Source organism: Haemorhous mexicanus, chromosome 7, assembly GCF_027477595.1.
Source record: "Haemorhous mexicanus isolate bHaeMex1 chromosome 7, bHaeMex1.pri, whole genome shotgun sequence".
NCBI classification, from domain to species: Eukaryota; Metazoa; Chordata; class Aves; order Passeriformes; family Fringillidae; genus Haemorhous; species Haemorhous mexicanus.
The window spans coordinates 38,609,404-38,668,907 of NC_082347.1; the positions used below are offsets into that span (position 1 = coordinate 38,609,404).

Below are 59,504 nucleotides of genomic sequence, written 5' to 3' on the forward strand. Positions count from 1 at the left end.
TTCTGCTTCCACCAGTGCTCAGTGCAGGAATGTTTAGGCTGTTCTCAGTCTGTGACTCTCTGGAAATGGACCTGAATGGGCTTTGACAAACTAATACTGCAAATACAGCCAGCTTTCTGCTTTTTGTCACTTAATCATTGTTTTCTAGCATTACCAGCAATGGAAAACTGAATTTTCTCTGCTTTAATCAAAGAATTAATTAAAATTAATTAATGTAAATGCTTGACTGTGTTGTCTCAGCCTCATTTTTCTGTTTCTAAATGCATGTGATACTTCTGAAATGCATTGCAAACTCAACCAGTTTTAGAAGCGTTTATTTTCTGCTTTTGGTGACAATGTGGTTACATAGAAGATGACTCTGATCCTGGAAGAGCAATGATCGGCACAAAATTATGGACTTCTGGTGAGGAGAATTGTGTGTGACATAGAAGGGACTGGGTAGAACCTCTGCTTTGGGGATTTTCATGTGTTCCTATGAATTATATTTTAAAGAAAAGATGAGAAAAATGGAAGACAAGAAGCTGAAAATTTCAAAGAGTAAATTGATTCACACTAGTTTTTTATTGAGCTGGCAGTAGCCAGGATAAATATCCTAAACACTGCATTTGTCAGTAGCAATATTTTACGTTTCTAATCTCACATGATCTCACCGTGGGATTAAAGTCTTTTAGAATAAACCAGTTTGATCCTGACACGGGACTCACCAATCAGGATTTAAGAATGTGCTGCTTTTTATTTGCATTAGGCTGTCTGACCAGTTTTCTCACAAGCCTAGTGGATTAAATTTTACTTCCCATTTGCTCAGCAGAGATGCAGTATCAGAGAGCTTTTTCTATTGTTTACCTTTGGAGCAGACGGTTCTCGGTCTTCTGGTTCCCTGCAGAGCAGCCAGAGCCAGCTCAGATGCTGGAGTAGTTTCTCTGGGAAGTCATGTTAATGCACAGCTTCTTCTTGTTCACTTTTGGACTAATTTTTACTGGAAACCCCTTTTGGATAAAAGGTAAGCTTTCTTTTTTCACGTATTCAGAAACTTTCTCCAAGTCTGCTTGGACACTGATTGTAATGATGCACACCTTTGACACTGAGCCACAGCTCTCTCTGTGCAGCCTTGCTCATTGAGAGAATCTTGGAAAAGATTACAGCTTGAAACTTTTTATAGTTGAGCTCTTTGTGGGGTTTTTTCCTCCTGGATATCGTAGGTATGTAAATCCATCATTTCCTGGTGGTGACAACTGCGGTTGCTGTCACTCTCACCAGTAGTAGAGACTGTAGAAAAATATTTCTTTGCTGATGTAAGGGAAATTCCTACAATTTCATTGGAATTTTTCATTAACTCATCTCCATTTATTATTTGGCTTCACATTTTAGATTTAAATGTAACACCTGAAATGTTTCTTAGAAACTGGTATTTTTATGATGTGCATCAAAGACAGTTTCCTCCTTTCAGGTGTCAAAATTTGAATTGTTAAAAGAGCATCTCCATGGTTAGTTCAACATACACTTGACTCATGAAACAGAAAGGATTTTGTGATTTAGATAATAAAATTATTGAGGATTAAGAACAAAATCACATCAAGTGCTGATATTCTTTGCAGACCAGTTTGGTAATATCAGCTTCCACATTTGGATTGCAATTGCAGCCTGTACTATTAAATGTATGCTACCTGCACCTAGCTTTTAAAAATCCTGATGCTATCTAGCAGGTAGAGATCATTATTACACTGGAGAACTCTCCTCACTTTGAATGGCTGGTTGTGTAACTTTTTTGCAATTATGAATTCCTTTCACAGGAATGGGGAAGCTGGGGGTGACTTTGTACTACTACAAATGCGAAGAAATCTCTTTGTTTCCTTGTAAAGGAACAATTTAATAAGGAAGAAACCACTTCCTTTGTTAAAACTCATATTATTGTTGATTCTGTTTAAAAGCAATGGTTGTGTCTCTGTTGACCAAACCAGTTGAGGAGCAGACAAGAAAAAGGAAGATTAATTCAACACACAATTTTTTAAAGTCACTGGAGATTGTTTTTGTCTTTATAAAACCACTTACCTGAAACCAGATCCTGGGCAGCCTCCTTATCTTTAGCTTCCTGCATTAGCCATTGGTTGTTCTGGAGATAATTCTGATATCATGTAAAAGGCTACAAACCTTTTGCAAAGATCTGACTGTTGCTAGAACAAACAAAATGCAAGATTAAGCAATGGCAGGAGGCAGCGTGGTGAGCCACGTTTTCTAAGGAAGGGTAGGGAAGGGAGGGGGACAAATTGTATCCAGAGGACAACTAAAAGTATTCCTTATTGAGGACAATGGAGAAAGGAGAAGGCCAGCTGCACCAATTTCCTGTGGTACATCAGGTTAAAAGTGTCAGTCATGGAAGAAAAAAGGATAAAGTCACGAAGTTAATAATCGAGAATATGAGAGAATTAGGATTTTGTTTAAATGCTTTGATAGTTTTTCTTTGTGTCCTCCAGAAAATCCCAGCTTTAATCTGAAGTAACTTTTTTTAAAGTCATTCCTGAACTGTTTCACTCTTTCTCCATTTGTGGCTGAATCAGAGTAAGCTTTTGGCTATCACCACTGTGCAGGGGCCAACATAATGCCTTATCCTTTCTGATTCTTTACCAATTTCAAACCTTATTTTCAGGTGTATCCTCTGAACACACATCCAGACTTTCTACATTAGAAATAATCATTCCTCGAAGTCTGAGAGGCAGAGAGAAACATCCCCCATTTTCTCATGAGGTTTGTTAATCTGATATTTTCTTTTTTTTCTGATTGTTGCTGTTTTTCAAAACATTGTCCTTCATTACACACACACTCACAATGGATGGTATAGAGATTTTTGTAATGAAATGTGCCCCACACTCTCTCTTCTGATTCTTAGTGTGTTCAACTAGTTTTAAGTAAATTTGTTCCCACAAAGGCCTGTGATAGTACTCTTGAGTGTCTCCCAAACTTCTAATCCTGTTAATGACCCTGTAGAACAGAAGTGAGAAAGGACATGAAGCATGTTTTCATTTCTTCTGAGTCAGATTAGATGTTGAACTGGAGCTAACATCCATGCTGTCCGTGTTCTGCTTTTTGGATAAGAACAAGAGGATTTCAGCCATGTAGCACCCAAAGGACAAAAATGGTCCCACAGGGTGGCACAGGTTAAGAGATGAGTTAAAAGAGAAATCTGAGCCTTAATTCTTCAGTTCTGAGGTAGCTTACCTTTGTGCCAGATACCGAGTTCATTCACTGAAGTAACTGTTAATGAAACAACATTAGTCATCTTTGTGCAAACCAATTAGGGGGTAAAAGACTGGGACTCGTTTATCTGATTTACAGAAGGAGTGTCACAAAGCACCATGTGGTACTGAGCAAAGAGTGCATTCATGGACTGTGCCCTCCTGTCTAAATGAAAATAGAGATTCATAGAATTTACACTTTACAGAGGAGAGAATGTTCACTTTGCGGCTGAGAGTTTGAAATATGGAAGCCTGAGAGTTAGGAATCTTGTGGTTTTTTTACTTAAAACATACACAGGAGTTGGGCCTCTCTTGTCAAGCAAAACATGGAATAAACACAACCAAATAGAAAAATTACCCAATTAAGTGATATATTTCTTTTGTTTTCAGGAGCATTCAGATGACAGTCTTTCTTACTCAGTTAAAACCAGAAATGGAACATACCTCCTAAAGCTGAAGAAAAATAAGTATGTGATAGAGTGTTCTAAGGAATTGCCTTGTTTTGGGGTTAGTTGCATACAGAGAAGAATTTTTTATTCTGAAAAAATTCAGAAGAAACCATTTAAATGTCAGATTGTAGCAACTACAGAACAGCTCTGTTAAATACTGTTAAATATAGTGTCTCTGTTATGGTAATATCTTGTAAATAGAAGGGAATAATAGTTTTTCTAGCTTCGAAGAAATTTATTTTGATTATTTTTTTATTAGCAGTGCAAGACAGAACATTTCAGAAAATCCTTAGGAAGAATTAGAATTCAGTTCAATATTAGTTTTTTATTAGCAGGTCAGAGGGGCTTTACCTCTGTTGTATTTTAAGAAATGTTTCTGTTTCTCGTATTCCTCATTCCTGAGCCTGTCATAAGCCAGGTCCTTATGCAACTGAGTCTGCTTAGAATCCTCTCTGTGGATCTTATTACAATAAATAAGTTTCAAAATAACTTATTTTCCAAAAATTCCAGCTTGTTTTAACTATTTTGTTTCATGTGCTTGGATTTTAATAATAATTTAGCATTGAGTGTGCTGCTAACAGAATGTAGAACTCACCAAGACTCTTGACTTGTTTCTTGTTTCTAGACCATTAAAAGAGCAGTAGTTTATTTTTGTTTCCAGAAAACTTCTCAGTGACAACTTTAAGCTGTACACATATGGGGGCAATGGGAAACTGCAGGCAACACCATCCAAAAATGAGGTATTGTACACAATAAAACTTCCTCTTTGTGTCAGAATTTTCTCTGAAAAACCAGGGAAGCCAAGAAAAAAAATATATTTGCTGGGAATGAGATTTTTGTGAGTTTTCACAGTGGAGCATTTCTGTTTAACAGTTACCAGTGATTTGAAGATGAGGTCCATGAGGGACTGGGCTGTTTGTGGGTGCAGCACCCCTGTTCCCCAAGGTGTGAAAGGATTTGCCAGGAGATTATGCCAGGCCTGAATTTGAGCCACCTTTGCACAATATGCAATTTAAAGTACAATGGCAGCATCAAAGCTCTATAGTTTTTAAATTCTGAATCAAACAAGCCTTATAAATACTTCTAAATTTAATTTCATCTTAAAACTGCACATGAGCTCAGTGAGACTTAATTGGGTGGGTTATGCATGCAAGATCTTCTCAGAGCAGTTCTTAAGCAGCATGAGAAATGTAGATTAAAAATAGAAAAATATTTTATAAAAATACTATAAAAATTTATAAAAATATAAAAGATGGGGGTTAAACTAAAAAGCTGGCTGTGTTCTAGAACCACAGGACTTTAGGTACTCATGTCAAGGGATATTCTCCTCCAAAAAAGTCAGGATTACTATCCAAGTAGGGAGCTCTGCTGTAAATTTCTAACAGCCAGCCCTGATGTTATGCAAATAATATGGTTAGTTAGAAAATAAGTTTGCAGTTGAAGGCAGCCACCTTGTTGTGTCACTAATTATGTGGGTTTGTTGCATTTCAGACACACTGTTATTATCATGGCACTGTTGAAGGAATTGCTGACTCCACACTTGCCCTTAGCACATGTGATGGCCTTAGGTATTTCCTCCTCCTATTTTTTTTTTTTTAGTATTTCATTTTGATGAAGCTGGAATTCATTAAAGGTTTTATAGTGTCTCTCATCTCCCACTTTTTTCCTCTTTTCCAAAATTCTTTCACAAAAAAAAAGATAATATGAGAGAAATTGTAATAAATTTAGGGAGAAACTGGGCATGACCTGAGGCTTCCAGTACTTGTTGTGACCAGAGATACCTTTGTAGAAAAAAAAATCTTCCCTTGATGAAGCTTTTGTTGAACTTAAAACACTCTTGCAAACAACTTTGTCTTACGAGTGGGCACATTTCAAAAGACAAACCATTTCCATGAAAAAAAATTTTTCCCAATTTGAACCATTTTTTTGTGTTGCAAATACAGTAAAATCACAATTGAGATAAAATTCACCTATTTATCTTTCAGGTGAAGCTTCACAGAGAGATGTCACTCACAATAAATCAGGACATATCCTGGCAGTCCTTTAAATGAATAGAGATAAGGGCTGAAAGGGACCCTTTGCATCAGCTCTGTACCCACAATCCAGACTCATGTACTAACAATTTGGCTTCATTCTCTTTTATATCCTTCCTTTTCTAACTGATTCAAGAAGCCCACACTTGTTGAGTATTTTAAATAAGTTCTGTTTTGTCTTTTATTGGGCATTTGAACTTACCCCATATAATTTCAAATAACAATTTATTTCAACATAGTGTCTAAGTATCCAGCTGTTATTTATTCATCTAGTCATAACCATGAGGGGAAAATGATGAAATAATGTTTCATTCTATTATGATTGTTAGGGGAATTCTCTACATTGGAGGCAAATGGTATGGAATGGAGCCCCTCAACACATCCAGCACATTTGAACATGTTCTTTATGAGTTGGAAGATGAGCAGGGTATCCCCTTCCACTGTGGGGTGCTGAATGGCAGCCTGGAGCATCAGATGTTTGTGAAGCAGTCTGTGAAATACACATTTTCATCAAACAGTACCTCCAGCAGGGACAGGCTCCTCAGGGTAAATATATTTCTGTTTCTCCCTTGAGCTGCAATCCAAGGCATCTCCAGGGCACTTGCTCTGGCACAGCATCACTGCAGGTGGGATTGGCCTGGCAGGACATTTCCTTGTGGCCTTCATTTCCATGGACACCAAGCTGGTGGGAGCCCTGCTGAGGAAATCCTGGAGCAGAAGATCAGCACAATGGGGATCTCACCCAGCTCACAGAGTCTGGCCAGGACAGCTGTGGGTAGGACATGAAATGCACAAGCTGCCATTCAGCTCATGCATCCCAGTGTCTGACCTGCTGTGAATTACTGACACAGATGTTTGTGGGGTAATCTAACACAAATTGAGGCCACGTTACAAAACACAGCATTGCAAATTCATTGTGTTAATTTACTGTGCTTTCTCATTTGCAGGAGAAGAGAGCTGTCCTGCCCCAGAAAAGCTATGTAGAGTTATTTGTGGTTGTGGATCACAACAGGGTAACTATATCATCCAACACTAAATACATTTTATTGTTTTGCTAATTCTTCTCCTCTGACATTGCTGTGGTATTTTACAGTTCTTGCTGAAGAATTCTGATCCTGCTGCAGTGCAAAAGGAAACAGTGGAGCTGATTAATTATGTTGATGGGGTAGGTCAGATAAGTTGCCTGATAAGATATGTTTAGGTACTTTCATAAAATTTTCAGTTATACTTCATTTTATATTCTAAATATTTTTATTTAGTTTAGAATGTATAAATATTTTATACTTCACTTACAATTACAAGTATCATATATTGATAATATATAAAAATATATTTCAAAGAAACTGAAGTTATCTCCTGGTCACTATGTTCAGCTTATTGTTTACTCAGTAGTAATGAAGTCATCTTTCAGAATTCCATTAGAATATCTGAGGGACATTAATTATAATTTTTTTTTCAGATGTATAGTGCATTAAACATCCAGATTGTTTTGGTTGGATTAGAGGTTTGGACAGATGCCAACCACATATCTGTGATGGATGGTTCAGCTGGAGATGTGCTGAGCAGATTTGTTTCTTGGAGACAGAAAGATCTCCTGAAGCGCTCAAGAAATGACGTTGGTCACCTCATAATGTAAGTTTGCATTCAGTGGGAAAACCAGCCATGCTGCCAGTGTTAATGTATGTGACTTAGGGCTTGAATATTCATTAAAATATTCCTGGAGTAAAATTCTCTGCACTTCCAAAATGGTTTAACCTGGAAAAATGACAAGAAAGTATAATGGATTCTTAAGAGTGACAGGGTGACCTCCAGAGGTCCCTTCCCACCTTAGCCATTCTGTAATTGAGTGCACTGACACAGCAGAATTAGGTGATTGATCATTATTTTCAAGCTCTTATTCAGATATTCATTATTAATTAGAATAAAAGCCTGCTGTGGTGATAAATTCCTTCTTGACTTCAGGAAGACCAATTTTTGCCTTGCCATATTTCCAACTCATCAGTGTCTTTTAGTAGAAATGATGAACTTTGAACCCATCACTAACACCACCTCCAAACTGCTCTTGTTGCAGAGGGAGAAGCTCTTTCAGTGGATCCATTGGAATGGCTTTTGTGGGTACTGTGTGCTCACATGTCCAGGGAGGGTCAATCAGCACTGTGAGTACATCATCATTTGGGTATGGAACAAACTGGTCCTTGACCTACTTGGTCAAATCACCCTGGTCATGGAGTTGGCTGATTTCTTTCATGGGGTTTCTGAAGTAAAGACTTGTGCATATTTTACACCTTTTTTTTTTTTTTTAAGTATTTCCCAATTTCTTTGTTAAATTCCAGCCTATTGGGCTCATTTAATCTTCATTTAATCCTTTTGGTCATCTTTTGTGCTTCATCAAACTCAATATTGCATAATCTCATCCTTATACCATTGAAGTTTATAACCACAGAGCTTGGGATGGGAATGCAGCTACAAAATAATACTCTTTTACTCTTTAAAGAAGTAGAAAGTGAATATAATGCACTGTAGTCTCAAGTGTTTGGAATTCTCACAATAGGACTGTAAAGAGGCAAAAAAAAAAATTAAAAATTAGTACAAACCTATTTTTTCTCCATCCTTGGGGCAGAACCAGTAACTCCAGAGGTTCCTGTCCTTAAAATATGGATGCCACAACATTGTGGACAATCTCAGAAGCAGATCCTGTTCTTGCCCAGTACATTTCTTGTTGAAGACTCCTTTGAAATCTAACAGTGTTAAGCAGTGTCTAACAGTGTTAGAATAGAATAGAATCACAGAATAAAACCTGCAATGGTAATCCAGACCAGCTGCCAACTTATTATCCAGAATATGATCCTCAGGGAAGGGGTGGCAGATTCTGGCCCTGCCTGAAAATAAAGTGACAAATTTTCAGTCCTTGCTGCTTTCACCTTGCAATACAATTTGTTATTCTGCCTTCACCATCCCTGAGAGCTTCGTGGTGGGAGTAAATCACTGGGTACAAACATTGTTTTCCATCATTTCACTGTTTTAAACTTGATTCTCTTTATTAGCTGAATCATGACAGAATGTTACAGCATGCCACAGTAGTGGCACATGAGCTGGGGCACAATCTGGGAATGAAACATGATGACAAGAGGTGTCCTGCATCCTATATCATGCACAGCACAGATAAGTGAGATTTCCAGTTATTTTATTTTAATGATTTATTTTGTTTGCAGTGACAATGCCTTACAAGCTGTGAAACTCCTATGAATCTGGAAGAGCTTTAGTGGATGGGGAGTTGTTTGAAAAATTTGATCACAGAGGTGGAGTCACTGACTTAGTATTTGATATCATATTAATTTTTATGAAATTGCATCTGTTTTCTGACCTCTTCATTCTTTATTTGTAACATTCTATTTGTAACATTCCTAAAAACATATTTGGACTTAATTTTTTTTTTTTTAATAATGGTGTGTTGCTGGGGTTTTTTCACCCTGTTGAGAATGCTTTATATGTACTCACTGGGTCTGTGCAAATATGCAACATATTATTTAAAAGTTATTTTTAAAAAAAGCAACTTCTTGGCTTATGTTTCCTTCATTTCATTTATTCTTTGGCTTCCCCTTAAGAGAAAAAGATCATAATATTTTATTTATCCCCAGTTGTATTAATAATCAGGATAAACACTGGAAAAAATTACTCTAGGAAGGGGCATTCCTTAGTTCTTAGGGACTCCAAGTTAAGATTAATGTTTTCTTGAGAATATTTTTTAATCAAACACCTTTAGACTCAGTATAGAATTTTTAAGGCCTGTTTCATACAAGACACCAGAATAGACAATGTGATGATCTCTGGCCTCTAAAAGCATTCATATTATAATAGTATTTTAAACTTCTGGTACTGCACTTTAATGCAAAGTAAAATAAAAATTAACTGTTTCATGATCTTCTAGCATTATGAAATGCAATATTTATCATGGAACAACAATATTTTAAGACCTTGAGTTGCAAGTTCTCCTGTAAGCAAAATATTTATAATAATACAATATTATCCTTTCCAGTGGATCCAGGAATTTCAGCACCTGTAGCGCTGATGATTTTGAGGCTTTTATTCTAAGTGGAGGAGGAAACTGCCTTAGAAATCCTCCCAAAACAAGTAATGTGTACAAAGAACCTGTCTGTGGTAATAATGTGGTTGATAAAAATGAAGAATGTGACTGTGGCAAACCACAGGTAATGCATCAAATTGAGCTGGACACTTGTTGTATTTATATATTATATTAATTCTATTCTATTCTATTCTATTCTATTCTATTCTATTCTATTCTATTCTATTCTATTCTATTCTATTCTGTTCTATTCTATTCTATTCTATTCTATTCTTCTATATATTACTGGCCTAATTGCATTATTATCTGAAGAGTTTTTCTTGTAATTTTGCGTTTTCTCCAAGCAGTATCAAAATAAATGTTAGTAAAAGTTTAAAATCATGCTTTGATTTTGATGTGGACTCAGTTAAGGGCTCTTGGACTCCACAGAACATTGAGGCACTGCTGAGAAAGAAGTGAAATTCAGAGCAGAGTGTATGGGAGCACCACTGGGGTTTTCTGCTGGTTTTAGCATCATGGATATTTCTGTTCCATGACAGAGACTGTTTATCTATAGAACATGTGCAAGTTTGTCAACTGCAACCCTTCAACTTTGCCTACACGAAATGACTTTTAAGAGTCACATTTGCATTCTCAAAATGTCCTTCCAAGAATGGGAGGTATTGGCTCATTCTTCAGAAGGTAAAAGTGTCTCAAATAAGGCATGAATAAACCAAAAGGCTGCCAGCAAGCCCTGGTTCCATTGGCATCCCTGTGCCACAACCCATCAAAGCAGGTGTTTTTCTGCTGACTTGTACAAATAAAGCACAGCAGCAGTGTCTGCTGGTTCTTTTTACAGCAGGAGAATGTGAGAATCTGACACAGTTATTTAAAGTTTGGCTTGTCCTTCCACATGGAGTGGTGAGTGCTTTCCTGGCTGTATAAATCAAACACTATTCCCTTTCAATGTTCTCAGGAGTGCTCCAACCCCTGCTGTGATGCTGCCACCTGCAAACTCACACCTGGCTCACAATGTGCTCAAGGACTGTGCTGCAAAAACTGCAAGGTGGGCAATGCTTTATTAAACTAAATTGTTACTATTCACTGAGATTTTTTTAATGTTTGAAAAGAGCTATCCTAGTCCTCTTGACATATTTTCAAGTGACATTCACCAGTAAGAGAGTATGTAAGAAGAGAATTTGTCTTATAAACGATCCCAGTTGTCTTTGTTTCACTCTAGAACTTCCTCTGTTGCAATACTGAAAGTGTTCTCCCTCTCTGGTCCTAGTTTAAAGTGGCAGGAGCAGAGTGCAGAGCAAAACAAGATGCCTGTGATCTCCCTGAGTACTGCAATGGAAGCACTGCCTACTGCCCAGATGATGTTTACATCATGAATGGTCACCCATGCAGCAACAGCAAGGCTTATTGCTACTATGGAGTGTGCCAGAGCTTTGATTCACAGTGTGAATCTATCTATGGCAAGGGTATGATTGGCATTTAATGTAAACCCATTTGTAGGCTCCTGATACACATTTCCAATTTTTCTTTCTGGTATTTTTCAGACACTTTACTGAGATTGACTATGTTTTTTTTTTTTGTACAGGGGCACGAAAAGCACCTGATATATGCTTTGAAAAAGCAAATATTAAAGGAGATAGGTTTGGAAACTGTGGGATAAAAGGTGGAGTGTACAAGAAATGCCCTGTCCAGTAAGTCACAACCAAATAAAAGCTAACCCTAAAATCTTCAATGTAAAAAAATATATTTGTTACAAAGCCTTAAAGTGAGAGATGTAAAAGAATATTTTTTAAAATACAAGCTAAAAAGCTGGAATGGATTACAGTGATCCTGATTTTTATCTGTTCACCTTGTCTCAGAGTATCCTTTATTCCAAACAGGCACAGTCTGTGTGGGAAGCTGCAGTGCACCTCTGTCAGTCTCCAGAACCTCCCAGCCTGGAGCGTTGTCAATAACGCATCCGGGGTTTTGTGCTGGTCCTCTGACTTTGACCTAGGATCAGACATCCCTGATCCTGCCCAAGTTCATGATGGCACAGCCTGTGGAGAGAACAAGGTAAGAGGAACCATGGCAGCCTGACAGAATATATTCCAGGTGGAAGGTTCTGAACTTCCAAAAACACTCCCTGGCTCTCTTGTTCATATGCCATAGCACAATAAAAATCTTTTGGGATTAATACATGCAAACAATTAATTAGCTGTTCAAAAACTGGGGTGCTACATAATCAGTCATTCAAATTACTCCATCAAAATGCATCCACAGAGTTAAGCAAACCTGAGACAAATAAAGTTATAAAATTTGGAAATACTGAATGTTGTATCAGTCCTTCTTCTTAACATGTAAGTGAAAGCTGCAGACTTGTAAACATACACAATTATATAGTATATTTATAAAAGGATGGGATTTTTTTAAGTTTTGTGTTTGAAAGACACTAATTACTTGTTGCAGGCTTGTTTAGGTTTTGAATGTCTTGATGCAAGATATCTGGGCTACAGCTGTGATGTAAAGCAGAAGTGTAATAATAATGGGGTGAGTAGAGCATGGTGCTTTGTGTCCTGTTCCTAGACTGTGCAAATTCCCTGCATTTAAACAATAACCAAGCAGGGGGCTTTGCTTTTTCCTCATTTGTATTAAAAGTTAAATCCACTTATTTTACCTGTATTCGTGTTGCCAGAACACTGCAAACCCCTTAGCACTAACATTGAGAGGCATTTTGTCTCAATTTCCCAAGGGATTTTTTTTAATATTACTGAGTTGGTGAATTGCAAAAGGAAAATATTCCTTTGAGGATGTTAGTCTGGTAATTCCTGATTTATACATGTCTCTGTGAAAAATCAAAATGGAGTCCAAAGGTTGTAAAACTAAGAAGGTTTCTGGACTGTGATTCATTGCAGGCAAATTACACAAATGTTAACTTAGAGAGAATTACCACGGGGTATCAGAATCCCTCAGTGGTTTGGGGTGTTATGGAGGGGCAGAGCTTATTCCCAGTTAATGTTTCATGTATTTCCATGCAATACTATGCAGCATTTCTTGTTTCCACCTGCAATTCCATGCATGGAACTCCAAATCCATACCAAAGGTTTGAGTGGCCACTCTCAGGGAGGTGTTGTTGGACTAATCCCTGTGTTTGGGCTGAGGGGTGTGACAGCTCGGGGGACTGTCCCTGCCTGACTCACAGTCCCTCTTGTTTGGGCTGTAGGTGTGTAACAACAACGGGAACTGCCACTGCAATCCGGGGTGGGCCCCTCCCTTCTGTAACCAGTCTGGCTACGGTGGCAGTGTTGACAGTGGTCCAGCTCACACAGGTAGGACACTGAAACTGGCCCCTCATCCTGCCCCAGGGTTGAGAAAATAATCGACTAATAACATAAAAAATAATCTACTAATAGCATACTAAGGTTGTTTTTTTTTTTTTTTCTATTGCATGAGACCCAAATTGTGGACTGGCTTGAAGAACAAACATTATTATTTGATAATGAAGTAGCTTTTGTTGGCCTTTACACATCTCTTTGTCTAAAAGCAAAGTTCATAATCCAGGGTTTTCTGAGGAAAATCTGTGTTCCTTTCTGCAGAACTTTATTAGATTTTACTAAATTTGTACTTTGGGAAAGGGAAAAAATGTTTGTATTTATTAAAAGTTTAGGAAGGCAAAGCAAAGATGCAGAGCAGTTGTGGTAAGCAAATACAAAACCAATTTGTCTGCTTCAAAATTATTGAAAACATTTTATGGAAAAGGAAAAACATTGCATATACATAGGGTGGGTAAGGCAGAAAGAACTTGTAATGCCACAAGGCCAAATCCTGATTGCAGCATGTTATAAATTTCAGTGAAGTTGTTAATTCTATTCTTCAACAATTTGAAGATTGTACTTTTTAAAACAAAAAGAAAGCTTTAATAGCTTTTAAATGCTGTTAAATTCCATGATTTCAATTCTTTTTTCCTAGATACATCACTTCGGGATGGGCTGCTGATTTTCTTCCTCCTGGTGCTGCCTGTAGCCATCCTCACTGCAGTAGCAGTATTTAAACGTGATGCAATAAGGAGAAAACTTTGCAGGAAAAGCAGAGGACAGCACAGGTATTTCCCTTCTTACAGGTGCTATTCCAACATGAGAGTGTGCCCCAGGTCAGTGCAGCAAGGCTTTATCTACAGAAAATATTCCACACCTCCTGAAGGACAAGCCTGCCCTGCTGACAGCAGCAGTGGGGAGTTCAACAGCCCATCCCCTGCTCCTTGGAAGTGCAATCCAGACACTCCACTTGTCTGTTCTCAAGCATTTTTTCCCAAATCCTTTGCACTTTCCTAATTTTTGTTGATAATTGAATTGTGTGGATGCAGGGGCAGAGCATATTGAAATTGCCTGTCAAGTCCAGAACAGGATGGACTCAAAGCAGAATCCAGATGCCTGAGCTGTAGCTGTGTCCTTGGAAAATGCTGCATCCCTGAAGGATTCCTGATGATGTGGTTTCTGTTTCAGGGATAGCAATGGGCAGGAACCAAAGCAAAGCAACAGAGCAAGTCATGAAACAAGAAATAATCAGGTAAAATAGATGGAGACTTGGATTATTTCATGTTGGGTAATTCAGACTGCACAGTACCTTTTCTCCAACACAGTTAATCATGACTTGATTTTCTGACACATTGAAACCATCTCTGTTATTTCTTAGGCCAAACACTGGAGATGCTGCTTAGCCAGGCTGTGGCCTCTGATAAAACTGAATAAAAATTATCAAAACAAAATGTTGCAAGAGAATATGAAGAAAGCCCCAGCAAATGAGAGCCAGCTCTAAAATGACATTAGCTTAATACTGAAGAATTACCTACACTTTATGTTTTCTGCTAACCTGATTTTCTGCAATGTTTTTTCCAGCCTGCTGCATCAAACCACAATATTTTTACCATATTGCATTTTCCTGGTACAAGGTTTGTAGTGTTTAAAACCTCCTTCACTTCATCTTCCCTGTTTATGTTTCTGTAAGTGAAGTTATTGATGTCCTGTGTCCTGCTTAGGGGGATTTTTCATGTAGCATCATGAAATAGATTAAAGATTAGATTAGATTTAATTAATAGATAAATTAAATTTAGATTAATTAATAGATTAATAGATTTTTCATGCAGCATCAATCATTGATTAAAAGCTTGAAGGAAAAATGTTGGCATAAATACAGGTAAATGCTGCAAGGGAGAGGAAGGGGCAGAGAGAATTAGGTGGAAAAGCTAGAAACTGTTTAAAAATGGTAAAGAACCAGTTTGGAAATGTCAGCTGTCTCAAGTCATGAAATACTAAACCCAATGTGTTTTCCACACTTCAGGCAGCCAGTCCAAACCCAGCTTCCTGCAGCTTCCTCAGGACTTCAGCGACCCCCAGTCCCACCTAGACCAGTTGTCTGAGATGTTTCTTGGGAACCCTCAACCAATTCTGACACAAACTGGCCTGAAAAACAAATTAAGGGATTTCAATGCTCCAGTGCTCTCCTTGTGCAGCCAAAATGCCTTTGGAAAGCAGGTCCCTCCTGGGAGGCCTGGGTGCCCAGGGGCACTGAGCACAGATTGGTGACACCCCAGAGTTTTGCTCCTTGCTGCTGGCTGTGTTTGTGCCTCCTCTACCTCAGTTTTACAATTCAGACCCTGGAGTTCAACATGCACAGGAGTGAACCTGGGAGAGTGTCAGAGAACAGGACTCTTCCACGCTGCTGCCTCCCTCTCAGGCCACAGAGAAGTGAATTCTGCTGTTCACAGACATCATTCAAAGATGGGAGATCTGCACTTTACCTCCTGGGCTCTCCTCTCCTCAGGACACTGCCAGGAATTCCAAGGGCTCCCAGAGCCAGGTTTGGGGACAGTCCCTGTGCCCTGCTCTGACACCTGTGTCTTGGTTTGGAAAGACAGGTCTCTGCTAAAGAAGGCAGGAGCTTCCCCTGAAATGGAAAATGTAAACCCCCTCCCTCTGAATTGCTATAAATTTTAAATTAAGGGGCTCTCAGACAAAAATATGAGAGCAGGAATAACAGTTCTTTACTAGGGAAGAAAATAAAAAGATAAAATAAACAATGCACTAAACTAAAACAACACTGACAGAGTCAGAACAAAACCTGACACCCTGTGGGTCAGGGTGTTGGTGGCAGTCCAGTTGGAATTGTGGCTGCAGCCCTCCTGGATTGCCATCAGCCCAGAGCCCACATCTCACACCTCACCAGCCAGGTCAGCTTCCATTTCAGGTAATTTATAAAAGTATCCTCACTTGGGGACATCAGAAACTCTGTAGGTCATGTCCTGGGTCTGAAAGGACCCATCCATCTCTGTTACAGAAAATGTGGGATATTGGGAGATATTGGGAATACCTCTCCAGCTCCACAGTGGTTCAGGGATTACTGGGTGTGGCAGTTTGGCATTTTTCCTTGAAACTGATTCCACCACAAAAGCAACAGATTAACTTTTGTCATTCTAAACGGCACAGTTAGAAACCAGCACTGATTTCAAAGAGGGTGTATGGAGTGACATAGATTTCCAAATAGGCTCCATCAAATGTCTCTGTAGGAGATGGATGCAGGAAATCCAGGGAAAGTCTCCACCAGCTGCAGTGCAGAGAGCACCTCGCTGCCAAGAGCAGAGCTGTGGGTGTGCACCCACCTGTCCTCGGGGACTGCAGCACACCCTGGCTGTGCTCATGCAAATTCCAGAGTGCAAACTGGGAAAATGAGTGAATAAATTACAGGATTGCCTCACTGAGAGAATATTTCCAACCCCTCAGATGGCCACATCACTGAAGAGCTGGAAAAAAGAACCCAAAAGGGATTGCTGGCAAAAAGTCTGTGTCTTCCAAAGTGGCCTCTTCCTTAACCCTTTAGAATCTCAAACTATTATTAAATATTCCTGTCATTTAGACCTCAACTATAATATGACACTGATTTTATTTATTACATTACAATTTAAAATAAATCCTCAGGGGCAGCACACGTGGTTGTATCTTTGTTTTGTGATCACCACAAAAGGGGCAAGGGGGGATGGCTCAGCCTTTAATGCTCCGAGGGGGGCCAAAGAAAATTCTCCTGCTTATTGTGGTACCAGAACCGGGTAAAAAATGGATAAAACCAGAAATTAGTAAAAAATGGGCAAAACCAGAACCGGGTAAAAAATGGGTAAAACCAGAAATTAGTAAAAAATGGGCAAAACCAGAACCGGGTAAAAAATGGGCAAAACCAGAAATGGGTAAGAGATGGGTAAAACCAGATCCGGGTAAATAATGGGTAAAAGCAGAAATGGGTAAGAGATGGGTAGAAACAGAAATGAGTAAAAAAATGGGTAAAAGCAGAACCGGGTAAAAAATGGGTAAAACCACAAAAGGGTTAAAACCAGAACCGGGTTAAGCCAGAACCACAAAAGGGTAAAAAGTGGGTAAAAGCAGAACCGGGTCAAACCAGAGCGGGGTTCAAGGGGCCGTTCGTGGCTCTGTCGTTCGCACCGAACCCGCCAGGGGCCGCCTCAAAGCGCATGCGCACAGCGCCGGCGGAAGCGGCGGAACCGGCAGCGCTGGCGGCGGCGGAGCAGCAGCAGCAGCACCGGAGGAGCGGCGGCAGCGCCCGGGTGGGGCTGTGCCTGCTGTGCGGGCTGCCCGCGGCCGGCAAGTCCACCCTGGGCCGCGCCCTGAGCCGCCGGCTGCCGCAGCGGCCGGGCTGGGCCTGCGCGCTGCTCGCCTACGACGAGCTCATCCCGCCCGAGGCCTTCCGCACCAGCCCGTCCCCATTGGTCAGTGCGGCTGCGCTCATTGGCCGGGGCGGGCGCGCCGGTGTTACGTCATCGCGTGCGACCGCGGTTGCCAGGCAACGAGACGCGGCCGGGCCAGGGCCGGGTCCCCTCGTGTCGGGCCCGGAGCCGGGAGCGCTCAGCGGCGGCGATGCGGGCCGTGATCTCTCGCCTTTCTCTCTCCACAGCTGCCCGGCTGGAAGCAGAGCCGCCGCGAGCTGCTGCAGTGCCTGGAGGGGCTCCTGCGGGCGCTGCTCACCGGGGCGCCGCTGCCCGGCGCCGCGCAGCCGGGCTGGCCGCGCTTCCTGGGCTGCTGCCGCCGGGAGGGGCTGCTGCCCGCCGCCCTCGGGGACGCCGGAGCCGCCTCCCGGCCGCTCGTCCTCCTGCTGGATGACAACTTCTATTACCAGAGTATGCGCTACGAGGTGTACCAGCTGGCCCGCAAATGTAATTATTCCCTGATCTTCCGCATGAGGATGTTTGTAGGAAATTCGGCGCGCTCCTTCTTTCAAGTGCTCTCCCGGAGCGTGGGTTATTCTGATTGCTGGGTGCCTGTTATAGAGTAGCAATCAATGTAACTTTGTTACTGCCTTATTATAAATTGGTAGATCGTGTAAAGCCCTTCCTAGAGCAGCCTTAAAGCACCTTCCAGTACATAAGGAGGCTCCAAGAATGCTGGAGAGGGACTTTGGACAAGGGCATGGAATGACAGGGCAGGGGAAATGGCTTCCCAGTGACAGAGGGCAGAAATAAATGGGATTTGGGGAAGGAATTCTTCCCTGGGAGGGTGGGCAGGCCCTGGCACAGGGTGCCCAGAGCAGCTGTGGCTGCCCCTGGATCCCTGGCAGTGCCCAAGGCCAGGCTGGATGGGGCTGGGAGCACCCTGGGACAGTGGAAGGTGTCTCTGCCCATGGCAGGGATGGAATGAGGTGACTTTACCATTCCATTTTTCTGTGTTTTGATCTCAGACATTTCCTGTGCAGCCTTGAGGTAGAATTCTGTTCCCTGTCCAGATTTGTGTTCATGTCAGGCTCAGAAGCAGAGCAGAAGCTCCTCATTCATGTAGAGCCTTTCTCCTACATGCTGCTCTCAGAAATTGTTACTTGAACTGTTTAAAGATAAAATTGTCTGGTTCTGTTCTTTTTAGATTCCTTGGGCTTCTGCCAGTTATTTTTAGAGTGTCCGGTGGAATGCTGCCTGCAGAGGAACGGCCTCAGAAGTGATCCTGTGCCTGAGCACACCATACAATTAATGGCAAGGAAAATAGAAATGCCAGATCCCAGGAAAAACACCTGGGAGCAGCACAGCCTCATTCTGAGCAGTTCTGATGGCATCTCAGAGGATGAGTATGTCACTGATTGATCCCAGAGTTTTCCCTAAGTGCTTTTTTCAGTGGTAGAAGCTTTTTATTGTATCTACACAATGTGTAAAAAGTATTTAAAAAGTATTTCCGGGGTGATTTTTGGCAGTTACACAGAATCCAGGTGTGGTGGGAGTTCACAGCACCATCCTCTGCAGTGTTAACCTCAAAACTCACAGCATTCCTGCCCTCTCACTGAAACTCTGTGCAAGTTGTCTGAAATGCTAAGGCTGGAAATAATTTGAGTTGTAATTGGTTTTCATTTCAGAGTATTTCACTGATTGCCATAAAAATTTACCTGAAATCATGCTTTTCATTTTTTTTTCCTGTGGCATCTTTAGAAAAGAAGTGTATCTGTGTGATTGCCATGGTTTACTCTGTTTGTTTTCTTAGTGAGCAGATCATGAACTTGCTGGCCACTGCTTTGGAAAATCCAGAGATGCCAAATGAGGAGGACACAGAGCAGAAGGTAGCACTGCTGGGCTTGAGGACACAGCTTTGGAATTGTTCCCTGGGAGGGTGGCAGGCCCTGGCACAGGGTGCCCAGAGCAGCTGTGGCTGCTCCTGGATCTCTGAAAGTGCCCAAGGCCAGGTTGGACACTGGGGCTGGGAGCACCCTGGGACAGTGGAAGGTGTCCCTCCTTTAAGGTCCCTTCCAACCCCAACCATTCTTTGACTTTGGAGAAATCCTTAAAAACCTGGCTACTCAAACAAACAGAAGCAATTTTCACATACAAATTCAATTTGATCTAAAAGTTGTTTTAATCTGATGAAGGTTAATAATAAGTTTTTGTTTAGTATAGTCTAAACTCTTTGTGCTAGGACTTGAACACTAATTTAGGCCAGGCTGGACACTGGGGCTTGGAGCAGCCTGGGACACTGGTGCCAGCCTGAGGTGCTGCTAATGTGTTGTTCTCAAATAGCACTTTAAAAGTCAGGTAAATTCAAAGTGTTTGCTTGTTTTCTTCCTTGCTGGTGGCCCTGGCCAGGAGGCAGCTCGAGCCATCTGTGCAGCCAGTGCTGTCCATCAGGCTGACCAGGCATGCAGGAGAGCCATCTCTGAGGCCATGCAGGATGCCAAAGGTACCTCGTCTGCCCATGCCACCTATCCCAGCTCCAGCTGGCAATGGGAAGCAGCCCCTGCAATTCCCTTGGGATAAACTGTTCAGGATCCTATCCCAGCAGGTGTGCCTGAGGCAACACCTTCACAGCTCTGGTCAGGGTTGTTTGTAGAAGTTTGTAGGTTTAAAAACCAGAATCATATTTAGTAACTGTATTAATTACAGCTTTAATAAACCCATTTAGTACAGAGCAGCATTTCAGAGGATTTTTATACTGTCTTGGGACACGTGCCAATAAGGACAGGGGCTTTGCAGCCTGCACTGGTTTGCTCCTAAGATTTATATGAGGAGCAGCTTGGTGTCCTTAACTGCAATGCTCAGCTCTGTGCCTGCTTCAAGCTTATTCCTGTGACAGGGACAGGAGGGAATGGCTGGAGCTGGGTCAGGGGGGTTTAGGTTGGATTTAGGGAAAGGTTCTTCCCCAGAGGTGCTGGCACTGCCCAGGCTCCCCAGGAAATGGGCACAGCCCAGAGGCTGCCAGAGCTCCAGGAGTTTGGACAGCACTGCCAGGGTGGGGTTGTTGGGGTGTCTGTGCAGGGACAGGAGCTGGACTGATGATTCCTGTGGGTCCCTTCCAGCTTGAGGTATTCTGTGGTTCTGTGATTTTTTTCTGTAAGCATGAAGTTAAAAGTTCAGCTTCGATGTTCTTTTAGGTAAAAACATTCTCCCGAGTGAGATGAAGAGCCTGGCAGAAGAACTCAACAAACTGAAAGCAGAATTTTTGGAAGACTTGAGGCAAGGAAAGACTTTGAAAACCCAATATTCTGACCCTGCTACAAGTGTTATTTCTTCATTCCAACATGAGGCAACCAAGGTAGTAAATAAATATATTTTAAAATAATGACATAGAGAATGTTGGGTGTTTAGGAGTCCCAAGTGTTTCAAATGCAGTACTCTGAGCACTGCTGCTGAGAGATCTGAGGTGCAGATCCCTTCTCTGGAGCCCCTGTGCCTCCTCTCCCCATGATATGGAAAAGAAACACTTTAATCAAGTCTAACCAAGCTGTTCTTGGCTGTGGAGATCAAGCCAAGAGCGAACCATCCTGAGATTTAAGTTTCACAGAATCAGAAAGAATTAACCCAGAAGGAGCACTTGGGAAATCACCAGCTCCATCCCTGGAAGGATATGCAATTAAGAATTGACATGGGACCTAATTAGAAAGTGTTATTTTATTCATATCTTACAAAAGCAATGCTTCACAACATGAACTACACGAGATAGAGTTATTTCAGAATAAACCTTGTCGTCTCAGAAACGTTCACTAACATTAAAATTTATTTTACAACTCTAACAGCTTTCATTTTTGCATAAGATCTGCTCTTTACACTGAAATACATATTATTAACAAAGTAGGTACTTAGAAGCACATACACAAAGATTGCTCAATGAAAGATGCTTTAGCAGGAGAGAGATTTCCTGCAGCAGAACATAATTTGCTGTAGATTTTCAAAGAAGCTTAAAATTAGTAGAGAACTTGCCAGTGAAGACTTCTAAATTACATTCCCTTTGTCAAAAAGAAACAAAAAGCAAACCTCCAAAACATTCTGGAGCAAAACAAACAGTAACAGATTATTTGGCTGGCAAACACTGCTGGAAAGTGTCCCAGCACTGAGTTTTATTATTAAAAAGCCAATCAACATTTTCTGTCTAAATCCTCTTCATCTAAACATGTGTCTGTGAAAAAAATCAAATATTTTTCCTATTGCCTCCTTCACTGTTGAATATTAACTGAGATAACGAAGATGTTCAAATATTCAGATGTTCATTGGAATATTCAGTCTCAAAACAGGAAGTGTGTATTAAGAGTGCTATAAGTAGTGCATGTTAGAAATGTCCACAAAGCTGTAAAATAATCTGTGACAATAAAAACAAAACCCCCACAAAGTTCATGTTTTGCAACTACAGAACTTAACAGAACTGAGCTATGGAATAATTCCATCTCCTCTCCAAACCTCCATTAATAACAGTTAAAATGCTAATCACCTTATAATGTGAGGATTTGGGTTTTTAAAAAACCACCAAAACAAGAGTGCAGAGTAGCACATGGAGGACTCAATATGAAAAGTTCTTCTAACAAAGGACTCAATCCCAGAATCCTGGACAAGTCTCCCTCACTGACTCTGGGTAAGGCCTGCTTGTGCAAGGGATCACACTTGGAAAGAATTTGCCAGTACCAGCTCTGGTCTCTAAATTACATGTGTAAATTATGAAAAATAGGAAAATACACCTTCCAAAGCTCCTCAGCTGACAAGAGGGGACAGTGATGTCAGGGCAGTGTTTGGCACAACAGAACACACAGTGTGATCATGGAACTGGAACAGTCCTGGGAAGGACACAAGGATCCACCCCAGCACCAAAGCTGCTGCTGCTGCCCAAGACCCCCCCCTGCAATGATGAGTTTGCCCAAGGAAACAAAGAGCTTTTTCATTTCTCAGCAGTTCAGAGATGTCCCAACTAATCTTTCCCTTAGTCACTCCAGAGCAGAACCAGTGGTGTCCAGGCAGCAGCAGGAAAATCCTTCCAAACAATGACTTGCAAGGCTTGGGCATAGATTTTTTTCACGCTGAGTTCTGTTGTTAAGAACATACATTCCCCACAATGGGATCCCCTCCTAAACAAGGACCCCTTTTCCATGAGATCCTGCAGGCTTCCTCCTGCTCCCAACTCCTCCATTAGTGACCTGTCCTGAGTTCTGCCCAAGGCCATCGTGGTTCAGGAGTCATTTCTCTAAATCACCAAATGATGAGACAAAGAGAAGCCTCTAACAACCTGAACACTACCAACAGCAGCCCCAGAGGTCAGAAACCACATCTGTGCCCATGGAAATGACTCTTTCTACAAAACCAGCAGGGAAAAATCCAGAAGCCAAGGAGCACTTGGCTGCTGTGATCACTCAGTATTGAAAGGTGCTCCCTGGAGCACCAGCATGCCACAAGTTTCCTTGGGAATGCCAGAGCTTAGGAATAGGAGAGTGCATCATCTACCAAAAAGGCAAGGAAAACCACTTCCATAAATTACTAATTGTAAAGTCTTGCAGTCTTCTCTTAACACTACATTTGAGCCAAATTTAAATTGTAGAATTGTTCAATGTGTGATCCAAAGAGAGCCACCATTTCTGCCCTCTTTGACTGGAAAAAATTTTGATTCCAAAACCTGTCCAGGAGCAGTAACTTCTAACTGGATTCCAGTTCAGTCAGCTTTTACTCCTTAAAATAAAGGATGTTTACACGAACAGACTTGCAGTTTTACTTAGAAAATAAATCTAAAAAGTATAAAGTGACAATTTTTTTGGAATTACAGAGTGTCCTGGTGAAAAATGCAAATTACATGCTGTCTTACAAATCCAGCAAAACAAATTCTGAACCAGGCCTGAAAACAAAACAATTTTTAGGGATGACAGTGTTATTGTTCATCTTCACTACACTGGAACCACTCCAGTGGCAGATTTCTGACCTCATTACTTCAAGACTGCACAGCCAAGAAAGAACCCAGTTCCTCAAGCACAGAAATTCAACAGTAGGTCAGTCAGGCAGACAGAAACACGTCTGGTATCCAAATTTCTATTTAATTAAAGTCAAAATTACTTCTACAGCTCAAATTCTTACACAGGTGGTTTTCCTGCATTGATCTCACCCTGATCAATCTAAGTTTTTCCATTGGTTTCAGGAAGTTTTAGCATAAAAATATAAATTTGAATAAGCCAAAAACTTCCTGTTGAGATTCCAACCTCTGACTTATGGAACATTAATAAAATCTCCTTGCTTTTAACAAAACATGGTTGGCTGATAGGAAAAGGGGAATAGATAAGGGAAGCTTTAATTTGTCTCAAGTAGGACAAACCAAGGCAAAAGTGCATGTCTAAATATGGGAAAAGTAACAGTTCTTCCTTTATTTTTAATGTCTCAAATTCTTATCTAGCACATAAAGTTATTATTCATTTTAATTAGATGTTTTACTCAGGTTTATGTTAAAGTGCCTGTCCTTTAGCCTGAGGACTTCTAAAGATGAGTGTACACTATGAAACAAAATCAACAACTTCAGTTATCATTTGCCATCCACAATTCCTAAAAACAACTTCAGTGTAGTCAGTCAGTTTTCCTTTGCATCCTACATGGAGCCCAGAAAAAGCCAGAAGTCCTTCCCCTTATTCCCAGCACACCCAAAGGACATCAGACCTAGGAGAGGGGACAAACCAGGCCTCCAAGTCAGCTAAAATTTACAGTAAACTGGATTACACAACTCTCAAATATACAGGCAACCTCTCAGTTGTAGCCTGGCCCAACATAAAACTGAACAAAGGAGTTTGATTTGTAAACTTCTTGTTTGTTTCTATCAGAACTTCTATCAGCAGGACAGAAGTCTAACTGTGCAAATTTTAAATATCTGTACAACTCAGTTTAAGGCAGTTAGAAATCTCACAGAATATATATTAGTTCTACAGGCTCTTCATTATGTCTCTAAAAATTGCCTCCTCTGAAAAACAAAGACATGGAAAATTTAGTAGAGTGTAGGTAAAATAAGGTATCTTACTTTTTTGTTTCTATAACTCATGAATGACAGGCCTTTAGATCTTTCTTTTTCCTACCATAGTTTTATTCACAATAACCTATTATCTTCTAGTTTTGTGCTAATAGTTAAATTAGTGTTTAATCCTAGCATGAAGAGTTTAGACTATGCAAAACAAAAACTTACTATTAACCTTCATTATATTAAAGCAACTTTTAGATCAAATTGATTTTGTACATGAAAATTGCTTCTGTTTGTTTGAGTAGCCAGGTTTTTAAGGATTTCTCCAAAGTCAAAGAATGGTTGGGGTTGGAAGGGATCTTAAAGAAGGGACACCTTCCACTGTCCCAGGGTGCTCCAAGCCCCAATGTCCAACCTGGCCTTGGGCACTGCCAGGGATCCAGGGGCAGCCACAGCTGCCCACCTCCCACCCTCCCAGGGAACAATTCCTTCCCAATATCCCATCTAACCCTGCCCTCTGGCACCATCAAGCCTTTCCTCCTTGTCCTGTCTCTACATGATGTGTCATTGCATTGCCCTTTCATATTTTATGTATAATATATCTTGTCTTGCCTAGTAAACAATCTGGGAATTACCTCCTGTGGGTCAGGACACACGCTCTGCTTCTCCACTTGCAGAATGTTTATTGGGATTAAGTGCAAGCAACTTAAATTTAGCAACCACAGCATGTAAATGCATTCCAACCCTTACAGCACTCTTGGCTTTTTTTGAAAGGCTACATATAAAACAGCAACTGAATCTGATACAAAATTTCCCTGGCAAGTTTTACAAGAACATGGAAATTAATTTGCCTCCTTTGTTGAACTGATTAATGTGAAGACTCCTTATGGGAATGTGCAAGCTTTCCATCAGCAAGTATGAAAAATAGACTGTAATATGTTAAAAAACTAAACAAAAGCATGTTCTCAGTCAATGTTGATTATGTTGGCCTCTTGCAAAGTGGCAAGCGAAGTCGTACTTGTTTTTACACTTACACCCACAAATGTTACACTGGAAAGGATTTTCAAATCCATGGCATCCCATGTGGATGGTGTAAAGGATATTGTCTGCAAAGTACATGTCACAGTGTGGGCAGTGGTGCAGGAGCTGAGGGTCCTGCACAGGCAGGGTTGGAGCTGGAGTACTCGGCTGGCTGTTGCTGATACTGGGAGTACTGGTGTGGGCACTGCGGTCACTGCTGGGTCCTGCCACGGGACTATAGTTCCTCTGATTGTGTGTGGGCCGGGAGTCAGGGCTGGTTGGAGAGGAATTCTGAGGAATATTTGCTGACACAGCTGAAACTACTGCAGGTGCAGCAGGCTGCTGTATCATGAAAGGCTTTTCATCTTGACAGGAAACTACGTCAGGAGAGGCTGGATTTTGGTTTTCAGGTGGCAAACTGGACAACTGTCCAGCTAACGTGGAGAGCTGGTTCAAAGGATTATCCACCATGAGGTCCTGTGGATCTCTTGGCAAGCCCCCGCTCGGAGTGGTTTTTGCCATGCTCTCGTACGCCTCAGTCTGGATATTGGGGATCTCATGGGTGAAATCATTAAGGTAGTCTGGTTTCTGCACCACCATGGAAGGTGGACTCAGATTAATTAATGCTCTTCTGCTGTAGCCCAAATTGCTGGTCTTCTTCTGCAGAACCCCCCAAATCTTCTTGCTGCTCAGGGAAGACCTGGTGCCCTTGATGGGCACCATCTTGTGCTTGCGCCGGCGGTGGTGGGACAGGTTGCTGCGGTCGCTGCAGCGGAAGGAGCACAGCTCGCACTTGTAGGGCTTCTCCCCGGTGTGGGACCGCATGTGAGCCTCCAGGTGACGCTCGTAGGCCGAGGCAAAGGGACACAGGTGGCACCTGTGTGGCTTCTCCCCTGAAAAATCAGAACAGGTTAGCCCACAGCACCTCGGAGCGCCTGGAAAAGGCTTTGTGTGCGGCTCGTTGTGAGCTGCTCATCCAGCTTCAGTCACCGCCAGCCTCGAGCTCAGCTGGGTATCCTGGGAGAGTGGAGAGCACTGGGGCAGCTCTGCCTCACCCAGGGATCATCAGCACACAGAAAAATCCTGAGTGGAATCAGGGTAACACACAAACCTGCCTGGGAACTGCAGCAACAACGCCAAGGACTGAGTGCAGTGATGTTTGTGTGGTGCCCTGGGTCCAAGCTCTCCCTCAGCCATGGAGTGCACAGGGGAACACAGCAATGTCTGTACCACCAAAATGGTAACTCCGAGGGAAGGTATCCTTCTGGAACCTTCCAAACATCCCTACTCCCAAACATCCTGGAACTTCCACCCGAATAACCCACACACACAGGCAGCCACTCAAGGACTGAGCTTTGAAAAAGGATCCTGTGGCCAAAGAGTTGTAACAGAATACAAAAGCCAGGTATTCCCTGGAGAGCTGTGTGCTCTTCCAGCTGGGAGATGGGATGATGATCAGGGAGACCATCATGTCGTTTGCACATGCAGAACTTTGTTCTTCTATCAAATGAAATTTAAAGATACAAAGTTTTCTGAGTATTTTTAAAAAGTTAATGTGAGTAACAGAATAACAGGCCAGCCAACACTTTTGTAAGGCAGCACTTTAGGACTTCTGATTTTCCCTTGGTAGACTGATCTAGGAGTTACAGATCCAGGTCTGCAATGTCAGAAGTGCCTAAAGGATCTGATGTGTGTTCAGGTGCTGAAATGAAAGATCATCTTACTCTTCCTATCTCGAGTGCCAGCTCAATTTCCAAATCCCTGTCATGTGACTGATGAGCACTCCACAGTTTGGAATCACAGTCTGGGATACCAAATAGATTGTTTTTATTCCTCCTACATCACTGGCTCTCTCAGAGGAATAAAATAAATTTTTGTGCTACCTCTAAGTACCTTCTTTACCAAGTAAAACCATGATGTCTCCATGAGCATCTCTCTGCACTCATATATACACACAAGGATAGGTAAAGATCTGGAGACTTGATAAAATGGTATGAGAAGATTGGCAAATTCTGTGTGAATGCAGGGAGTTTGTCAATCTGATTTCATTCTAAACTAGTTCCACAGAGATCAAAGTTTTGCATCCCAGGTAGCACAATACAGCTGGTGAACTACTCATTATCTACTCTCAGACTCAGCATGAAGCCAATCCTGCAGTAGGCTGCACTTAATAATAATAATAATGGTTGCATGATCATGCCTGGGTCACAATTCCTTTGGCAGATGTCCAGGATGCTGTAGCTGTTTATTTACACTGCTCTGAGGCTATGAGTCAGCTGCCACTTCCCTACTTTAATGCTGACTCATCTGATCCTTCACAGCACAAGAACCCATCTCCTGGCCCTCTGCCAGCCCTCCAAAACAAACAACACTCAGGCCTTGGATCTTCTTCCCTTGAGTGAAAAAACAAACCAAACCAAACGAGGAAAACCAAACCAAAATAACTATTTTCTTGTTCTGGAAGACACAAGAGAAGAATTTACCAGGTCCTTCAGAATCTGAACCTCAGAACTCTCTGATTTCTGGCTGGTTGCCATTTCCTACCCCATCATGCCCTGTTGAAACAAGCCAACACTGCAGGGCCAGTGCAAGGAGCCCCATCTTTCCCAAAGGTGAGAAAGTTAATGAGTTTTAAAAAGTTAACGTGACTAAATAATAACAGGCCAGCCAACACTTTTGTAAGGCAGCACTTTAGGACTTCTGATTTTCCCTTGATAGACTGATCTTCTAGGAGTTACAGATCCAGGTCTGCATGTCCTAAAGGATCTGAAGTGTTTTAAGGAGCTGAAATCAAAAACCATCTTACGCTTCCTACGTCGAGTGCCAGCTCAATTTCTAAATCCCAGTCATGTGACTGATGAGCATGATGAATTTGCCAACTGCTGACATGGAAATCCCAATGCTGAGTGGATCCCCCAAGGCCTCCCAGGCAGACAGAGAGAAGATGCCATACCTGTGTGAATCCTGATGTGCTCGATGAGCCGTGCTGTTCCTTTGCTGGCATAGTTACAGTATCGACACTTTAACTTCCCATCAAAAGTCCTTTCGAACCCATCCACCAACATTCCTGAGTTTTCATCCAGTGAAACTTCAACAGAAGGATGATCCAGACCATTCTGATCTCCTTCTGTCCCAGCTGTGAACAATGCAACACAGATTTTAATGAACAATCCAAGGGATGCCATCTGTCACACCGTGAGCAAATGCCAAATAGCTTTTGCTTCTCTCTGCCCTTGGTCTTCAAATATAGAGAATTGTAAAAACATGCCCTGATTAAAACAAAGGTAAATACACATCCTTTGTGACTTGAAAATGACTATCAGAAATGCTTCCATACAGCTGCAGCATTACCTGGACTGTGAACACTGAAGTCACACTCAAAAAAATCAAAGTTATGTTACTAGAATCAGCTCACCTCCCTGGAGAGTCTCTACTTCCTTGTCACCAGCAACCGATCCAGAAATCATATTGACATGGTGAGTCTGCTGGGTCAGATATTCCTGAAAATCTTTCACAAAATCCAACGGTTCTGCCTTCTTTTCCCCCATATTGACTCTTGCATTTACAACCTCTCGTGCCTAGAAGGGAAAATGTTTTAAGAACACAAGTGTCATTGAGTTTAGCTGCATTCATAGTAACAAGTTCAGGTTTTGGGTTGGATTTTAAGTGAAGAATTACTTTTATCACACAGTTTGAGTGTCGTGGTTTAACAAAGTCTGGTTTTCAGTTGAGGGGGTGGTTCCCTGAGGGGACCTGGTGGAGCCGATGAGCTGACTAGTTTGAAGAGCCAATCAGCTGGCTAGATTTGAAGATTGACATCTGGTTAACCAATCAGCAGGCCCATTTGGAAGAGTGACACCCGTTTAAACCACTTAGAAGAGCTGAATAAACCTTAATGAGAACACATTTAAGGACAGGCTAGGCCGTAAAGAGGTCACTGGCTGGGCCAGGCCAGGCTCATGGTCAGGCCAGGCCAGGCCAGGCTCTCGTGGCCAGGTTGGCTCACTGCTGGCCAGGATTTCTGCCACCCCCGGGCCGTGCTGCCGGGACTGTCCCGGCACCACGGGCAATCATGCAGCCAGGAGTGCATGGCTGGAGCCAGCACGGCTGGGGCCATCTCGGCATGGCTCGCAATGAGCTTTGTTTGCTTAGCTGCTTTTAGGCAGCCACGCTGCAGGCAGCAGCAAAAAAGCAGCAGCAGCAGTGGTTTTGTTTCTTTTCCTGACACCCCACATGAAGGAAAGGCACAGGGGTGGCTCCAGCAGGGAGCACGTGATCAGCAGCCTGAGACATGGCCATTCCTCAATGGTGGAGCCTGGGCAAGAGCAACCTTTCAATGCTGCAGGACTCCATAAAAACTGCTTCCATTGATAAAGCTTGAGAAAAAATAAACATACTAATTCTCTCCCAAGTCAGGAAAAGGAAAGGGTGAAGACACATACAGAAAACATCATGGACTCTGAGGGCAGTAAAGAAGGAATCAAATTCTAGATAGGAGAGGATAGAGGACATGCCTTAGTCTTGGGCTGAATTTCTTTTGTGAGGCTATGGTGAAGATGTATTTTGATAAATCAGACTTTGCTTTTTCCCTGTAGTTCATGAAGTGCATGGGGGGATGCAGCATTCACCTGCAGCCCCTGAGAGAAGGACACTCATGCTGGAGCATGTGGATGCTGTAATCCAACAAGAAGCTTGAACAGAGAGATGAGAAACTTTGCCCCGGGGATAGAAGAAGAAAAACCTCTGATCCCAGAGATAAAAGAGAACTTTTGTTTTTATGCTAGAACAGTTCATCCTTAAAATAGTGCCCCATAAGTTACCATGGCCCACAAAAGCAGCTTTGGGAAAGCTGTAACTCATGGGAGGGACTTTCTGCAAACAGATTTTCCTTTCCTGGCAGCTGATTTGCTGCTGACATTGAAGCCACAAGAGAACTGCTTCTTGTGGAGAAGTCTCCATGGCATGGCAAGAGAGACTCCACTCCCTCCCCTCCACTCCCTAGGTGGACTGAAGAAAGGTTATTTTAGAGGTGACAAACTTTCACTGAGTGAAAGTTCCAGGTTTTGTCTCTTTACATTGTCTGTGGGAAAGAAAAGACGGTGTGGGAGGAGAAGTGTTCTGAAGGGTTGTTCCGATTTTATAATTTTTTATTTTAATTCTGTTAATAAAGTTTTCTTTATACTATTTAAAGTTTTGAGCCTGGTTTGTACTCAAGCTCTTTATCCATATCTCACAGCAGGAAATGAGTAAATAAATAATTTTTAGTGGGTGCATGGCCAGCATTATACCCACTACACTGAGTCAAAGAACAAACTGGCAACCATAAGAATATTGATTTCTGAATTTTTAACTCATTAAAGATCACCAAATACAATTTATGGGGAAATCACTTTCAGCAACAGGTAAATGACATAATAATAAAATAGTAAATAAAATTTTAAAATAAAAAACCACATAGTAATAAAAATCAACCTGCCTTTTTAAAAAATAAAAATATTGGATCATACCTGAATTTTAGTTCCCTGCTAAGTAGCAAACATGCTCCAAAATGTACCTCAACACGTCAGATAAAAAGCACAGAGCACAGCTTTTCCACTTATCCTAGAGGGAATAAAAAGGAAATGTAAGTCTATTACTCTTCCCAACCCCCACGAGTTAGAAGAAAGAAACCTGAAAAATATTTGTGTTTGAAAGACAGGAATCTAATATTCTGCTGCTCTAAATTTTATTAAAACAATCACACTTCCAGTAAAAGCTTTTCAAAGACTGCATCCTCTGCTTCCTGGATGTCACCTAAGGACACTTCTGACTCCCTTCTGTTTTCCAATAAACACCTGGCTCCAAAAAACCCCAGATTTGGGTCAGTCAGTTATGGGAACTGCAATGTTGGGAAACAACTGGATGTCAGTGATTAGCAAAGCTGGAAAGAAGCCTTAGGCAAAGCACTGTTTCACAGTTCTGCCAAAATTTGACTTTCCTATCCTGAGTAAAAATCTTAATCCAGTCCATTATTTTGCACTGAAGTGATTTAAATATTCCCCAGAAATCAGTGGCCAGGCTTGTTTTGGGGAGTGTAAATAACAAACCTCTATAAAGTCCCAATTCACAATGAATTTGGGAAGACAGAGCTTGGGATACATTGGAAGGAGACCAACAAGTCTGTCATATTATTTCTGCAGATTATAATCAGAAATAATTTACAATGCTACCATTTCAATAAGAATATTCCTTATTTTTAATAGGTACTCAGGTGACCTACAGGAACTCAAGTTCTGAGTTCCAGACCACATTTAAATATCTTCTCAGATGTAAGTTATCCTTATCCTACTTACAGATGTTTGTTCATTTTTGGCATCCAGATGAGGATGCTCTTTGCCATCTTACCTGAGTGTGCTCAACTCCCAGCATTGATTACCACCATTAAGTTAGTTTAGAACACATTTTTATGTATCTATCTACCTACCTACCCTCTTCCAGGTGTCACCACCCTCCTGTAGGCTTAAGTTAATTTGTGTTCCATTTGTTGGTGTCTCCTGCAATAAAAAAAAGAAATCAGGACATTAATTACAATATTAAAGATATCTCTAATATTGAAGCTATTAAGAGAAAAACAGGACAATGTAACACAGAGTCCTGACCAGGCCAACATTCCATGAATTATAATAAGAAATAACAATTTAAAATTAAACCATTCAAAACATCAAAGGCTTGTGTTATCAGAGGAGAATCTGAGTGTGCCTTTGGGTAAGGCACTAAAACTTATTTCAGAGAATCACAGAATAGTTTGGGTTGGGAGGGACCTTAAATCCCATCCAATTCCACCCCTGCCGGGGACACCTTCCACTATCCCAGGTGGCTCCCAGCCCTGTCCAGCCTGGCCTTGAGCACTGCCAGGGATCCAGGGGCAGCCACAGCTGCCCTGGGCACCCTGTGCCAGGGCCTCCCACCCTCACAGGGAGGAATTTCTTCCCAATATCCCATCTAACAGCCATTTCCCCTTGTCCTGTCACTCCAGGCTCTTGTAAATAGTGTCTCTCCATCTTTCTTTTGTGTTGTTTCATGTACTGAAAGGCCACAATTAAGTCACCTCAAAGCATTCTCCACACCAGGAGGAACAACTCCAGTTCTGTCAGCCTTACTTGATTGCCCTGACTGCTTTGAAAAAACATTTAATTTTGAAAGAAAATGACATAAAAATCTCATAAACAGGTTAGGGATCAACTGCATAAGACTTCCTTTCTCTACCTCACTGATTTATCATGAGAACACTTATCCTTTTCTTTACACCAGTGTAGGGAAGTCACCACAATTTGAACATGACCCAAAGCTCCCATCTGTGTGCTCAAACACTTCTGTGATTTTATGTGGCATTTTTTAGAGCTACACAGCCAGCAGGTCTCCTTCTCAGGGGAGAATGACACACATCTGATCCTTGCTGTGTCACTCCTGCAAACCAGAAAATGCAATTCCAATTACCAGAAACTGAGCAGCCCAGCTCGTGTTCCTCACAACAGGGATGGGCTGATCACACCAGGTGTTACCCGAGCTCTGCTGACACAACCACACCTCCTCCAGCTTCACACCACCACCAGCAGAGCACTGGTTACTCATTTTCTACCAGGCACAACTGCTGGACTGAACAGGGGTCACAGCACTGAGGTGAGCTAAGTTTGCTGTCAAAGAACAGCCAGGATAAAATATTCTGCCTAAATAATGCTGCTAAAGAAAGCAGTTCATAGAGTACACTCAGCAGTTTCACACACACAGTCAGAAGTAAGCCTGCAGTAATTATAAGAGCATAAAGTATCCATGAGAACATGTATGTAGTAAGAAAAGAAATTTATTGTGAGCATATGTATGCATCCCACCTTCTTCTAAGGAACCCCGGGGAAAAAAGGGGGAGTGTTCTCTGTTCCATCTTTTCCGTAGCAAATAAATGAAAGCAAGAAGGATTCCAAACTCCATCCAAGCCCTTCCCTGAAGGAGTTTGCCCGTGGCAAGGGGAATGAAGCACAGCGCCGGTGGCCACCGTGACCTGTCACCAACTCCGAACACCTCTGCTCGATCCCGCTCCTCCTCCTCCAGCCCAAGCGAGAGTGGGGAGGGACACGGCCACGGGAAACCTCCCAGAAGCCCGCGTGTCCCACTCCGGGCTCCTTGGGACAAGAGGGACGGAGCTTCTGGAGAGCATCCAGTGATGGGCAGCAAAGATGCTGAAGGGACTGGAGCATCTCCGTGCCCGGGAAAGGCTGAGGGAGCTGGGGCTGTTCAGCCTGGAGAGGAGCCCCAGCTGGGAGGGCCCTCAGCCCTGGGTGTCCCTGGCTGTCCCTGGGCGTCACAGGCTCTGCTCCGGGAACCAGCAGTGGCACCAGAGCCATTGGTGCACCGCAAGTTCCACCTCAAGGAGGAAGAACTTCTCTACTGTGAGGGTGACAGCGCTGGAACAGGCTGCCTAGAGAGGGTGCGGAGTCTCCCTCAGTGCAGATACCCCAGAACCTGCGCCGTGTGTCCGGGAATGGCCCCGCCTGAGCAGGGAGGTGGCACCGAATCGATTCCTTCCAACCTCACCCACTCTGTGATCCGGCGATTACAGGGACCCTGCGATTTCAGTAACTCTGTGATTTCTGCGATTCTGTAATTTTTGTGATCCCTGATTTCTGTGTCCCTCAGCTCCACACCAAGGCAGCAGCCTCGGCGCTGCGCCGTTGACCCGGCCCCGCTCCCAGCGGGGTAGCGCGGCCCTCCCCAAGCGCTGCCCCCCGCCCGGTTCCATCACGGCACAGGGAGGCCCCGGAAGGAGAAGGAGGGAGGGAGAGGGAGAGGGAAAGAGACGGAAGGGCAGGAAAGAAGCGGGAAGGGGAGGACAGGCAGCACTCACCGCCGCCGCTCCCGCCTCCCGCCGCCGCCATGTTTGTTGTGCCTCCCCCCGGCCCGGCCCGGCCCGGCCCGGCCCCGCCCACCGCAGTCTCGCGAGACCCGCGCGCGCCGGCGGGAGCGGAGGGGGGCGTTGTCCCTGACGTCATGGGGGCGTTGGTTCTGACGTCACGCAGGAGGTGGCCCTGACGTCACGGGGCGGGCGAAAAAATGGCGGCGGCGGCGGGAGCTTGGCTGAGGGGCTGCGCGAAGGTGACGCCTCAGGGCGGGACAGGGATGAGGGGACAAGGGACCGCTGCACCGCGTCTTGCTGGGCTGCGGCAGCTCCTCAGCCCGCCGCTGCTGCTGGGTGGGGCTCCCTGAGCCGGGGCTGGACGTGTCGGGGTGCAGGGGCAGCTCTGTGAGGCGCGGGGGTGGTGGGGAACGTCCTTTTCTCCTTCTGCCCTGTGGGTTTGTGTGTGAAGGGACAGTGTTGGGTTTGGCGCTAAGAGAAGTTCTGAGAGTCTTGTGAAATGTTTGTGGGGAGGCAGCACCGGCCTGGCAGCAGAGGCGCTCTGGGGTCTCCTTCAGTTATAGAACAGCAAAAAGCTCTCCCGGAGGGTGCTGGCACTACTGGGGAAGGGGCACGGCCCCGAGAGCTCCGGCAGCCTTTGCACCGCTCCAGGGATGCTCAGGGTGCCAATTTGGGCCAGGAGCTGCACTGGGTGATGCTCTGGGTCCCTTTCAATTCGGAGTATTCCTGGTTTTGCTAAACACGCCTGAGGCATTGGAGCTGTGATCAAGACACGCAGACACCCCGGGGTTTTGCCATGTGTGCCTTGGCTCTGCACGGTGAGACCTTCTCCTGCAGCTCCTGGGGGTGTTGTGGCTCTAGAAATAAACTGAAATAAAGAAAACCAACCCTAGAAATAAATGCAAGCCTCCCATTGGGGAGCTTCTCTGCTGGGAAATAGGAGCTGTGTGGAAACCAGCTGGGATGGACGCAGGAGTGGCAGTCACCAAGGCAAGCAAAGTGAGCTGAGGAAAACATTGCTTTGGGGTTTTTTCTGTCTATATCTTAATGCTTCTGCCAGGTCCAGCATTAAAATCTTGTTTTAGATTGTAAAACAAACAAGGAAACCAGGAGAACTGATCTTATAAAGAGCCGAGGCAGAGGTGAGAATTGAGATAAAGAGAAAAATCAATGTTATCAGCAACCAATTCTCAAAAGCCTGTGTTTAGCAGGGCAAACAGTCTGAATCCTGTAGCATCGTAAATCACTACCTACAGAAGAAGAGCAGGAAAAAAAGGCAGGGAAGCAGCAGCCAAGGATTTTAATGCACATGTTCTTTAAATAACTGCCTGAAATTAGTGATACTACATGGCCCCTAAGAAAAGAAAGGTGCACAATAATGTAGTGACTTGATTGTTTATTTAGTTTTTAAATCTAAATGTTGACCTGAAACATAATTTCCACACTGGGCTGTTATTCCTCTGGGACAGCTGTGAGTTGCTGCTCTTTGTGTGGGAGTTGCCAGCCTTAATCCCATCCCTTGGATGCATCCCATGGATTTTAAAACTTTTCAAGGTAACCTTTTCAGGAATTTTTAGGAGTATTCCTTTGCTCCTGCAGAGGAGCAAGATGTCTCAAACAAGTACTGACCAAAGCATGGTTGATAAGTGCCTGGATCAGCTTGGACAGGGCTTGGAGCACCCTGGGATGGTGGAACTGGATGAGCTTTAATGGCCCTTCCAACCCAAACCACTCCATGATTTTATGCTTTATGTTCCCAGTGATTCACCATGGAGGAAAACTCTTTTCTTTGTGCTTGGGAATGAAGTAGTGGAAGGAGCAGGAGGTGTGTGTGGCTTGCAGCCCTGTCAGTGCTCAGGAAGCAGCACAGAATAGAAATGTGCATAAATAGAAATGTGCATGTGTATGCTCAGGTTTTTCCTTCTCAGCCCTCACCAAGGACAGACTTGCACAGGTGGATGTTTGCACACCTGGGTGTCAGGTATGCAAATAATCCATTCCTGCCTGGCTGCTCCAGAACATGGGTTTAATCTCTATTAAAACAATGTTTTCTTTATTTTGTGAAGACCCACAGTAACTCCATCATCCTTTGAAAGTGTTGTAGACCATCCAAATGCATTCATAATTTAGCCCTGCTCACCAGTGGTTGTTTTATGTCACCAGGAGTGTTGAATGTGAATAAACACTTAATTTTCACAGAAATATTTATTTTCTCTATTACCACTTCTGACTGTTTGTTATTGTTGGGTTTTATTGTTGTTTGTGCCAAAATGAAAATTTCCTTATCAGAGCAGACTTTTGCTTCTTGTCTCCACAAGAGTTCATGGATGTGTTTTCCATCAGTTCTTCAGCCAGAAAGATGACAAGTGTTGAAAGCCAACATGAAAGAGGGGGAATGATTGGAAGGATCAAAGGAATTTTTACTTCCTGACCCCAGAGTTTCTGCTGGTTCTGGAGGAATGCTGCTGTCCCAGTGTGCATTGTGGGCTTGCCCTGTGTTCTGTGAGCTGAGCAGGCGCCTGCTCAGGGCACAGCCAGTCTGTTCCTCACTCTGGGGGTCACAATCAGTGCTGCCAAAAACCTGTGTTGGCAGACGTGTTTTCATATGCTCCATGGCCCAGCTGTGTCTCTCCTGGGGGTTTCTGTCAGCACTTGTCCTGGTGAGACATTTGTGTCTCCACACTTTTCTCTGACAAGGCAGAAGTGCCAGAAATCTGTGGCAGAGATCAGCCCCCGAGTGGGCTGGGTTTGGGGAGCTGTGGGAGCAGAACAGAACCATTGTTCTGTCCTTTTTGAGACACTGACAAACTGTGCTGCTTTTCAGGAATACATTTTAGCTACTGCTGGCCCCATACTTTTTGAGCCAGATCCTTTATGCAAACTTCCTTTAAAATCCTAAGGAATTATTCTGTGTTTGGAAAGCAGATTGGCCTTCATACCAAACTTGCCTTTCTAAAGCCCACTGTGAGTAATTAAGTCTTTGAACACAAAAGTTTTTAGGTCTCTGGGGGACAAAGCTTTCACATTATCTATGTCCTGACAATCACTGTGTGTAGCTTCCTCCCAAAAGCCCCTGTTCTGTTCATTTTTGTGACTTTTGCCACATATCAATACTATTCCCCACAGTAAAATGCTCAGCCTCTGCTCTTTTGGTTGGATAGCCAATGCTTCTTGAAATCATGGTTGTATTTTGTGGACAAATGGGGAGCATAAGCATAAATCAGTTAGTTTTAGTTCCTTCCCATGCTTTTAAAATAAATCAACCAAATAAGACACATTAATTATTTGTTACACTATCAACATACTAACTGTGGGATTTTAACTGTGTGGAAATTAACTGTACAGAAGCATTCAAATGCCAGGGCTTTGTCTGCAAAATGTGTGCTCATTCTGAAAATCATTAAGTGATGGATAAGAATTCAGTCTGAATACAGAAATCCACAGTGCAGTTAAAAGTTAGGCCCTTTCACAGCAAAATGTCAATAATCCACATGAGGAGCTGTCAGATTGCTTTAGAAACAAGAGTTGCTGGTCCCTAGAAAAAGAGGGAGAAAGCTAAAGTCAGTCATTAAAGTTGACAGGCCTGTAAAAGTTACTGTATGTGTATTTTATATTTACTCTTATCATTCTTGTTAATGAAAGTAGTAATTCTATTGAAATACACACTCACTACTCTGAAAATTGCAGTAGACTTGCAAAATCATCTATAAAAATGAATACTATCAGCAGGGTTTATTTGCTGTAAACACTAAAATTGACTAAAAAAATGCTTGTGCATACTTTGTAGAATAAAAGTTTGTAAACTTCCAGGAAGAAAATTGTTTCATGTCAAAAGAAAAGTAATTAAAGGATACTTTCTTTTAGGACACAGGGGAGGGGAAGGTTATATTTTCTCAAAAGCTTTCAAGCTGAACATTAGATGTAAGTTATATTTCCTCATCATTTACTGAATAAAAGCACTGGGTAAAGTTATATTTGGTTGTCTGCATACAAATCTTAACTGTTTGCATGTTCTGTATTTGTTGCCAGCAGCTGAGAAGACACATGCCAGCACACCTGGCTCCTTGGAGGGTTTCTCCCTGTGCTTTTAGATCCTCCAAATCAGAACTCAAGCCAAATGTAGCCAGTGATGGACTTGCCTGTGCTCCACTTCAGACATTCACCGAAGAGGAGGCCATGCTGAAAGACATGGGTAGCTATTATCTCTGTGGTTAAAATTCAGAAATGTTTCAAGTAGAAGGGATATTTTAGCTTAAAATTTCATGTTGAGATTTTTTTGGGGGAGTTGTGCTTTATGCCTTATGTTGGGCTACTTAATTTTTTCTTCTGACATGCATAACCTGTCAGAAGCACCACATTCCTGTTATATTGATTCCCAATGAGACTGTTAATTTATTTATTTATTGAATATTTACACATTTTCTCTCTTCTCTTCATTGCAGTGACCAAGTTTGCCCAGGAACGAGTTGCACCTTTCGTGCAAAAGATGGACGAGAATGCCAAAATGGAAGACTCCATTGTACAGGGATTGTTTGAACAAGGGGTCTGCACACCTTTACCTAATCTTTTGTTTAAAAAGTAACAGCATTTTATGTATCTCTAAATGTACCTTGTTCAGATTTACAGATGAAAAGATTGAGGGATATAATTCAAATGAACTAATGAACCATTAAAAATTTTCGGGTTGTCAATCACATGACAACTTTCTTTACAGCATTACCACTCTCCATCTTTTACTGTAATTCTTTTTCCATCTCCCCCATACCACATACTTCACCTTATCTTTTAGTTCCTTGTCTTCCCTCCCTCACTTTTTTTAAATTGGATAAGCATAATTGCATGCTGGAAAGGCCATGACTCCAAGTGTTGATGGAGAAGAGAACCAATATTCCTCTGTGCCTTGGTGGGCAGCCATGAGGACTTCATAGCCAAAATCCTGGTGTTCATTCCTGGATTCAATTTTAGCCTTTCCAGCTATCAGGGCCAACAAATTTATACCTTTGCACCTTTTCCATTTCAGCTGATGAGTATTGAGCTTGGGGAAGAATATGGAGGAACTGGAGCTTCGTTTTTTTCAATCATATTGGCAGTGGAAGAATTGGCCAAAGTTGATCCAGCTGTGGCTCTTGTGTGTGAGCTCCAAAACACTCTAACAAATAAGTTGTTTACCACCTATGGAACAGAAGAACAAAAGAGAACTTACCTGCCCAGGGTGTCCAAAGATACAGTGAGTCAAAGTCTTACTTGACTTAACAATTGAAATTATATTATTGTTTAGTAATGTTAGTGGGGATTTTTTTTTTCAGTGGCTAATGTGTGTCTGCAGCTCTGGAAAATATGTGTGAACTTTGAAACACTGGTTAGAGCTGAGATCTGTGGTGATGTAGATACATCCTGTCATCAGTAGCTGAGAGGTAAAAGTGGAAAGGCACTTATTAGTTTCATTAAAATTTAATTTACCATGAGAAAGAACTGTAAAGCAGTTGACTTTGAGAGATGTGTAATTACACAGTGTTTCTATTCTTAATCTTCACAGCTGAAACTCAGTTACTTTATTGCAATAGGTTCAAATGTTTGAATTTAAGGGACTTGTGCTGGCTTATAAGTATTTTCCTTATAGGATTTATTTACATTTGTGAAAATTAAATTGGCTTTTTTCCTTCCCTTGACAGTTAGGCAGTTTCTGTCTGTCAGAGGCTGGGTCTGGCAGTGATGCTTTTTCCTTGAAGACTCGAGCTGAAAAGAAGGGAGACTACTACATTATCAATGGCTCAAAGATGTGGATTAGCTTGGCAGAAGATGCAGGAGTTTTCTTTGTCATGGCAAATACAGACCCATCCTTAGTAAGTTGCTATAGAATTCTTGTATTTCAGTGACAGCTGCTGATATATGAAACTGTGGATTTTATACTAATAATCTGATGTTAGAGGTTAATACTCTGTGCACCTTTTCCTAGCTGACTGCAAACCTTTAAAGATATTTCCCAACAAAACTTGAGAACTTGGTGAGCAATTTAATAAATTCCTCCAACCAGGGAAAAGAAGAATGTCAGGATCATGGCTGCTTAGATGAAGAGCACAGCACTGGTGGTGTTCTGAGTAACAGGACTCAGTATTAACATTTTTCCAACCTTTCTGACTTAGCTGACAAGTTCCTGTTGTTAAAAGGCAAAACGGAAAGCTAAAAAGTATTTTATAGTAAAATGTGTCCAGTAAAAAATTACATAGCTGAGTATGCAAGTATCAGTCTGGATGTAGGTAGTAGATTTTGAGGGATATTAGTATGAAAATCAGTTTTTGATTATTTTTAATTCCCCCCAGGGCTACAGAGGAATTACATGCTTTGTAGTGGATCGCAACACAGAGGGGCTTCAGGTGGGGAAAAAGGAGGACAAGCTGGGGATCAGAGCATGTTCCACCTGCCCAGTCACCCTGGACAACGTGAAGGTATTGTAAGTTCAGCTCTTGAAGCATAATTTGTGTGCAACTGGAACCTGGCCACACATAAGGAAAGAATATTAATTAAATTCCCTATTTTTTCCCCTTATATACACTGATTTTTGGGCACATTTTAGCATCTTCCTTCCACAGAAGTCTAGAGAGGGGTTGGATTTCTGAAATTTTGATGTAGTTTTTTCTCAGTCATCAGTTTATAGCCATGTGAATCTGGGAATGCTCTAATCAGGTATCCTAGGAATCAAACTGTGGTTTATGTTTTATGCCTTCACTTATGAGGAACAATTCATAAACCTTGTGGACCCTTTTAGTAGTTGCAAAGCAGAAGAGAACAGGAATAATTGGGTGGTTTTATTTTTTAGGTTCCTGAGAGCAATATCCTGGGACAAGTGGGACAAGGCTATAAATATGCCATTGGAATGCTCAATACTGGCAGGATAGGGATTGCTGCACAGGTGGGTGATTTGGTTTGTTACTGAACACAGCCAGGATATAATTTGAGTTTGAACTGAAATTTGTGGAATATTTAAAGCTGTTTGGAAAATACTTTATGAAAAGCTCGATTGCCACTAGATGTCACTGTTCCCGTAGCAAAGTTACAGCAAAGATGGGAACAGCGGCCAGCGGGAAAATTCTCCTGTGGTGACATAAGCAATAGACTTCAAAAACATTAAATGGCAATTAGCTTCTCTTTGATCGTTAAGTTATTGCTGCTGAATTATGTCCACGTTCTTGTCTTCCACTATGAAAATTTATTTTACAAAGAAAACTAACTTTGTAATTTTAACCCACTGAAACGTATAAATTAATGCTTCCAGCTGGGATTGTATGGGGCTGGCAAATGTAACCTAGTGCTAACTGATGTTTTCCCAACTTGTTTTCGAAAGTCAACTTAATTTTACAATAAATATCATTTTCTCTAGCAGAGCTGTTCCAGTTCATTTTTGTGTTTGAAAATTGCACTGTATGGCATCTTAGGGGAGAATATTTACTGACCTTGGAATTATTTCAAAATGCTGTATTTTGCTGTAAAGTCAGTTTGGATTTCAGAATGCTGCTGATCTTAGTGGAAATCAGGTTCAGCCCCAGAATAAAATTACTTGTGATAAGTTTTTGTATTTTTAATTTACTTTTGAAAGTAATCTTTACTTTGTTTATACTTTGTGCAATATTTCTGCACTACTAGTCTCCTTTATCTTCTGCCCTGGTTTGCAGACACACCAGAAGAAATCATCTTCATGAAATTGAGATTTTTCACATGGCAATACTCTATGCTGATAATTAGGCTGGCTTTTCCATCATTTCTAAAGATTACCTCTGGTTAAACTTTGTCTGATGTGGCATTTAAAAAGGGCTGTGGGCCTCATTGTTCCCAGAGATATAAATAATATAAAGGCTGTGCCAGTAAAATACATGGTCTGGATTTTACTCTTAATTACTCCAAGTTACACCTTAATTAAAAGTTAAGGTCAGGTAGTTGTTATATCTTAATTACTGCCTTCTTGGCACCTTCAAATTAAGAGAAATGGACTTGACAAGAACAGCAGCTCTAAAGCCCTGTGGTATTGAGTTTAGTTTTGCAGTTGTAATAGTTTTAAAAGGTAATGAAGATCTTGTAAAAGGTAATTGTGGCTTTGAAAACAGTTTCAGATAGTTTAGTGCAAGGCAGCTGCAATATTATTACAGGTGCTGAAGTTGATGTGCTTTGTTCTTATAATTTATATAAGGAGATGACAAATCTGATAATGGGACTGATTAGCAGCAGACTGCAATGTTTTATTTTACTTTTTTCCTGTGTATAATTCTTTTTCTGTTGTACATCATTCAAGGTAGTTTTTCTAAGCTGTCTGATGTGACACTTTACTGCTTTTGCCTTTGTGGAAAGACAAAATTGATCTAAATTCTTCTACAGTTGTTCTGCAGAGTTGGAAGATAGTGCAAGAAATGTTGTCTCTCCTTCCACTCCACTAAGGTTCTAACTTCTGAAATAAGTTGCTAATTTTGCCAATTCAGTCTGATGTCCTCTAGAAAATGAGAAATTATTTTACTTATGAAAATAGTTTTGATTAATCATTCAGATTCTTTTTCCTTTAATAGGGTAATCTATAGATCTTCAGCTTACAGTCGTTTTCATATGCAATTACAAATTTTTTAAAGAAACAATATTTTTGCAATTACAGCTGACCCATAAGTTTTGTTCAAAAAATGAGTGATAGTGTTTTCAGAAATACTTGCCTTTGGTAAGAAGTGGGCATGTAATAGGTTTGTTCCTCAGACTTATATTTTTTATAACTCACCTCAGCTTGTGTGATAACTGTAAAATTCTGGCTCCTAGGATTCTCTATACAAGCTTTAGCAGTATCTAGGTAGGAGCACAACAACTTTTCTCCTGGATATCAACCTGCCTGACCAGAAGATGGCCAATTATGATCATCTCCATTAGGTGCATTCAATGAATCCATTTTTTTGACCATATCCTTTTTTTTCCTTACAGATGTTAGGACTGGCCCAGGGGTGTTTTGACCGCACAGTTCCCTACACAAAGGAGAGAGTCCAGTTTGGGAAAAGCGTGTTTGATTTCCAGGTACTTGTTAATGGAATGTTTCCTCCAAGAAACAATAGTGACCATAATAAACAGTATAATTAGGATTATTATTTGCATAATTCATGTTCCACTTCATGTCTTGTCTCTCCTCAATATTTGAGTATTTTTCAAAAAAAATTCTGGATGAATGTTCATCTGCCATGTAAAATTCAGCAGTTCAGTGCTGTGTGCCTTTGCAAGTGCCACACAAATAATTTAAAACTTAAAAATATTGTTGACATATTCCTTTTGCTTGATAACTTACTGACATTCTTTGAAAATAATACACATGGAACTCCCTTCTGATTTTAGTATCACACTATACTGAATGTGCTCCAGTTTTTATACCCTTTCATGAGGTGTAGGGGAAGGGCTTTTTCTGGCGACTAGAAATGATAAAAAGATGAGGAAAACTGAATTATTAGATTTCCTGTGTTGTACAAAGACATTTCGTTTTCATTATAATATCTGTTTCTTACAGCCAAAAAGACTCTTTGTTGCAAAAATGATGTATAGTTTAATAAGGAAGATACATAATTGTAATTACTCTGGTAATTTTCTTGTTAAAAGAAACCTACATCTCAGCTGAAGAGAAGGAACATTAGCCCTACTCATAATTTATGCAAATTTTAGGAAGCACTCATAGATACCTAGGAAATGATTGGAACTACGTCTTTTGAATGGGAAATGGAATTTATAATTGCCAAATCATTTTGGTATTTTGACCTGCCTATATATTTCTGCAGATCTGAGGGAATGGTGTTAATGTTCTAATAAGATGAAAGATTTCATTGTGTTTTAGACTACTAAATGTTCATATTCAATGATCATAATATTTGGGTGTTCTTAAATAAACCCATTCTTCTGTAATACCATTCAGATGTGAGCTCCACCACCTCTTTCCTTCCCTTTTAATCTATTCCTCAGTCGTGTCCTCTGCACCTTTAAGCTGCTTCTAAATCTTGTCTTGTGCCTCTGGGCCAAGGAAAGGAGTTGTCACCTTGCTAGTTCTCCACTTTTATTTAAGAAATATTTGTTTGCAAGTCTTCCTTGGCTAATCTCATAAGGGAAGCAGACCTGGTTTTGTCTCAGTGAACAGTTGCAGAATGAAAATGCAGCTCTGTCTTCCTCATGCCTTTGTAATCCTGAGGAGGATATTAAGATTGGAAAGAAATTATCCTTTGTATTCCTGGGTTTAAATAGGTAACCCTCTGTCCAGTCAGGCCAAAAAAACCCCAGTGCTCCTGAATCCAAGAACAGGAAAGGAGAAAATAGAACTGCAGTTCCTGAGAGCAATTCAGTGGCCCAGGAGTGTTCCCAACCTCTGTCAATAAACACAGAAGGAACACAGAATTGTCAGAACCCAGGAAATTCCTCTGGCTGCCCTGGAGAACTCGAGACCCTGACAGGGAGCTCGGAGACCTTGGCACAGAGTCAAAAAGACCTGTGCCTTTGGTTTTAGCCCTTGGAAACAATTACTAACTTTGTGCAAAGAGTTACAAGCCACTAGAGTTTGAATAGAATGATAGTGAATTTACCACGGGGTGAAAAAGTAAAATTTTGGGGTTTTAGAATGGGGGTTCAGGAGGCAAGATGGAGGAATCTGGGCATGTCCTGTCATTCCTCCTGTTTCTTCTTATCCTCCATCTTCTGCTGTGATGGTGGCACTTTTGGATTGGTTTAGAGTAGAGACAAACTGTCTAACATAGGTGATAGGTATTGGAAAGGTATTGTAAATAATGTACACATAGTTAAAAGATAACACTGCCCCAAGGCAGTCAGTGTACCACGAGGCGACTTGCTAGCCAGACCTCAGCAGGTCAGAAGAAGAATGTTATAGATAACAGAGAATAAACAACCTTGAGAACCAGAGCAGAGGAATCCTGACTCCTTCTTCAATTGCGGGGCTGGGAGAAAGAGACTTCCCAACCCCTCGGGGTCATCTCAACCACAGAGACCCTGTCACAGATTTGCTTCCCACCTGGATCTGATGTTTTTATTTTAGAGTGCAGGTGCATGGCATGGTTGTTGCTGGCAGCTCCAGTGGGGCTGTGGCTCTGTCTGAGTGCTGTGCTGCTGTTGCAGGGGATGCAGCACCAGATTGCCCAGGTGGCCACGCAGCTGGAGGCAGCCAGGCTGCTGACCTACAACGCGGCGCGGCTGGCGGAGGCGGGCAGGCCGGCCATCAAGGAGGCCAGCATGGCCAAGTACTTCACTGCTGAGGTACCTGAGCTCCCTCACTGCAGGCCTTCATCCCACTGCTGCTGAAGCTCCTTCTGCTTCCCAGTGTGTACTCGGAATTCATCTTGGCTGTAGAAGCTCTGGGTGTACTTTTATCTTGGATGCCACATCCCTGGTGGTGTTCGAGGCCAAGTTGGGGGGGGCCTGGGGCAACCTGGGCTAGTGAAAGGTGTCCCTGCCCAGGGCAGGGGGGTTGGGATGAGATGAGTGTTAAGATCCCCACCAAACCATTCTATGTTTCTCAGTCCATGCACAGAATCTGATGTAAGTCACCAAAGAATAAGCTGCTCATGCCCCTAAATAAAATTTTTAAAACGAACCAACAACACTAAAAGAGGAAAGTGAATTAATACTTATCAAGAAAGATTTAATTTTCTCAGAAATCTTATTGTGGCATGAGAAATGACACTGTAAAGAGCTCATTTGTGACCATTTCAGCTCTGCTGGTCACATCTGTGAGTCTTAAAATGACTCAAAACTGGATGGCTTTTCCCTCTTTGCAATTGCTGTCTTGCATACCACTGCCAGTCTTTTGCACAGAGCAGCAGAGAAACTATTGCTGTAACAATTAGTGAACTCCTTATATCCTCTGATTTATGTTGTTTTTATCCTAAAATGGCTTGCTGAAGATTAATAACAAAATACCCATCCTTCTTCCCTCCTGTTCTAGTCACTGCTTTATTCCCTGTTTTGTTAATAATCAGGTACAAAGTATAAGTTTTACTACCACTGTCTGAAGTTGAATCCTGTAACTCTGAAACTCTCTTTGCAGGTTGCAACACTGACAACCAGTAAATGTATTGAATGGATGGGAGGTGTTGGATTCACCAAAAACTACCCAATAGAAAAGTACTACCGTGACTGCAAGATAGGTGAGTGCCACTTGCTTACCAAGTATCTCTTGTAGCTTTGGTGCTATTAAAGTTGGAGGAAGAAGGGCTGGCCTTTTTTCTCAGGATATTTTTTCCTTGGGAACGTGTCAACACTAATTCAAAGGCTCAGATATAAAACTTTAGTTATAAATGAATGTACATGCATAAGATGTTTCATTAGATACCAATAAAATACAGACACAAACACTGTTTCCCATTCTATTAAGAAAATTTCTGTAAAAAATAAAATTGATAATACTTTCATTGGCTTTAAGATCTGAATCCATGTGGAGTTTTCTTTTCAAGGCTTTCTTGTTTATCAGGATAATCCTTGGACACAACAGTTTGATATTTTTAACAATATTGGCTTTTATTACAATAGCATTTGAAACTTCTTTATTTTTGTTGGCTATTTAAGAACTGCTTTTCAGGAAAATGTCTTTGCATTATGTGTTGTCAGCCAGAAAAGTGCTTTCATTGTTACAGATAATAAAATAGGAATGTTTATAATATTATATAAGTACAATTCTGTGCTAGTACTTGCACAGTAAAGCTTCCTTTCATAATTGCAAAGGTTCTCACTGGACTTTAGGATGATATTTTGATTTCTCTTCATAAACTCACTGTGGGTTTAGAGTCTACTAATTTGTTTTCTTCTGATTTCAGGTACAATATATGAAGGAACTTCAAATATCCAGTTGAGCACAATTGCAAAATTCTTAGCACAGGAGTACTGAAACCATAAGGACTTCCTTGATGCTCTATAAAAACTATTTCCCTGAACACTAATTGTAGATTTAATGGTAATTACAGAAGGCATTGATGACATAATAAATAAGAATACACCATCACAGTGAAATCACAGGGAAACCCGTTTCAGGAGAGGGAGTGATTCATGTGAAATCATGAATTCTACATTCAAATCCAAACTTCTTTCTGCCTGTGACACTTCCAAGCACTGGATTTAGCTCCCTTAGCTCAGTTCATCTCCACTTGGAGATTTCAGAGTGAAAACAAAGGAATCCAAATCCCTGGCATTTCTGTTGATCCATCTGGGAGAGCTGGTGTGTGGGGTGGAGCTGCACTTGGGGTGTGCTGCTGCATTAGCATGGGGTGCAAAGAGAGGGAAGTGATGCTTTCCTCTCCCAGGTGGAGTGATGTCTGTGGAGCTGCTGTAATTGGAGTCATTTTTATAGCAGCCCTCAGTGTGTTCTTAAGGATATCTTTGTAATTAAGCCCTTGCAGCCCCAATTTGTACTCCTGAAAGGTGGATAATATCCACCTCCCTTTCCAGCCTTCTCAGCTGTTAAGGGTTTTAATCTAAGAGCCTATTTATAGTTCTCCTTTCATAAAAGGTTGAGTTGAAATCTTTCTGAAATGGGGTTAAAAAAGCTCTAGTAGTTCTGCAAAAGGACAGATACAAGCTGGGTAATGGGAGTGCTGTGATTCTACCTCCCAGTGGCCTTTCCACATTCAATGCATTTTACAAACTTTAAAGGGAGGCTCTGTTAATTTGCAGCCTAGAATTCCTTGCTCCTGGAAGTTAGTTGTTCTCTAGCACAGTTTTCCCCTTTTTTAAGAGAGAAAAAAGGGGCAGGGGGTTGGGAAGTATTTGCTTTTTTTATTTGTCTGTGTTTACTCTAAAATTAGACATTTTATTTACAGCAGAAACCTCTTCAGTGCTGGAGAGCTAATTAACTAATAATCAAGAGACAGGAAGCTTAATATATGAAAAATCATCCTAATTGCTGTAATTGGCAATCTGTTTCAAGTGTTTTGGGGAGGGAAGGATTGGTTTTCTGGTTTTGGCTGACTTTGAGGAATCTCATATTTAAAGCTTGCCTTTCACTGATGATTCACTCTGAGTGGAGCTTAGAACATTACAGGCTGAGACTCCCAGAGGATTTCCTAGCAAAACCAGGACAAGTGACACTTAACAAGTGGGATTTGTAAAACAAGCAGTGCCTTAGACAAAGAAACAAGCTAGGATGAAAAGCACTATTAAAAAGTTCTCTGACTTCAAAGGGAAGTAACTGCTTTAGTGAATTAATCCCTCTATGTACACACTTTGCCTGGTAATGGGCAAAGAATTATTGGGGTGATTATCCTTGTGCCAATAAAAAAGCTCCTCCCATATCAGTTTGATCAAGAGCTTTGAGATTTACAAAAATACAAGAGTAGGAAGGAAGGCTAGATGGTTTCTGAAGTTTTCTTCTAGCAATATTATTAGTAATCATTATTAATGCATTTCAGATTTACTTGCAGGCTTTCTTTCAGCTGAATTGAAACAGCTGGGGAAATTTAGATTAAAATTAAGACTAGTCTTAATTCTTATTTAGACTAGAATAAAGACTACAGACACCACATTTAACTGCAGTTATTCTGCTCCACACAGTCTATCTGTGAATCCAGAATAATCAAAACCACTGCAAAATGCTGGAGTTAATGCTGATTGCTGTGCTGAGGTGTGCCAAGGTGAGACAGCCTTGAGGCTGCTGAGGTTTAATCTGCTTTGCTCACATGAGCGTCCACAGAAAACAGGGCTTGGCTTTTGCTGTGATCTCCTGGTTTGTGACACTCTCAGCTTGGCATCTACAGTTTTGTGTGAGACTGAGGACTGGCAATACTTTACTGATTCATTACAGAAGCAAGCCCTTTGTGGAGGGAAGTGCAGAGCTCTTTGAAGGACTGTTAAGGGCTGGATATCCAGGATTATGTAAAAAGACTCTCTTTATGTAGAACTGTGTCAGGTATCCATTTGAAAAAATAACCAGGGGAAAATGAGATTAATGTGATTCCTCACAGTCTGATATGGGGTGCCTGAGTCCAGCAAACAGCCTGAACATCCTCAGCAGCAATTCAACAGTAGCTGATGAGCTTTTCTTCTCAATAAATCAAGGTCAAGCCTTTAACTAATGTTACAGCTGTAAATATTTCATGTCTTTGTTATGTATGCTGTATTTTGTACACAGTTTTGAAAGAAATAAATAATGTATTGTATTTATATACAAACTTTTGTGGAGGAGTATGTGCACAAATCAATTACAACCCCTGAGTAACTTTCCTTGCTGTTTTAAGAGGACAGGTACCTGTGTGGAGAGCATTGACTACTCTGGTCACTGATTCTGGGGAGAGTCACAGAATGGTTTGGGTTGGAAGGGACCTGAAATCCCAGCCCTGCCATCTGAGCTCAGCTGTTTGGTTAGGAATGAGACAACCTGTGCTGTTGTCCAGGAGCTGTTTAGAGCTGCCTGAGCTCCCCAGCCCTTGTTCTGCTTTGGGACAGGCATTTTTGTATGGTCAACAATGGCAATTCTACATTTGGCACTGTGGGTACAAGCTGCAGAGCTGGTGTGGGCAATGCTGGGAGGCTTTCTGAGCTTTTAATACTCAAGATGTACTCAAGATGTATTTTATCAGTGACTTTTCCCTTTTTATGCCTTTAGTCCATCCAGTCTGTTGTCCTGGAACAGCAACTTCAGTAACAAATGTTGCATGTGAGCTTCCCTGGTTAGAAGAAAAAACCTGTATTGACAATGTATTAAAAAGTGCCTGAATTTTGGTTTTGACTTGATACAATGCTTGTATATGAATTCATGGTTCTCTAATAATCTGTAATTTAAAATTGTTGCCAGATCTTGCAGGTTTTGTACCAGGAGAGAATGGCTGTGTCATGTCAGGTTTCTCTAGTTCTGCTCTGCTTGGTGATCAAGGCAGATTTCCACAGAAAGGTTTAATCACTACTTGGGAAATACTCAAATACAACATTGTGTATCATCTTTTCTATGCTGTTGTTCTTTCTTTCATATTTTCTTTTCCCTATGTAAAGATTGTGTTAGAAAAGGCTTACATGAACTACAGAGTTATTGTTCTTTGGGAGCCTTTTGCTATGCAAAGACTTTTCTAATTAACATGTTATTGCATTTCCACTTGAAAATCTTTTGGTGAGAGACACATTTCAAGTTCTTCTACCAAGCCAAGCTCAATTGGAAGCCCAGTCTGTTTTGAAAGCAGCTGTCTGACTTCCCTGAGCTGGTACTGGATAGACAAAAGCTGAAGAAATGCTTTTCCCCAGCCCCAGAATGTATTCAGGGTAACTAAAAATAACCAGTGTGTTCCCTAATAGCTTGTTTATTGTTCAAAGGAACATGCAGTGTACACTGTAACCTTTTTTTCTGGTGAAATATTTAGAAATATAAATCAAAAATATGTGCAGTCTCACTAGACAGTAATAGCATTTTTATATATTTTGTTTTTCAAGATTATTTGGATTTACATCTTTCTGATGCTATTCTCTCTCTCAGTAACTGCAGAGCTGCTAACACTGGAGGAGACTTACACAAACTAAAAAAAAGTCAAGTTTTTAGTGATTCCTTTTTAGTGAGGCTGAAGAGGGGCTGTTTGCTGCCTTCAGTCAGGGACATTCAGCCAAGTCTCAAGCAATGACCCAGCCCTCAGTGGAACAGAATCATTTTCTGATCATCCTTCTCATCACATTAAGTTTGCCACAAGACTCTTGGATATTTTTGGCCTGAATTGTGTTCAAGGACACCCTGTAAATTCTTCTATTCCTTAATTTGCATCCTAAACATGCAAATTAAATGCAATTTTTTCAGTACAAACAGAGCAGGTTTTAATTTAACACTGTTGTTGAGGTTTTCTGCTTTTGTTTAGATCATTCCCAAAGACATGATAATGACATGTTTGACATTAGCTTCTTTGGTTTTCTGTAGAAGAAATTTGCTAAACTGCTGTAAAAATAATCCAGGAATAATTTAAAAAAAAAAAAAAAGTTAAGGTTCTGGAAGCATAGTTAAATAGTGAAAGGCTCCAAAGAATTTGTTTGGTCAATGGAGCTGCTGAAGATAGAGTTGGTCCTCTCAATGTCTGTCCAATCAGGCTTTGGAAGGAAAATTATTTTCTGGGTTTAATTGCAGCAGTGCCTGCATTTGATTGATAAGGCAGTTTATTTTGACTGTTGCTTGAATAATAAAAGCTGAATTCAGCAGGATATTTGTAATAAAATACATTTGAGTGCCATGAGGGTTTCACAGTTTCAAAGGACCAAGGGAAGGTGCAGCAACAGATCTTCCATTTAATGCTGGAAGAATTTTAGCTCTGCTGTGCTTTGACTCCAGTGATCCAATTTGCAGAGATAAACAATTCTCTGGCAGTAATGCAGCTTGCCATTATTTAATAATTATTTAAAATGTGCCTTGTTACCCTTGTGTAAGAATCTGGGCTGCAGGGGAGTGCTCTGATTCTTCAGGGGCTGACACAGCACTGGGTTAAAGCACCCCATGCTCTGGTGTCTCAGACTGTTCTAATTTAATAGCAAACCCTCTCTGTCCTGCTGCTTCTATTTAGAAGTGTCCAAAAACCTTTTTTTTTTTTTTTCTTCCCCAACTGTAAAAGCCTTCTGGCACTAAATTACATCTATGACTGAAACATATCTGCTCTATGCTAACCTCATTATCCAGGAATGATTTCTAGAAGAGGAAGTGAAGAATAATTAAATCATTCCTAACTGAAGGAAATGCTTCGCAGAACTATACAAATTCCAATTTGGCCAAGATGCTGTGGTTTCAGATTCTATTTCTGGGAAGGGCAGAGGGACAAACAGTTATTTTTGGAGTCATGGGCAGCTGGATTCTGCCTGCAGTTTTCTCTCTTACCTTGAGCTGGGAGTGAGCTGGGACATCCCTGCTGAGGAGGGAGCACATTTCCTGCCACCACCCTCCTCAGGACCTGCCCTGCTGGTAAATTTAACTCATCCTCCTTGCTGCAAGTGTCACCTGCTCTGCTTGGTGCTGGCTGAGACCCTGAGTTGGGGAATTTTCCTGCAAAATGTGCCTCAGCCCTGGTCTGTAGCAGTGTCTTGTCAGCAGTGGTGCCCTGCCCTTGCTGCCAACACAGCTGTGAGGGGACACAGACTTCCCCCACTCAGCCTGGGACACAATGCCTGGAATAAAATCAGGATAGGATTTTGGGGGCTGAAAATGAGCTTGCTGTGTGTGTGCTCAGCCTGGGGGAGTCCAGGCACAGCCCCTCGTGGGCCTCTGCGCTCACATCTTCAGATTTTCACACTTTTCCATCTTCTTCCAAAGGTTAAGGCAAAAAGAAGGTAAAAAAAACCCTCACAACTAGCTCTTTTTATGTGGGAATGTGTGCAAGTATATTAGTGATGTATAATTGATTTATTAATTGGGAAATAAACAGCTGGCATGCTGGAAGAACAGCTTTTCAGTGCTCCACAACTTTGGTCTCTCAAGGAATCAGATCACTGAAATGAGTTATGCATTCAAGAAATCCACTTAGAATTAAGAACATATGTCCTACTTTTCCAGTTTTTCCCTTAAAAGTTGCATATTACAAGAATGGTGTAAAGAGTAAACTTCAGTGATTTGTAAAAGGCACCAGCCTTGTGCCTTTTCCAAACTGGTTGATTTATGTGCTGTTTGCTGTTTTTGAGAACACAAAACAATTAATTCATGTGTGAAAAGAACAGTGAATTAATCCTAGAGAGCCCTGGAGCCTTTAAAGACCTGAATCATATGTTGAGCTCGTTTAAAACTTGCATAAGAAATTAATGTAGAATAAAGCCCTTTAATTTGAAAAGTGCATCTATAGTAGGTGTCCCTAGGATATCTTCTGGATCATTATTCAGAAAGGTTAAGGAGGACTTTATTTTTTCCTTTCTTTCTTTCTTTCTTTTTTCCCCCTTATATTCAGTATGTATTTTCCAGTTTGCAGCTCAACGTGGTGCATTTCAACTCATAAAGAGGCAGAGATTTTAAAAAGAAACGGGGAGCTTTTTATTCACCTTCCACTTAATTTCCTTGCTGCCTTGCCAGTCCCAGCTTAATGAATGTAATTGCTACCTTTGATGAAAATACTATTATCAAGATCACACATTACATTGGAAAACAGTTTTTCTTTAAACACAGCTACTGCAGTCTCTAATTATGCATGTAACAAGTGGCTCCTGAACAAAAGAGCATGTTGTCTACAATTGCTAGGAATTGGAGCAAGGCAAATTTGAACAAAGAACAGATTAGATTTGCTCCATGCTCCACAAAGCCCATTCCCCTGATTAATTTCCTGCAAAAACTAAAACAATTCTCTCTTAAAAGAAACTAACCCTCATCCCCAGAATGATCCATATGCCATTTGTGTCAATCTATATGATGATAATGGCTACAGATTTAAATTATTAACTATTAGGTGGAGTAAAATAGGAAAGCTCTTTTATAAACTTACCTTTTCATATGTAAATAAGCAGTACAAGGACTTAAGGAACAAAAACCTGACTTTTCTGTGGAAACCAGGAACAAGAAAGCACCCAATAACTGAAAGTCTGAATTGTGCATGTATAATCCAATTATTTTGTCAGTTTGCTCTGTGCTCCGTGTTCTGCACAGGCACTGCAGCAGGAGAACCAATGTCCTGTTGGGTTTTCCAAGGATGACACATTTGAGAGCAGATTTCCTTGTTTCCATTTGAGGAGAGTTCTTCTGAAAAGGCTTTCATTTGATTCTCAAAACAAATCATTTTGTCAACAGGGTTTGATGAGCTAAAACCATATTTGGAGATGTATTTTGCTATCATTCCATGGAAAAGCAGGTAACATTTTGAATTAGTACTTGGCCTCAGATAAAATCCTGCAGTATGGATTGAATTGTTTTTTGGTATTTCTAATCCAAGGAATTAGTCACAGCAGTTTAGAGCACAGTGTTATTTTTCATCCCTACTTGTATTGATCCAGGATCCCTAGCTGTGGTACAGGATGCATATAAACCACACTCAGGTGGGTAAAAGCCAAAAAAAAAATAGAGAATCTGCTCCAAAGTGTTTACAAGCTGGGTTAGGACTGGATGTGAGCTAATACAAACCAGGGTCCTGATTATTTTTAAGGAAAATTGGTGATTTTCTGTCCTAGAAGGAAATAACAGCAGGCATGGTGGTTTTGGTGCCAGCAGTGGCAAAGTGAGGGGGCAGAGGTGTGTGTAATAGCAGCTTGTTTTTCTCTGCACAAGAGCTGCCAGAGTCTTTGTGTCCTCAAAATGTCACTGCAGAGATCCCAGGGACAGTCCTGCCCCTGTCACACCTGTCATTTATCCCTCTCAGTCCCCAAACCTGCTTTGTTTGCAGCTTATCACAGTTCTTCCCAGTGCACATTACCTGTAGTCATATAAAATCTTTAAAATCTCCCCTGCAGGTCAGGAAAAAAGCCCAAAACCAAAACCCCTCCTAATTTTAAATGTGGATAGAATTAATCAAGGTGTAATTATGACACCAAATGAAATTACTTGGAACATAAAATCCTTCTTCACCATCTTTAAGAAACTGAATTAAAGAAAATGTAAGACATTTCTTAGAAATGAAAATCATTTCTGTTTCCAGACAGTTTTTTTGAGTGTTCCAGATACTGTGGGTCTTCTGATGGTGGGACACCACAGAGCCTGCACTGGGGGAAAAACCCATGAGAGCAGCCCCACGGTTTTGAGGCTTCTGGCTGCAAATATCTGTGACAAAACAGAGCAGGCCTGTAATTACTACCTGGGGAAACTGGAGAACAAAACCAATATAACCACAAAATCCAGAATATCTTGTGTTTTAGTTCCCTGTGTCCCCTCCAACAACTGGAAAGCAATCTCATGAGTCTGGGGCAGCACCTTCATGTACTTTTCTAAGTGTCAAGGTGAGAGTTTTTCTCTTTTAGACACAAATCCATTGTTCATCTCTTCTTTTAATGTAACATTTGCTCAACACACTGTAAAAAAGCTGGCTGGGGAGCTTGGCAATATTCCAGTGGCACTTGGAATATTTATCCCTTGGTCACACTGTCCCTATTTGGGTCTCACATCAGCCAAATGCAGAAGTTTAGCACAGTTCCTGGTGGAACCCCCAAATCTGTGTTTTTCTAGGTGTGAGGTAGCACCTAATAATGCATTTTTTAGCACAGCCATTGTCTGGAATAAACATTAATTCATTAATTCCCTGGTGCAGGGACTGTGTGGGGTCACTGCAGATTTCTCTGGGGCTGTGATGCACCTGATTGCTCTGGAGAATTGCTTATTTTGCACAAGAGGATCAACCAGAAACTAAAAACTCCAGCCCTGAAGCCTGCACATGGTGCTACAGGGAATGGAAAGGAACCAGCCCCAGGCCCAGCTCTGGTTCCTGCAGGGAGTCCTCCTCTGACAGAGGGAAATGCTGCTCCCTCCCTTTGCACAGCCACAGGACCCTTGTGCTGGTCACAAACTGGGATCTAATTATTATTAGCCCGTGGTGGGGAAGAGTAAATAGTGGACCAAAGAGGATGATAAAGAACTGAAAAAGAGAAGGCTTTAGTTGGTTTTCCCACCTCAGTCCCCTTCTCCATCCAGTTCTTAAAATAGAGCAGGGGGCAGACCTTGCATCCACATTTAAATAATCCCAGTGCAAATAATCCTTTTTCTTTCAAATAATCCCAGTGAGGAAGCAAAAGGGAAAGAGTCAGTGCAGAGCCACTGATGCCTTGTGAGGGCTGCCCTAGAGCAGAGGCTGGACAGAGCTAAAGAATGAAGCAGGGATTGATTCCAAGGATCTCCTCCATGGATCCACCTTGGGCAGCACCAGAGCCCAGCCAGGGCTGCACCCAAGATGACCCAAAATGGCCCCAAAATGCACGGCCAGGCATGGGGTCTCTCCCTGGGATCAGCTCTGCTCCATTTGCACCTTGCAGTTCACTGTCCCAGCCCAGCTTTAGCCCAGGCACTCCCACCCTGCTTGTTTTTCTCTCTCCAGCCCACGGGGTTTGTGCTCCTGGGCTGAGATTGGGATCATTTGTCCTTGGTGCCCAGCTGGAGCAGGAATTGTTTTGTCTCCCTACTCTGTGCACAGAGCTCACCATCCCCAATATGAAACCCAGACCCACACACTAAAGCAGCACAGAATGTGAAAAATAGAAAAGCTAAAACCTGAGGCATCACCAGGGGCAGCTCTTTCCTCAGCTGTGCTGGAGCTGAGCACGGGCCAGCTCAGTGCACCCCAGCTGGCACACAGGGGCTGTTTGTCTCAGGCTCTTCCCTATCCAGATGTATGATCCAGAGAGAAGGAAAAAGGAGTTGAGGTTTAAACTCTTATCACTAAAGTGAGTCTCCCTCTACATTAAAAAACTATCCAGACATTGTAACAGGAATGGGTTCAGTTCTTATGTCATAAATTTGTGTGTGTAGAAAAAAGACTTATTGGCGAATTTAGCAGTATTTTTCGTTGAACTGGCAGTTGCTAACCATTACACCAGTATTTATTTGATTCTTAAAGAGCACAAAAGCATGGACTACAAATAAAGAAGATGGAGTAATAGCTTTTGACTGGACCACTAGCTTTAAACTTGAAATGAAGTGTCCAGTTTTGAGTTACTGTGTCCAAATGCCATTTGTACAGTTTGAAAAGTGGGGGCATTTTTCCAGCTTGTCACTGTTAGCTGTAGTTCATTCCAGTGAATGATATCACTGAAGGAGCAGTTGTTCTGCTATAAGTACTTCACTCATGACTGGAATGTATTAAATGTATTAATCTGTGCCTGAGAGCGTAATTTAGGGAAGCCCTACATTTGACACATTCTTGTACATCCTTATTTTATTGCCTTATCCTGCAGGTAACAATGTCTCAAAAGCAAAGGGACGGGATGAAGTTAAAATTACATGTCACCAAATATTATATGCACTTTTTGCCGCTCATTTCCCTGTCAGAGTTACGGATTTTCAACAACATTAGTTTAAATATGTTTATGACTTGATTTACACCTCTGATGTCAAAATAAAATGCTAGGCAGGAGCCCAAGGTTTCTAATGAGCTGGGAGGTGAGATGAAGCCATGAGGGGAATGTCCCCAGCCTCGGAGCTCCATCTTTCATGACAAAACTCTGCCGCGGCCGGCGCCTGGGCCAAGCAAAGATAAAACGCGAGGGTTGAGTTATCCTGGAGAGTATTTGTCAAACCTGCTTTAAGCCAGCGGAATAAAAATGTATTTTTGTGGCAAGGTTAGGCTTTATGTCAACGAAGTGAACCCGTAAAGCATTTATAGCCACCTCGTGACTATTGCCTGACATAAATTTGAAACGCTCCTAATCCATGGGTGCGTAATTTCGAGGCGCTCGAGGCACTCTCAGCACCTTCCAGGGAATTATCCCCCATATTGCTGGGGGAAATTTGGGATGGGCATGGTCAGAGGTAGCAAACAGCATTTTCTGAAGGGCACTGGGAGCTGTGCACCGGTGAAGAGGAGCACATGGCTCGCTGCCCAGACCAGGTGTGGTGTGGGAGCCCTGGCTGCTGCAGGTGCCCCTGCTGCGGTGAGCAGCTCTGGCTCTGAGGAAATCAAAGCAGTTTGGGTGGCTGGATTGAAAGCACAGCCCTGGTGACTGTGCTCAAACCAACTCACCTCCCCTTCCTTCACAGAGCGTAAAGAGAATTCAACAACCGGTGCATCCCCAATTTATGCTGAGCCAGAATCTCCATGAAGAGCTGAGCCCCTCAGCCTCCAAACACCCCGGGCTGCTCCTTTCCTTTGACACCCACGTGTTCCCTTGTGCACATCCCAAAATAACCATCCCAGGCTGCCCCCAGCTTTTCCTACGGGGCAGGAGAGCCTTTGGCGCCGAGGTGCCCCCGCTCCACCTGCAGGCACGGTCAGCTGGCAGTGATGGGGATGATGGAGGAGAGGGGACCAGTGCCTGAACTCCGACCTTATCGATCCAGCCACCCCCTCCCAGCTGAGTGGCTGCAGCCCAGTCAGCTGAAAAGGAATTTAAAGGGCGCCCGTGGTCCCCGCGCGGCCCTCCTGTCATTAATAACGTTTTCATCCGTGACAGTGATAAACACGCCCTACTTGAGGGGAGTTTATTAAGGTCAGTCCATAAATAAAAATTAAAATTTAAAAAAATGGGTTTACACAGATGAACAGATGGATGAATAAAGTGATTGGTAAAACAATAAATATGAAAATAGACAGATGGATGAAGTATCTCTAAAAGGCCAATGCCTCAAACGCTGGCGATGTTGTACCAGACCCTGCTCTCCTCTCTGATAAAAAACAGATTTAATGAAGCTGCTGCAGAACTTATACATTTCGGGGATCTATGGCCTGACTAATATTTTGTCATTTAATGCCTATTCTCCAGCCTGATAAAAAGGATTGCAGCCATTTCTCTATGTCAGGTGTATAACTGAGTGCTACTAAAACTTAAATGTCTCATCTGTCCTTGGATCTAAATACAGATGGCCTTAAACCTTCGAGTTTTTCTTAATGCAGGATGGTATACAATACCCTGCCTGACTTCTTTTATCATTCTCAAAGAGACAGAGATTTGTATCTTGATGGAATTCAGACTACCAGGAACCAAATATTCTACTTCACTTTCAAAATCTGAATATCATTTAGAGAAATAAAGCCAAAAAGCCCAATAACACTCCAGCTGAGGAATTCTGGCAGATCTTTATGCTTTATAAAATCCAAAATTTCCTTGGGAAGTATTTAATGCTTGGCTATCATGTCAGTTAAATTACAAATTTCTTCTTTAGCTGGGCATAATTTAAAAGTGAAGTTAATTTTAGTTTCATGTGATCTTCGTGCTGGCTCTGCAGGCAGCTGAACTGGAGCGGGAGGAAACATCATTTGGGGAAACCTGTGCAATCCTTAAAGCTAAACACTTGACTTGGATTCAAGGCTTTGAATTTGTAACATCTAAAAGAGCCTTAATTGCTGCCCCTGATTAAATATTCCAAAGCAGCTACCTGGATCACTGTGATTATTGATCCCTGATCAGCCCTTCGGTCCTCGATGGCCACGCACGCGTTGCTTTGCCTCCCACCCAGCCACGTGCAGCCCTGTTTGCTGCAGATGAAGATTCTGAGTGCAGAACCTGAGCTCAGGGCTCACCCAGCCTGAGCTGGCCATCAATTTCCACG

At 41.9% G+C, this 59,504-nt stretch overlaps 4 protein-coding genes across 9 annotated transcripts; 3 read left to right on the forward strand and 1 right to left on the reverse strand.

The window, feature by feature from the left end:
• Positions 1-805: 805 nt before the first annotated feature.
• On the forward strand, positions 806-16,753 carry LOC132330152 (disintegrin and metalloproteinase domain-containing protein 9-like). Of its 3 annotated transcripts, XM_059852166.1 has the most exons (22): positions 806-1,000; positions 2,645-2,742; positions 3,621-3,697; positions 4,341-4,419; positions 5,171-5,247; positions 6,042-6,258; positions 6,660-6,725; positions 6,806-6,877; positions 7,172-7,344; positions 7,784-7,868; positions 8,757-8,878; positions 9,749-9,920; positions 10,752-10,841; positions 11,064-11,259; positions 11,379-11,484; positions 11,674-11,848; positions 12,242-12,322; positions 12,996-13,101; positions 13,742-13,874; positions 14,275-14,338; positions 14,668-14,720; positions 15,110-16,753. In XM_059852166.1, the coding sequence occupies exons 1-22, from the start codon at positions 931-933 to the stop codon at positions 15,186-15,188; spliced, it is 2,391 nt and encodes a 796-aa protein (XP_059708149.1). In that variant the 5' UTR covers positions 806-930; the 3' UTR covers positions 15,189-16,753. The 3 variants fall into 3 exon arrangements, with proteins under 3 accessions (XP_059708149.1, XP_059708150.1, XP_059708151.1); XM_059852167.1 differs by lacking the exons at positions 14,668-14,720; positions 15,110-16,753 and adding an exon at positions 14,465-14,630; XM_059852168.1 differs by lacking the exons at positions 806-1,000; positions 2,645-2,742 and having other exon boundaries at positions 3,638-3,697; positions 4,324-4,419.
• Positions 16,754-17,288: 535 nt separating this feature from the next.
• PSTK (phosphoseryl-tRNA kinase) lies at positions 17,289-20,874 on the forward strand. Its single transcript, XM_059852171.1, has 6 exons — positions 17,289-17,543; positions 17,729-17,987; positions 18,688-18,886; positions 19,294-19,369; positions 19,890-19,983; positions 20,675-20,874. Exons 1-6 carry the CDS (start codon positions 17,289-17,291, stop codon positions 20,860-20,862), a joined length of 1,071 nt encoding a protein of 356 aa, XP_059708154.1. The 3' UTR covers positions 20,863-20,874.
• Positions 20,875-21,176: 302 nt separating this feature from the next.
• IKZF5 (IKAROS family zinc finger 5) lies at positions 21,177-32,063 on the reverse strand. 2 transcript variants are annotated; one of them, XM_059852169.1, is made up of 5 exons: positions 31,977-32,063; positions 31,017-31,110; positions 28,925-29,087; positions 28,463-28,645; positions 21,177-26,402 (listed from the first exon to the last, which is right to left on the reverse strand). In XM_059852169.1, the coding sequence occupies exons 3-5, from the start codon at positions 29,055-29,057 to the stop codon at positions 25,459-25,461; spliced, it is 1,260 nt and encodes a 419-aa protein (XP_059708152.1). In that variant the 5' UTR covers positions 29,058-29,087; positions 31,017-31,110; positions 31,977-32,063; the 3' UTR covers positions 21,177-25,458. The 2 variants fall into 2 exon arrangements, with proteins under 2 accessions (XP_059708152.1, XP_059708153.1); XM_059852170.1 differs by having other exon boundaries at positions 31,973-32,059.
• Positions 32,064-34,518: 2,455 nt separating this feature from the next.
• On the forward strand, positions 34,519-49,560 carry ACADSB (acyl-CoA dehydrogenase short/branched chain). Of its 3 annotated transcripts, none has more exons than XM_059852174.1 (11): positions 34,519-34,635; positions 38,429-38,588; positions 38,839-38,939; positions 39,417-39,623; positions 40,069-40,239; positions 40,717-40,842; positions 41,214-41,306; positions 43,346-43,435; positions 45,521-45,658; positions 46,449-46,548; positions 47,215-49,560. In XM_059852174.1, the coding sequence occupies exons 1-11, from the start codon at positions 34,594-34,596 to the stop codon at positions 47,283-47,285; spliced, it is 1,299 nt and encodes a 432-aa protein (XP_059708157.1). In that variant the 5' UTR covers positions 34,519-34,593; the 3' UTR covers positions 47,286-49,560. The 3 variants fall into 3 exon arrangements, with proteins under 3 accessions (XP_059708157.1, XP_059708155.1, XP_059708158.1); XM_059852172.1 differs by having other exon boundaries at positions 34,542-34,635; positions 38,426-38,588; XM_059852175.1 differs by lacking the exons at positions 34,519-34,635; positions 38,429-38,588 and having other exon boundaries at positions 38,838-38,974.
• Positions 49,561-59,504: the final 9,944 nt, after the last annotated feature.

What these genes read in the sequence shown, in the direction of transcription:
- IKZF5 (XM_059852169.1), bottom strand. Translation starts at nt 29,057, where the DNA reads ATGGGGGAAAAGAAGGCAGAACCGTTGGATTTTGTGAAAGATTTTCAG. An exon ending in AGTAGAGACTCTCCAGGGAG is followed by an intron (nt 28,646 to 28,924) that starts GTGAGCTGATTC and finishes CATTGTTCACAG; the next exon opens with CTGGGACAGAAGGAGATCAG. An exon ending in GCACATCAGGATTCACACAG is followed by an intron (nt 26,403 to 28,462) that starts GTATGGCATCTT and finishes CTGATTTTTCAG; the next exon opens with GGGAGAAGCCACACAGGTGC.
- PSTK (XM_059852171.1), top strand. Translation starts at nt 17,289, where the DNA reads ATGCGCACAGCGCCGGCGGAAGCGGCGGAACCGGCAGCGCTGGCGGCG. An exon ending in GTACCAGCTGGCCCGCAAAT is followed by an intron (nt 17,988 to 18,687) that starts GTAATTATTCCC and finishes TGTTCTTTTTAG; the next exon opens with ATTCCTTGGGCTTCTGCCAG. An exon ending in GGCCATGCAGGATGCCAAAG is followed by an intron (nt 19,984 to 20,674) that starts GTACCTCGTCTG and finishes ATGTTCTTTTAG; the next exon opens with GTAAAAACATTCTCCCGAGT.
- ACADSB (XM_059852172.1), top strand. Translation starts at nt 34,594, where the DNA reads ATGGCGGCGGCGGCGGGAGCTTGGCTGAGGGGCTGCGCGAAG. An exon ending in GGCCATGCTGAAAGACATGG is followed by an intron (nt 38,589 to 38,838) that starts GTAGCTATTATC and finishes TCTTCATTGCAG; the next exon opens with TGACCAAGTTTGCCCAGGAA. An exon ending in AAAGCGTGTTTGATTTCCAG is followed by an intron (nt 43,436 to 45,520) that starts GTACTTGTTAAT and finishes CTGCTGTTGCAG; the next exon opens with GGGATGCAGCACCAGATTGC.
- LOC132330152 (XM_059852166.1), top strand. Translation starts at nt 931, where the DNA reads ATGTTAATGCACAGCTTCTTCTTGTTCACTTTTGGACTAATTTTTACT. An exon ending in TGGTTGTGGATCACAACAGG is followed by an intron (nt 6,726 to 6,805) that starts GTAACTATATCA and finishes GGTATTTTACAG; the next exon opens with TTCTTGCTGAAGAATTCTGA. An exon ending in AGGGAGGGTCAATCAGCACT is followed by an intron (nt 7,869 to 8,756) that starts GTGAGTACATCA and finishes TCTCTTTATTAG; the next exon opens with CTGAATCATGACAGAATGTT.